This window comes from Sciurus vulgaris (assembly GCF_902686455.1).
Source record: "Sciurus vulgaris genome assembly, chromosome: 9".
NCBI lineage: Eukaryota > Metazoa > Chordata > Mammalia > Rodentia > Sciuridae > Sciurus > Sciurus vulgaris.
In genome coordinates this window covers 63649898-63721986 of record NC_136469.1, presented here as the reverse complement: position 1 = coordinate 63721986, position 72089 = coordinate 63649898, and positions in this window count along the sequence as shown.

The following is a 72089-nucleotide window of genomic DNA, read 5'->3' as shown; positions in this document are numbered from 1 at the left end:
GTGAAGGGTCTCAGGTTTAATTCCTAGATCCTTGATCCATTTTGAGTTGAGTTTTGTACAAGCTGAGAGATAGGGGTTTAATTTTGTTTTACTGCATATGAATTTCCAGTTTTCCCAGCACCATTTGTTGAACAGGCTATCTTTTCTCCATTGTATGTTTTTGGCACCTTTGTCTACTGTGACTTAACTGTACTTATGTAGGTTTGTCTCTGTCTTCTAAATACAGAATCATGTCATCAACAAATAGTGACAGCTTGAGTTCTTTTCCTATTCATAGCCCTTTAATTTCTTTGGTCTGTCTAATTGCTCTGGCTAGTGTTTCAAGGATGATATTGAATAGAAGTGGTGAAAGAGGGCATTCCTGTCTTGTTCCAGTTTTTAGAGGGACTGCTTTCAGTTTTCCTCCATTTAGAATGATGTTGGCCATGGACTTGGCATAAATAGCCTTTACAATATTGAGGTATGTTCCTATTATCCCTGTTTTTTCTAGTATTTGAGCATGAAGTGGTGTTGTATTTTGTCAAACACTTTCTCTGCATCTATTGAAATAATCATATGATTCTTAACCTTAAGTCTGTTGATGTGATGAATTACATTTATTGATTTCTGGATGTTGAACCAACCTTGCATCCCTGGGATGAACCCCACTTGATTGTGGTGCACTATCTTCCTAATATGTTTTTTATGTGATTTTCCAGAATTTTTTAAAGGATTTTTGTATCTATATTCATCAGAGATATTGGTCTAAAGTTTTCCTACTTTGATGTGTCTTTGTCTGGTTTTGGTATCAGAGTGATACTAGCTTCATAGAATGAATTTGGAAGGGTTCCTTCCTTTTCTATTTCATGAAATACTTTGAGGAGTATTGGTATAATTTCTTCTTTGAGGGTCTTGTAGAACTTAGCTGAGAATTCATCTGGTCCTGGACTTTTCTTTGTTGGCAGGCTTTTGATGGCTTCTTCTATTTCATTGCTTGATATTGATTGTTTAAATTGTGTATGTTCTTCTGGTACAGTTTGGGAGGATCATATTACTCTAGAAACTTGTCAATGTGTTTGAGATTTTCTTTTTTGTTGGAGTATAGATTTTCAAAGTAGCTTCTAATTATGTTATATATTTCAGTGGTGTCTGTTGTGATATTTCCTTTGTCATCACGAATTTCAGTAATTTGAATTTTCTCTCTCCTTTTTGTTAGTGTGCCTAAGGTTTATCTATTTTTTTTTTTTTTTTACTTTTTCAAAGAACCAACTTTTTGTTTTGTCAATTTTTTGAACTGTTTATTTTGTTTCAATTTTATTGATTTCAGCTCTGATTTTAATTATTTCCTATCTTCTACTTTTGGTATTGTTCTGTTCTTCTTTTCCTAGGGCTTTGAGATGTAATGTTAGTTCATTTAGTTGTTGAGTTTTTGTTCTTTTCCTGAGTGTGCTCCATGCAATGAGTTTTCCTCTTAGTACTGCTTTCATAGTGTTCCAGAGATTTTGATATGTTGTATCATCATTCTCATTTACCTCAAAGAATTTTTTTATCTCCTCCCTGATGTTTTCTGTTATCCATGATTTATTCAATAGCATATTGTTTAGTCTCCTGGTGTTGGAGTCATTCTATTTTTTATTTTGTCATTGATTTCTATTTTGGCATCTACTAAGGACTGCTTTGTGGCATAACATGGTCTATTGTTGAGAAGGATCCATGTGCGGCTGAGAACTAAGTGTATTCACTTGTTGATGTATGGAATATTCTATATATGTCTGTTAAGTCTAAGTTATTGATTTTGTTATTGAGTTCTATAGTTTCTTTGTTTAGTTTTTGTTTGGAAGACCTATCCAGTGGTGATGGCAGTGTGTTAAAGTCACCCAGAATTATTGTGTTGTGGTCTATTTTATTCCTAAAATTAAGAAGGATTTGTTGGTATACATGGATGAGCCATTTTGGGGGGCATAAATATTTATGGTCATTATGTCTTCTTGATTTATGGCTCCATTAAGTAATATGAAATGGCCTTCTTTATCCCTTCTGACTAACTTTGGCTTAAGACCACTTTATCTGATATAAGGATGGAAACCCCTGCTTTTTTACTGAGTCGGTGTGCATGGTAGGTTTTTTCCTATGCTTTCACCCTTAGTCTGTAGATGTCTTTTTCTATAGGATGAGTCTCGTGAAGGCACCATATTTTTGGGTCTTTCTTTTTAATCCAAGTTGCCAGTCTATGTCTTCTGATGGATGAGTTAGGCCATTAACATTCATCCATTTCATTCTTCAGGTTTGGGAAATTTTCTGATATTATTTCATTGAATAGGTTGTTCATTCCTTTGGTTTGGGTTTCTTTGCCTTCCGCAATCCCAGAAATTCTTAAATTTGGTCTTTTCATGATATCCTATAGTTCTTGGAGGTTCCATTCATGATTTGTACCATCTTCTCTGTTTGGTCAACTTTATTTTCAAGATTAATTATTTTGTCTTCATTGTCTGAGATTCTGTCTTCCAAGTGGTCTAGTCTTTTGGTGATGCTTTCCACTGAGTTTTTTATTTGGTTTATTGTTTCCCTCATTTCAAGGATTTCTGTTTGTTTTTTTCTCAGAATCTCTACCTCTTTGTTGAAATGATGTTTTGCTTCCTGCAGGTGCTCTTTCAACTGTTTATTGGAGTGATCATTCATTGCCTGCATTTGCTCTCTTATTTCATCCTTTGCTCCGTGAATCATTTTAATTATGTATATTTTGAACTCCTTTTCTGACATTTATTCTACCATTCTGTCATTGGATTCTATTAGTATAGAATCTTGGTTTGTTTGGAACACTTCTTCCCTTGTTTTTTTTCATGTTGTTCACATATCTTCCCCTCTAGTAGTGCAGATCTGGGGTATTGCAGTTTCCCCCTATAGGCTTATAGTGACCCTGCATATTTCCAAAACCAGTTCTTTAAGGGGGAGATCAATATTAGCAACACCCAGTAGAGATAATATGCAGTCCTAAATCAAATAGCCCCTATGAAGATGTTAATAATGTGTCATAATAAACAGAGAGGATGAGTTCAATTATTATCTACAGTATAACAAATAGATTTGTAACGAGGTCTGCAGTTTCTAATTGTGGACAAAGAGGATGGGTACAGGTGTAGGATGTAACCGTTAATGCAATAAGAAAAGAGTATATAGAAGTTCTAGATCATAGGAAGAGTGAAAGTATAATCAAAAGAAGTTGGTTGTTAGCATGAGAAAATGAGAAAGAGGCTCTGAAGAAACAGGTAAACAAAAGGAAAATAGAGCAAGAAAAATAAAGATATAAAAACTTCCCAAAACTACAAAGCAATAGTAACAAAAATGGCATGGTTTTGGCACCAAAATAGACAGGTAGATCAATGGTACAGAATAGAAGACATGGACACAAACCCAAATAAATACAATTTTCTCATACTAGACAAAGGTGCCAAAAATATGCAATGGAGAAAAGATAGCCTCTTCAACAAATGGTGCTGGGAAAACTGGAAATCCATATGCAACACAATGAAACTGAACCCCTATCTCTCACCCTGCACAAAAATCAATTCACAATGGATCAAGGACCTTGAAATCAGACCAGAGACCCTGCATCTTATAGAAGAAAAAGTAGGTCCAAATCTTCACCTTGTAGGCTTAGGATCAGACTTCCTTAACAGGACTCCCATAGCACAAGAAATAAAAGCAAGAATCAACAACTGGATAGATCCAAACTAAATAGCTTTCTCTCAGCAAAGGAAACTATCAGCAATGTGAAGAGAGAGCCTACAAAGTGGGAGAATATCTTTGCCACTCATACTTCAGATAGAGCACTAATTTCCAGAATATATAAAGAACTTAAAAAACCCTATACGAAGAATACAAATAACCCAATCAACAAATGGGCCAAGGAAATGAACAGGTACTTCACTGAAGAAGATCTACAAGCAATCAACAAACATATGAAAACATGTTAACCATCTTTAGTAATAAGAGAAATGCAAAGTAAGATCCCATCTCACCCCAATAAGAATGGCGATTATCAAGAATACCAGCAACAATAGGTGTTGGAGAGGATGTGGGGAAAAAGGTACACTCATACATTGCTGGTGGGGCTGCAAATTAGTGCAGCCACTCTGGAAAGCACTGTGGCGATTCCTCAGAAAACTTGGAATGGAACCACCATTTGACCCAGCTATCCCACTCCTCAGCCTATACCCAAAGGACTTAAAATCAGCATAACTACAGAGATACAGCCACAACAATGTTCATAGCTGCTCAATTCACAATACCCAGACTGTGGAAATGACCTAGATGTCCTTCAATTGATGAATGGATAAAGAAACTGTGGTATATATATACAATGGACTATTACTCAGCTATAAAGAATAATATAATTATGGCATTTGCAGGCAAATGGATGAAATTGGAGAATATCATGCTAAGTGAGATAAGCCAATCTCAAAAAACCAAAGGATGAATGATCTCACTGATAAGTGGATGATGACACATAATGGGGAGTGGGAGGGGGGCAAGAATGGAGGAAGGAGGGACTGTATAGAGGGAAAAGAGGGGTGGGAGGGGTGTGGGGGGAAGAAGAAAATAACAGAATGAATCAAACACCATTACCCTATGTAAACGTATGATTACGCAAATGGTATGCTGTTACTCCATGTACAAACAGAAACAACATGTATCCTATTTGTTTACATTAAACATAAATTAAAAAAACAAAACAAAACAAAACTTAAAAATTTTCAAAAAGGAGAAAAAAAAAATCTACACAACAGTCATATACTATTCAAACTTCCCAGTCTTCAGTAGCCTTATGCATGAGAGTTACCTGACAATGAGCTTCCAGTCTCCAGCAGGTGTCTCAGGATGGGATTTTCTCCACCTAAAGATGGCAGCTTCCACTTCCAGGACAATTCAAGATGTCCGCACTGGCTTCCAAATGTGTTGGCAAGTGGAGAGCTGCAGCGCACCAAGTTTGTGTGGAGTGTGGTTGGTCAGGTTAGGGTCCAACAGCAGGTCCTGGCTATTGTCTCAAATGGTAGCAGCCATGTGTAACCAAACCTGTGGCTACTGTGACAGTGGGCTTCCAGGCAACAGCTGGCAGCTGGCGATCTGCTGGCAACCTGTAGGTAGTCTGCCGGCTACCAGTGGATGATTGGCAGGTGGATCTCTGGTCGTGGGTGATGGGTAGTTGAAAGGCAGGTAATGGGCAGGCAAGAGACAGGCAAATGGGCAAATGACGGATGATAGGTGGCAGTCAGTGAGCAATCTGCACTCAAAATGTAGTCGATATGCTGGCAGATGGCAGGTGATTGAGGTTGACAAATGGGGTAAACAGCAGGGAATAGATGAGCAGCAAAGACCGCCTCACAGAGAAACCCACAGAGAAACTCTGCTTGAAACCCAAGTTACAGAGTGACAAGGAACACAACCTCTCTCTAGTCCACCATTTTGAATCTCCCCAATTCTATTTTATTATCCAGGGCTGGGTTGTGTCTCAGTGGTAGAGTGCTTGCCTAGCCTGTGTTAGACATTGGGTTCAATTCTCAGCACTGAATATAAATAAATAAAATAAAGGTCCATTGACATTAAGAAGAAAAGAATAAGTTTCCAGAACTAGAATTATAACATGAAGGAAAAATTAAAAGCTATTACTATACATTGCTAAAAAAATTCTATATGTTTCATAGAAAAATGTTGCCACATTTTACCAATATATTGTCTGAGAATGCTGGTGTAACTAAATAATCATTTAGCATAGTACTTAAAAGTTACTGCAAATTTTGTAGTAAAATTTTTCTCTATCCCCCTTTTTTTTTGGTATGCTTATGCTATTACTAATAAGATACCAAGTATTAGTAGTAATTTTCAGTTCTGTGAACTGTTCATGAGTAATGATCATTTTTCTATTCAAGAGTTAGTATGTATGCATCTCTATGATTTCTCTATTTTAAAGTGCTCATTTTTATGAAGTCAAATTTGTTGTAAATGTTATCCCAAGTTTGTAATTTGCTGCTTAAAGTGGATTTTTTATAATTTTAGATACAAAAAATGTATGTTTTATATATTTAAATATTGTTCTTGGTAAATATGTGAACTGTCAGCATGCAACTTCTGTTAGGGCATGGATTTACCTGTCTTGTACTAGGCTGTATTTCTAGCACCTAGCCTAATTACTAGAAGATACTTAGTGAATATTTTTAAGTGAATGAGTATTTGCAAGTGTAGCACCTTTGGTTATTAGTAATTCTTGATAAAATAAATTCTATGGACAATCATCTACTGACTGCTTTATCTTCCATCCCTTTAATTTCACTTTTAGAAGTCATTTATTACTGTGTTTTACTTGTCTCTATACTTGGGAGAACTTATTATAGTATCTTTTCATATGTATTTATGGAACTGAATTCAGCACAAATTAAAATACCTATCCAAATAGAAACATAATATTTTCTTGTCCAAATCTTCATCTTTATCAAAAATCGTATTTTCAAAATTTATTTATTGACTATCTATACGGAAGTTTCTCTGATTATCAGTCAGGATTTTTAGAGACAGATAGCACTAACAAACTTTGGCTCCCTCAAACAGCCAGGAAATTTGCTAGATGGGCCAAAGGACACAGAATTACCAGACATGAAGTTCCAGTACTGGGGCTGAACAATAATCCGTAACTGGGGCTGCTCAAGAGGTAATGTGGAACCAAAAAGACTTTGTTTTGGATGATGTAATAGTATCTGAGGAGCATCACTGCCAATGCTGCAAAGTAGAGCCTAACTCTTCCTTTGTTTCTGTGTTACTAAAACAAGATTCGAAGATGAGAATACACACCTCTCATTGGCTAAATCTAGATCACATGTTTCCGCCTGGGTTTAGAAAAGAGAAAGAAGGGAAATTTGCTTCAGTTCCTTCTACCTTGCACTGGACATAGCATAGTCTTGCTCAGTGGTCACTCAAGAAACTAGGCAGGGACTGTTGGAAGCTGGAGAGAAAATAATGACAAGTAGTCTATGGGAATAGAAATGTTAAACAAAAGAAATACATTTTTTCCTTCTTGTATCTTACCATGTGGAAGAAAAAAAACTACAATAGGTATAAATATAATATTTAAACTCTGATGAATGAATTAAATATAGAGGCATGATACTATGAGAAAAATACATATATATGTGTGTGTATATGTATAATGTACATTATATAATGTATGTATAAATATAATATGTATTATATGTAGAATATATAGTCTATATAAATGTACATTAGAATACATATTCTATATATAATGTTTATTTTTTTTAATTGTGATAGAAATCCAGCTCATCGAGCTTATACCAGCTAATACTATAAAGGAATTTATCAGCTAACTTACCTACAAAAAATTCAGGATCAGTCTGGCTTTATATGTAAATCCAGCCTCAGGCAGTGTTGTGTGTTAGGTGTTGGTCCCTCTGTATACATGTATGTACTAATTCCTCTAGTGTAGGGTATATATTCAGGTAGCCATGTTTTTGCATGTTGAGAAAACTCATTCTCCATAGTCCAATGAAATAACATCTTTACACTTAGAAATCCCAAAGGAGCCAGTGGGGGAGATCTGAGGTGGAAGATAAAAAAGAATAAACAACCCAATGGGATCTTTACGTGTTCACTGAAATGGTAATTATAAAGGTCAAAGGATGAAACAAGGTAGGACATTCTCTTCACTGGACAAAGATTGGAAAAACATAGTTTCTATTCAAAGCTCAATATTTAGGGTTGGGACTTCCAGAATATCTGAGTGAGGAACTCTGCAAACCTTCCTTTAAAAATAAACAAAAACAATGCCAACAACAACAACAAAGCCCCCCCAAAAAACTTTTCAGCAAATGCATTAAAAAAAAATGGAGAAGCTTTTATTTAAGATAAATAACTGAGTCATTTTAAGCATTTTAATAATCTGTAGCATTGTAGCCTGGAGCTGCTCACAACTCCCTCCAGATCCATGGTATTTCAGTTATTCCAGGACAGGGCAGACTCTGAAGTTAACTGTTCTTAAGAAAGGAGAGAGATGATTTGGTTTAGACCATTGCATGGAAAACTGACTCTTGGAAGTGCTATAAAACAAAAACAAAACACTTTGGTCCTTTGTGACAAGATTAGGAACAGCTAACATTGCAGCTATTCCTGATTATAGTGCTGGTGGGGCATGCAATAGATAGGCATATCTCCTAGAAATTTAATGGAGATACAGGGCATAAGTTAGATATGGAGAGGCTAAATAAATTCCAATATATCTCTTGTCATCAAAAAGGCTGAAAACATGCCCAAGAGAGATCAGAGAGGACAACTACCTAGTCATCTCCAAATGACTAGGATTCTTATACTCACATAAAGTCAAAACATAGGTACAATTTTAAGCTCTCTAAACTTTGTATGCACTCTCTAAACTATATACACATTCAGCCAAGGACATTAAAAAGTGTGATGCATACTCAGGAATGGGTAGGGAACTGTCAATAAAATGTCGTGAAAATGGTTTCAAATCCTAGCCATTAGCGTAAGCTTAAAAAAATTCAAAGCAACTATTATAAATATGTTCAGTATACTAAAGGAAACCATGTTTAAAGGATTAAATAAAATTGTTATTATAGTTACTCTTAAAATTAAGAAAGAAAATTTTGGAGTTAAATATCTAATAATTTAAATGAAAAATTTAGTAGTAGGATACATCAATGGATAGGATTCAGCAAAAGAAAGAATTAACAACTTGAAGATAGATGAGTGAAGACTACTAAACTTGAATAATAGAAAGTAAAAAGAAATGAAAACTAAGAGCTTCAGAAACCTTGGACACCATTATGTATATAACATGCATATAATTCTAGAAGGAGTGGAGAAAAAGTGCAAAAATATGAACAAATATTGATTGGGATATTGCAAATTTGGTGAAAATTATACATCCAAAAGATTAATGATTTCTATATAAGACAAATAAAAATAGATCCAAACTTAGACACATTATACTCATGCTGTAAAAAGACAAAGAAAACCTTGAAACTGTCAAGAGGAAAATGACTTATTACGTACAAGGGAGATACCATAAGAGAATTGATGACTTCCCATCAGAAAGAGTGAAATGATAGACTCAAACGACAAAAAATTAAAATAGCTATCAGTGAAGAATTCTATGTCCTACAAAACAATCCTTCAAAAACTGCAATAACAATAGACATTTCCAGATAAACAAAACACGGAGAATTGTCTAGAGCAGGAAGGCTTTGCAAGAAATTCCAAAAGAAGTCCTTCATGTGAGTAGGAAATGATTCCATGTGGTAAGTAAGATCCATGCAAAAGAAATAGAATACTGCCACAACCCCAGCTCCTGCTTATATTTATGTAAGTAAATATTAAAAAAAGTATGATTATTATTTTTCTTCTCTTAAGTGATTGAAAAGAAAATTGCATAAAATGATAGTTACAAAACAATAGTTGGATGTATAACACTTGAGGTAAAATATATATGATAATGGTCACCAAAGAAAAGGGGGAAGCAATAGAGTTATTTTGGGGCCAAATTTCTATATATTTCTAGTATATATTTTATTGGAATATGTTTTATATAATTTTAGAAGTAGTAAAAAAGCAACAGAGGAACAAATGACATAAGATATATAGAAATCAAATAGCATGATGAAAGACATATCCAACCATTTTATTAATTTATAATAAATGTAAATAGATAAGCCCTCCAAATAAAATGCAGAGATTGTATGCATGTGTTTTAGTCAGCTTTTTGTTGCTGTGACCAAAATACCTAACAAGAACAGTTTTAAGGAGGAAGAGTTTACTTTGGCTCTTGTGGTTTCCAGGGTCTTCGATGTGTTGTGGGGTCCGGTTATTGACTCAGTGAGACCACCGGAAACTAAAGTAGGAAAAACATTTATTTGGGGGAAAGAGAGAAAAAGAAAACAGACTGATGCGTCAGGACCACTACTCCAAGCAGGGCAATCGTAGTGAGTAACTTTAGCAAGCTAGTTTTTAAAGTGAAAACCATAAAAATATCGTGGCAGGCTTACAATAGGGGCCTTTTTTCCTCCCTCTCCCCTTTTTTTCAAGGAATGCAAGCAGCCAGCTCCAGCTTGTCTATTTCAGGCTGCACCTGGTAGGTTAGCAGGGCGAGCTAGGCAGTGGGAACCAGACTACCCATATCTGAAACTGGCAGCTTCTGGGGCCTCTGGAGGGATGGGTTGCTTCACAGAAATGGTCACAATGTCCTTAACTCATGGGCACATTATTTTATCTCGGGTATTGTCCTTGTATTTACCACAGTCAGCACAATGATTTTATTCGCACCCATTTTGGTTTGGTCAATCTTAACTAGATATATTTGTTTTTATGTCAGAGGGTCTCTACCTTTTTCTTTTTATAAGGGGGTCTCTACTTTTTCACAGATGGCCTACTTGTGGGGTGAGGGAGAACATCAGAATGGAAATGTGTGGCAGAGGAAAGCAGCTGGGAACACTGCACTAGGAAGCAGAGAGAAAATACCCCTCACCACAAACAAAATATATACCCCAAAGGCATGCCTTAAATAACCTACCTCCTCCAGCCACACCCCTCCTGCCTGCAGGTCCCACCTGGTTAATCCTGATCAGGGGATTAATGCACTGATTTGTTAAAATTCTCATAACCCAATTTCACCTCTAGACTTTCTTGCATTGTCGCATACATGAGCTTTTGGGGGACACCTTATATCTAAACCATAACAGTATGGATAGAAAAGGAGGATCAAAATACATGTAGTCTATAGGAGACATAATATATATTCTAGAAACAAATAGGCTGATAAAAGAGTACAGAATTATAATCCTTTGCAATAGTAATCATGAGACATAGAATGGTTATACCAATACAGCTTTTAGGAAAAAGTACTAGTGGAGATTTAAAAGGTCATAAGAAACATATAACAACTATGAATATGTGGATACCTAAAACCAGAGCCTCCATATATATTAAACAATAAAGTTAAACATAAGTTTACCAAATGTCCCAACTACTCCACTTTGTGTCTGTTCAAGATAAAGAAATTTTATATCCACTTAAAGACACATTCAAATTTTCATAACAGCATTTAGAATTAGCCAAAAGGTAGAAATAATCCAATGTTTATCATATGTTGAATGGGCTAAAAGGATTTGCTATATCCACATAGTAGAATATTATTCAACAACAAAAAGGAAATGACTACTGATACACATGCACATGAGTGAATTTCAAATAAACATGCTAATTAAAAGAAATAAGAAACAAAGCTCACATGTTATATGATTTCATTTCTATGAACTAAGCCAAAAGGCAAATCTACAAATATAGAAATAAAGCTTAATGGTTGCCTGTAATTGGAATTTTAAATTATATTAATTCTAAATGGGAAATAAGTGATCTTGTTGAATGACTGGAAATGTACTCAATCTTGATTGTGGTGATGTTTGTGTGGAACAAAAAATCATTGCTTTCTATACTTAAATGAGTAATTTTTCTTCTGCATAAATTACTTCTCAATGAACATATTAAGAAAGCTCAAATATTATAGTCAATACAGCATCTTATAATTTTATGTAACTCAAATATTCAGTGATTTTTTTTTAATGCTATGTGTGAGAGTAATTGTATAGATTCTTCTGTTTCCTCTTCCTGAACACAAAGATCAACTTCACTTTTCAGGTTCCTAGTTTTTATGTGATAAGATCTGGTCATTGAAATCTAGACATAATTTATACTCAACATCTCCTGGCTTGACTTTCTGTATTATATCCTCTCAACTTCAGTGAAAAGATTGAAAGCAAATAACATTAAGATATATAATGAGAAGAGTAGAGATATACAATGGGAAGAGCACAAATGTGTGAGTGTTTACCTATATCAAGAAACTTATATAAACAAGAAATTAAATTTTATAGTGTTACATAATTGATACTTAGAAATTATTGTTACTATGACTTAGACTATCCTGATGGAATTTGTTCCATTTTTAATTCTATAGAATATCTCTTTTATTCAAACCCCTATTATGATCACTATTCATTATCTTCCTTTCCCAAGATAATTTTCCATAGTTCACTTTTATTTGTTTATTGTTAATTCATAGTATATGCCTAGCCAAAAAGAGGATATTCTTTTAATTTCATTGTTTTACCCTTGACAGCAAACATATATCGCCAGGGTTGGGGATGATGAGATGTTATTCTTTGTTTTCTAATGTATGGCTATGGCTGCCAATGTAATTTCTATAAGTCTTTCTTTTTCCTATGTGTCATTTGCAACTGAAAGTGAAATTACCTTCAAAAATTAAGAAGAAGATATGCTGAAGATCACAGCCTGAAGCAGAAAATCACTGGTACAAAGACAAGTTATTATGTAATTATAGTGGAAGTCACACAGAAGGAAGCCAACCAGTCTGAGAAATTAGAGAGTAAGGTATAGAGAGTTTTCAAATATGGTGAGGTACCACAATGAGTGAGTATGTGGGAGTAAGAGATAGAAATGGGAAATAAAACATAGAAGGGAAGAGACCACAATTGGCAAGTCTGACATATGAGAGCAGAGTGTATTAGAAGAGAGACTTCTGGAATCCAGTGCTCACATGGAAAAATTAATTCTTAGATTTTAGAAGAATTTTTTTCATTCTTTTTAAGAATCTGTTCTAGTTAATTATACATGACAGTAGAATGCATTTTGACACATCATATATGAATGGAGTATAACTTTTCATTCTTCTGGTTATACATGATATAGCGTTACACAGGTAGTAATCATATATGCACATAGGGTAATAATGTCTGATTCATTCAACCATCATTCTTACCCCCATGCCCCCTCCCCTCTCTTCACTCCCCTCTGTCTAAACCTAATGTACCTCTGTTGTTCCCTAACCACTTTCCTCTTATTGTGAATTAGCATCCACATATCAGAGAAAGCATTTGGCCTTTGGTTCTTTGGCTTTTGGTAAAATATCTTTTTTTATCAGAATCTAAAAAGGGAAAAATTCCAGTTAAGATTGTATAATTATTCCATATGTCTAGAATTTAAGAATTAAAGACCTAGGAAAGAGTGAAACAGGAAATAAAATTATGCAATATTTCACAAATTATGAGGGGTAATTTACATCACTAGCAAAGGAAGGAAACCATTGCCATATTTGGCATCAAAAAAGTAGGAAAGGTTTAGAAGTCAGGAGCACAGTTGCTTCACATAAAGGCCTAGAGGCTAGAAACTGTCATATTTATGATGTAATGTATATTATATATTTTCACAATTTGGTGAAACAAAAGAGAATCCTTTGATTGATGAGTTGCAGGAAGTACAGCTTAGATGTCTAAGCCAGGCAATATAATGGTGACATAAAACTTGAGCTTGCTTTAATTTATCTCTCCTTGGACAGGTCTGTCCCTGGTCTTCTGTAAACTGATCATCTCAGAAAAAAAATAAGAAAACAACTAACATCCCTGAGATATTATAAATTACTTGTGGCAACAATACTGTTTTATCCTATTTCCTGTATGATCTAACAAATACAGAAGTTGGCGCTAACTGATGTTTCCACATCATTTAAGGAGCACAAAGCAGGGCAAAGGCAGGGATTAGAATAAGCACATGTCTCAGTCTCTCTTCATCACAGAAAATCTTTTGGTAGGCAATCGAAAATTTAGAAGCATTTGTTGAGAAACAAAGAAGACTTTGATCAGCTTACAACTTTCCAAATGACTCTGTGAACATAATGATTTTATATATGCATTTCACTGTAGCGTGTGGCTGGTTTCCTCTTAAAAGCCATGATAAAATATTTATGACTTTTAATATTTATCTATTACTCCACAAGTTGAAAAATGAGAACAGAGGTCACCTGAACAAACCAATAACTTTCCATTATCCGAATTCTTAGTTTTAATCAATATAGATTCCTTTATCTTATTTGAGTATCCATATGCCTATTTTCACATTTTTAAATATTTTCAACATTTCAGTCTAGTTTACTCTTAATTTTTCTGCCATTTCTTATCTCAAATGAAGAGAAAACTCCTAATATATTTAATTCTTTTTTTAAAATATATGAAATGTAGCCAGGCTTGGTGTCACATACCTATAGTTCCAATGCTTTGGGAGGCTGAGGCAGCAGGATCACAAATTCAAAGCCAGCCTCAGCAGCTTAACCAGGCCCTAAAGAACTTAGCAAGATGCTGTCTTGAAATAAAAAGTAAAGAAAGAAGGGGCTAGGAACATGGATCAAAGTTTGTGTCCCTAGGGTCAATTATCAGTACCAAAAAAATAAGTTTTCTGTTGCAAGATTTAGCACCCATTTAATAAAGTATATGGTGCTAAAAGAGCTCATTTTATTAGTGAAATGGAACAAATACTTTAACTTAATTTTTTACATAAGATCCTGTGAGTGTGTATGCTTGTGTACTATCCATGTAACTTTAATAACATTGAGGAAAACAGAATTTACATCTTATTTTAAATCTTGAAATGCTATTTGCCTGTGTTATTGAGATTCAAAAGTTACAAAACACTAGAAAGTTGCTCAAAACACTAGAAAAAATAGGGATAGTAGGAACATATCTGAACATTGTAAAGGCTATTTATTCTAAGGCCATGGTCAACATCATTCTTAATGGAGAAAAACTGAAACCATTCCCTTTAAAAACGGGAACAAGATAGGGATGTCCTCTTTCACCACTTCTATTCAACATTGTCCTCGAAACTCTAGCAAGAGCAATTAGGCAGATTAAAGAAATTAAAGGGATACGAATAGGAAAAGAGGAATTTAAGCTGTCACTATTTGCTGATGACATGATTCTATATTTAGAGGATCCCAAAAACTCCTCCAGAAACTTCTAGACCTCAAAATGAATTCAGCAAAATAGCAGGCTATAAAATCAACACGCATAAATCTAAAGCATTTTTATATGCAAGCGGCGAAACAGCTGAAAGAGAAATGAGGAAAACAACTCCATTTGCAATAGCCTCAAAAAGAAAAAAAAATACTTGGGAATCAATGTAACCAAAGAGGTAAAAGATTTCTACAATGAAAACTTCAAAACATTGAAGAAAGAAATTGAGGAAGACCTTAGAAGATGGAAAGATCTCCCATGTTCTTGGATAGGCAGAATTAATATTGTCAAAATGGCCATACTACCAAAAGTGCTATACAGATTCAATGCAATTCCAATTAAAATCCCAATGATGTACCTTACAGAAATAGAGCAAGCAATCATGAAATTCATCTGGAAGAATAAGAAACCCAGAATAGCTAAAGCAATCCTTAGCAGGAAGAATGAAACAGGGGGTATCACAATACCAGAACTTCAACTATACTACAAAGCAATAGTAACAAAAACGGCATGGTATTGGCACCAAAATAGACAGGTAGATCAATGGTACAGAATAGAGGACATGGACACAAACCCAAATAAATACAATTTTCTCATACTAGACAAAGGTGCCAAAAATATGCAATGGAGAAAAGATAGCCTCTTCAACAAATGGTGATGGGAAAACTGGAAATCCATATGCAACAGAATGAAACTGAACCCCTATCTCTCACCCTGCACAAAAATCAATTCACAATGGATCAAGGACCTTGAAATCAGACCAGAGACCCTGAATGTTATAGGAGAAAAAGTAGGTCCAAATCTTCACCTTGTTGGCTTAGGATCAGACTTCCTTAACAGGACTCCCATAGCACAAGAAATAAAAGCAAGAATCAATAACTGGGATAGATCCAAACTAAATAGCTTTCTCTCAGCAAAGGAAACTATCAGCAATGTGAAGAGAGAGCCTACAGAGTGGGAGAAAATCTTTGCCACTCATACTTCAGATAGAGCACTAATTTCCAGAATATATAAAGAACTCAAAAAACTCTATAACAAGAATACAAATAATCTAATCAACAAATGGGCTAAGGATATGAACAGACGCTTCACAGAAGATCTACAAGCAATCAACAAACATATGAAAACATGTTCACCATCTTTAGTAATAAGAGAAATGCAAATCAAAACTACACTAAGATCCCATCTCACCCCAATAAGAATGGCTACTATCAAGAATACCAGCAACAATAGGTGTTGGAGAGGATGTGGGGAAAAAGGTACACTCATACATTGCTGATGGGGCTGCAAATTAGTGCAGCCACTCTGGAAAGCAGTGTGGTGATTCCTTAGAAAACTTGGAATGGACCCACCATTTGACCCAGCTATCCCACTCCTTGGCCTATACCCAAAGGACTTAAAATCAGCATTCTACAGTGATTCAGCCACATCAATGTTCATAGTGGCTCAATTCACAATAGCCAGACTGTGGAACCAACCTAGATGTCCTTCAATTGATGAATGGATAAAGAAACTGTGTATATATACATATATATATGTATATATACACATACACACACAATGGAATATTACTTAGCTATAAAGAATACTATAATTATGGCATTTGCAGGCAAATGGATGAAATTGGAGAATATCATGCTAAGTGAGATAAGCCAATCTCAAAAAAGCAAAGGATGAATGATCTCGCTGATAAGTGGATGATGACACATAATGGGGAGTGGGAGGGGGGCAAGAATGGAGGAAGGAGGGACTGTATAGAAGGAAAAGAGGGGTGGGAGGGGTGTGGGGGAAGGTAAAAATAACGGAATGAATCACACATCATTACCCTATGTAAACGTATGATTACGCAAATGGTATGCTGTTACTCCATGTACAAACAGAAACAACATGTATCCCATTTGTTTACAATAAAAATATATTAAAAGAAAAGAAAAAAAGTAATATCTTCCAAATGTTGATTTTTTTCAAAGAAAGTTAACAATACTAATAAAGGACAGTTTACGTAATATACAGCAATATATGGAACAGTATTCCCTGGATTTGAATTTACCTTTTTCAGAAGAGCATAAATTGGCTAGGGCTTGTTTGGTGACTTGGTAAAAATAAAACTTATTGCTTTTAAACAGTGAAAACACAGGCAATTGTCACTAAAGTGCTTAATTAACACAAGCACTGTAAATACAATAACAAATTTAATAGTGTAGCCAGGGAAATTTTAGAGAAAAAATAATTGTTTTTGTAAGTTATCAGTTTTTCTGCACTGTTTGTTAACATCATAGTAGTGTTCCTCTTCTTGGTACCTTTAAAATACCTACTGTGCAGCTGTGCTTGGAGACTTGTCGTTCTCTTTAAATCAATTTCTTTTCTGTCTATCATTTAATGCTCAATCAGAGAAGCAGAACCCCTAGGGAATTGTTCCAAGGACTTGGTCTTACACAACTGTGCAAGCCAATGAGGTAATCTTTATAAGGCTGTCGTCTGTGTGTCTGATACTGGCAGTTCACACGGCTGCCATAACAAAGTATCACAACCGAGTTGCTTAGAATAACAGAAATGCATTGTCTTATAGTTCTGGAGACTGGAAGTCCAAAACCAAGTTCACCTAGCAGAGCTGACTAATGAGAAAGAACCTGCTCCATGCAGCCCACCCAGCTTCTGGTGTTTTGCCAGAAATCTTTGAAACTATATGGATCAGTTCTCTACTTTCACATGGCATTTTCCCTATGTCACTTACTATCGTCTTCTCTCCGTGCATGTCTTTGGCTTTAGCCAGAAACATACAGGGAAGGTGAATTCTGAGAATAATAGTTCAGTATACCCAAGTTACCACATTCCCCAAGCCACCCCACCATGCACATTTTTCAATATGTGATAATATGAGTGAAGAAAATAAAAGTTACAGATAGCTCTCAAATGAATGCATACATATAAATTAACTGAAGAAAACATTGTTTTAGGCAAAATTTCAACCATCAAAACGAATAAGGATTTTACCAAAATTCTACCTTTCTTTTCTCACTCCTCTGTGCTCTATCTCCAGGATCTCTAGTTAGCTCACAAAGTATTGCTTGTGGAAAATATAGTAGTAAGTTGATCTACTGTGTTGGTAATAAACTTTAAAACAACTTACAAGCATTTCTTTCTCCGTTCAAAAGTACCCAGTAGGAATGAGAGGGAAACGACCTAATTTCTCAGCAACCACATTCAACTATAAAGGACTCATTTAGACAATGTCAACTTCTGTTTTACTTTTCAAAGTTTTACATAGCTACTATATAGAAAACAAAACTTTGGTAATATTTATTTGATAACTGACTAGTAATACAATGGATAAAAATATAAAGAATTAGCCATTTGCAACTAATTCAAATCAATGGACATGGGATAGTTAGTGGATATTGTGGAGCAATAAGTAAGTGACTTTCCTGGGTGAAGACAAGTTCAGAAGGTTTTCAAGCTACTCCCTGGGTCATTTTGTTTTGTTTTGTTTTTAAGCTAAAAATCTCTGCTTTCTTGCTCCTGTAAGCATTCACTCAGTTAATGTGTATTACAAAGACTTTTTGATCATTTGGACAGACTGCAGAAGTGAATTTAACATGGTATAAACAACAAGGGGTTTTAACAGGGATTGTAGGCAAAGAGAATTCTTCCACCAACAAACAGTCCTGTACCACTTAATAAATGAAATCTTCAAACGATTTCTTTTCTTTCTCAATGCAGAGATTGCCATTTAGTTTTTCCTTTAAAGACCATATATCTTCTTATAGTATCTTTGAACATTGATTTAACATTAAATATTTGAGGAGTTGCTACAAAACTTGCTGATAATAGGAAATACTTCAAAGGGAATCTGTTTTCATCTATGAAGAAAAAGAAATCTTAGTTCATGCATTTTATTTCACCTAATGTATTCCACAATAGGATATCAAGAAAAAAAAATTCGGTATGGGTATTTGTTGCAAACACACTGATTTTCACATTTTATTTTGCATACCAAGTTACTGATTCATCCATTCATGCATAATACATGTCTGCTAAATGCAGATTGAGGTGAGACTTTAGTATTATTTAAGATACGTGAAGAGATGTGTGTAAACCAAACTTGGGACTAAGAACAAAAGTAAAACCATGGTCACAACAGAATATTTTGTGTTCAAAGGTAATATGTATCTACATGTGAGAGGCAAATTTTGACCTGTGAAGATATAAACAAAAAGATGAGATTTTTCATCTATGAAATCACTCTGAATCTTGGGAAAAGCAAGGTTGTTGTTATGAGATGCAAATGTTTGCATACAAAATCAGTGCAATCTCTTCCAGCATTTTGCACAAGACATTCTAAGCTATAATAAAGTTATTTTAAAAATAACATTAATTTTAATTAAACCAGGAGGAGGAAATTAAAATGATAGGAATAAGCTGCTGCCATTTGAGAAAAATTTGGGGGTAACTCTAGGATCTAATAGATTAAAGCTTATTGTGACTCTGGGCTCGCTCCTCAACAATGCTGGAGGGTGGGGAGCTCATAACGAATACCAAATTATTTGTTAGTAGTAAAGATTATGTATGTAGTGGCTATAAAATTCTTTTGAACTTACAAAAGTTGAAACTTATACTTTAATTATACATATCAATTTATAATTGTGTTAATAATAACATTTGTAATTATTGTGTTAATGTCCCATGAGTTTCAGTAATCATAAAATGGTTTATGAATGGGTGGATGTTGTTCTTGGATAAAATAAGTTGTTGAGTAATTCAACATAAAGGATTTGTGCAAATTAGGCTAGACTAAGGCAAGAAAAAGTGAAATAATGACATATGATACACATTGTAAAAAATAATAGAAAGCTTTTCTGGGTAAAATGTAATACTATTAACTGGAGATAATTAGTATTACAAATTAACTATCTGATTGCCTTCAGTGCAGACAGTTGTTATAACTACCCTGATAAGGTTTTTGAAATTAAACCACATTTGGAAATTTACTGGTCTTTACTGTAATGCCATGGTTTTCCTGCCATGTAATTTCTTTGGCCCCTCTTCCTACTCTTAAAGAACATGACTATAATTCCTTTTATATTGGTCAAATTTTTGTGCACTTTAATTTTTGCTAACATATCATGGCATAGTTATGGTTAGCATCACTTCACAGATGAGGAAACTTAAATTCTGAAATTTAAGCTCTTTGCTCATAATTGCAAAGCTATTATTTGATAGAGATAAGACTTGACATCAAAACCACAGAAATTCCATTTACAAATACTGAGAGGAAAGAGCATACAAATTGGAACAAATTGTAATGTTTTTCTTCATCCTAGCAATGGTGCGTGTGTGTGTGTGTGTGCGTGTGTGTGTGTGTTTATGTCCTTGCCTTGTTAATTTTGTTGTGTCAATAAAAGTTTCTGCTTAGAACTGAACTTGATGAATACCATTTTGCTGTAAAAGGAAAATCAGCATCTCATTACACAGAATTTCTGATACTCCATGCTGATATCAAAAGTTCCTCTTATAGAAAAAAACAATGGGGAAAGCAGAGAGGGTCAAAAATCTCATGAGTAGAGAGCTCACTGGCAGCTTCAGAAATATTAAACAGTGACTTTAATTTAAAGATAATTTTCCCTATTCTTCAGCTGGTTTTATTGATTCCATTTACACATGTTTAGTTGCATAAGCACCGATTTCTCACAAATAATAATGTGTGGACGTTAAGAAACGTATCTAGGGTAGAAATATTATCATATATTCCTTCTAGCATCAAGAATACACTTGCACTTTTGCAAAGGAAAACTTTTTTTTTTTTTGCTATACTCTCTGGTTCAGCTCAATAAGAGTAGATTCCAGTTCGTATTTGATAACAGTGTCTCAACTTTCCTTCACAATTGGTAACTTACAAAGCATTTTTATAAATATTATCTCCCTTGGGTTTTTATAGATGACATTCTTTCCCTTTTATATAAGAAGATAGTGAAGCTCAGAATTGTCCGACGTTTTACCAAAAATTTTTCTGTTTGTAGAAGAAAATAAAGAGAAAATAAACCATGAGTTTTAGAAGTAGGATATTCAAGTGAGATTTCTTTTTTTTTAAATTCAAGCCCAGAGTTCTTTCTACTTTCTAATGCTACATCTTTATAGTGATGATATGAACCTTAATAAAATTCCTCTGATGGTGATTTGTTCAGTCAGCAAGAATTAATGTTTGTTCATCTCAGATTTTATTGTTCAGCAAGATGTATGGAGATTCATATGTGCCAGGCATTGTGTTAGCAGAGTGGGTATAATGAAGGAATAAGTGAACAATTTGGGGAGAAATGAGTAATCAATGGAGGATGAGATTTTTTTCTGTAGAGAAAATTACCCTTTGTAGCTAATTCAGAGAGTTTACAAATAAACATATATGAAATAATTAGTATGAATCTTGTGACAGAAGATAAAGCTTTATCTTGAAAACCAGACGAGGACCCCAATATGATAAAGCAGAATTGTTCTGTTTGAAAAGCATAGGAAGAGTCTTGGCAACTTGGCCTTCACTAGAATTTTTCTGGGTCATCTGTTAACAACTTCAGGGAACATCCTTATCTGCTACCAACCTTGAACATACGATATGTCTCTATAATCTGCTTTGCTGTCTTTATTAGGAAGAGTTTAGGTCAGTCAGTTCTTAGTAGAAATTAATAGCCATGAATGAAGAGCTCGTCCACCTTTTGACTCTTCCCTGAACTTGCTATACTTTGTTGGCAATTGTCCCCATTGAATCAGTACAAGAAAATCATGATTAACACAGAGTGTTGTGTTTAATATACATAGGTGGAAAAAAATGTTGACCTCTGATAATGGGTTACAAATGACTAGAAGAAAACAAAAATCAATAAGGAAGATAGGGATATATTTTAACCTTGAGTTAGCTTCTAGCATTTCACTTATCTGCTTTATCCTCAAACCTTATGATCTTGGAATGCTTACCTATATCCTAAATCATCTCCTCCTTTTTTCGTTATTCTTTCTTCTTTCTTATTTTCTTCTAGTTGCCACATACGTTAGAAAACGTGATACTTGTCGTTCTGTGTGTGGCTTATTTTGCTTAATATGTTGCCCTCCAGTTCCATCTGTTTTCCTGCCAATATCAGAATTTCATTCTTCTTTTTGGCTGAACAATACTTAATTATATGCGTATATCATATTTTCTATATTCACTCATCTGTTGATGGCAGATTTCATATCATAGCTATTGTGAATGTTGCTGCAATAAACATAGGCAAGCAGGTATCTCTTATGTGCTGATTTGATTTCTTTCAGGTAAATACCAAGTGGAGGAATAATTTAATCATATGGTAGTTCTATTTTTTTTTTTTCTTTTTAGGAATCTCCCATAATGTGTTACATAGTGGATATACTAGTTCACATTCCCACCAACAGTGTATAAGAGTTCCTTTTTCTTTAGATCCTTGATAGCATTTGTAAATTCTTGTTCGTTTGGGTAATAGCCATTTCGACTACTCCATATTGCTTTGACTTGTATTTTCCTGATGGTTAAGAATATTGAGCTTTTTGTCATATGTTTATTGACCATTTGTATTTTGAGAAGTGTCTATGCAGAGCATTTACCCATTTTTAAATTGGATTACTTGGTTTTTGTTCAGTTTTTTAAATTCTTTTATTTTTTGTATATTAATTCTTTGTCAGATAAAGAACTGGCAAAGATTTCTCCTGTGCTATAGATTGTCTCCTCACTCATTGTGTCCTTTGCTGTGTAGAAGCTTTTGAATTTGATGTCAATTCTTGCTTTCGTTTCCTGTATTTTTGAGGCCCTATCCAAGAAATGGTTGCTTGTGCCAATATCTTCAAATCGTTCCCCTATATTTTCCTCTAGTAGTTTCGGAGTTTTACGTCTTACACTGAGAATTTTGATCCATTTTGATTAGTGAGATCTTGTTGTTGTTGTTGTTTGTATAGAGTGAGAGAGTGGTCAAGTTTCAATCTTCTTCAAGTACGCAGTTTTCCCAGCACCATTTGTTAAGGAAGCTGTACTTTCTCCAATATATTTTTTGGGAATCCTTGTCAAGAATCAGTTGCCTGGAGATATGTGGACTTTTTTTTTTTTTTTCTGTTTTTTCTATTCTGTTCCGTTGGTGTATTTGTCTGTTTTTATGCCAATACCATTTTGTTTTTGTTACTATGGCTCTGAAGTATATCTTGAAATTAGATATTGTGATCCCTCCAGTTTTTTCTTTTTGATTAACGTTGATTTAGCTATTCAGTGTCTTTTGTGCTTCCACATGAAATGTAAGGTATTTTTTTCTAGTTCTTTGATGAATACCATTGGTATTTTCATGGGGATTACATTGAATCTGTAGATCAGTTTGGGTAGTATGGACATATAACCAACTCAAATTCTTTTGATCCATTAACACAGGAGGTTTTTCCACTTTTTACTGTCTTCAGTTTTTTTTTTTTTTCCCAGTATTTTGTAGTGTTCATTATAGAGGAATTTCTCATCTTTAGTTTGATTCCAGTGTTATTTATTTATTTATTTAATGACTGTTAGATGGGATTGCTTTCCTGATTTCTTCCTGAGTACATTCTTAACTGATGTGTAAAAAAGCTACTGATTTTTTTGTATGTTGATATTGTATCCTGCAAGTTTACTGAATTCACTTATTAATTACAGTAGATTTTTGGTAGAGTCTTTAGGTTCTCTATATCTAGAATCATACCATCTGTAGATGGGAAAAATTTGATTCCCTCATTTCCTGTTTGTATGCCTTTAATTTCTTCCTTTTGCCTATTCTCTAAAATATCTAGTACTATATTCAATAAGAGTATGTGAGCAATGAGAGTGGACATCCTTGTCTTCTTCCTGAGGAAATGCTATCAGTTTTTCCCCAATCAATATGATGTTGTCTGTGGATTTGTCATACTTAGCCTTTATTATGTGAGGCATGATTTTTCTATCATTAATTTGTTCAGAATTAATCTTATTTTGAAGTCATGTGAAGTTTATTAAATTATTTTTCTGCATCTTCTGATTTATCCTTGAATTGTTTTACGTGGTATATTATTTATTTTAGTCAGCTTTTTCATCATTGTCACCAAAACATTCGTCAAGAACAATTTAGAGCACAAAAAATTTATTTGGTGTTCATGGTTTCAGAGGTTGGCCAACTCTATTACTGTGGGCCCAGTGTGAGGCATCATAATGAGATAGGGCTGAAGGACAGGAGATCAGAATAGATAGTAAATAAGGGGTAGGAATGAACAGGGGCAATTAGCTAATTATCCAAGAAAAGAAAATGGGTTGTTAACACCTCCAGGGAATCATTCTTCCCAACAGGAGAAACTGTTAATGATTATCCCCTGGGCTGCCCTTTTCCTGCCCTTAGGCATGTAGGCAGGTGAGGAGAGCAAACCTGGATCTATAAAAAGGCAAGAAGCATCCACTCCTGGTGATACCCAGTTCTGTGTCCACTTCTTTCTGAAGAGGTCTCTGTTTCTCTCTAATAAAAATTGCTTTCTATGCTTTCCTTGGCATATCTTGGGTATTTAATTTTCAACACTGGGGGAACAAGGACCCAATTCTGACTTTTAAGACCACATCAATACCTTGGTGGAATGGCCCAGTGGAAGAAAGCTGCTCAGCTCATGACAGGATTAGGAAGCAGAAAAAGAGAGAAGGGAAATGGGCCCACTGGAAGAATGTACCCTTCCAGGGCACATACTCAATTACCCACCTACTCAGTCATGCCCCACCTGCCTATAGTTATCACTCAGTTCATTTAAACTGGGATGGACTAATTAGGTTACAACTCTCCAATTATATTACCTCTGAACATTGCTGCATTAACACGAGTGATTTGGGGGACACATGATGTCCAAACCTTAGCAATCATTATATAGTTACCTTCCTTGTCTTTTATAGTTTTTGTTTAAAGTCTCTAAGCATATCTACTCCTGCTTGCTTTCAGATTCCATTTTCTTTGAATATAATTGTCCATCCTTCGCTTTCAATTTAATTGGATAATTAAGACTATTTACATGAGTTATTATCTGAAAGTTATGAACTTGTTCCTGTCATTTTATTGATATGCTTCTAGTTGTTCTGAATATTGTTTGTTCATTTCTTTCTTCCTTATTCTCTTTTATTCATCTTTGTGATTTGATTGCCTATTGTAATGTTAATTCATGATTATTTCCTGTTTCTCCTTTGCACTTCTACTTGAAGTATTTTTTCTTTCATATGTTTTCATGACAGTGATTATGTCTCCTTTTCAATGTGTAGGGTTCCCTTAAGAATCTCTATAATGTTAGCCTAATGCTCATGAATTGCTCTAGTTTATGCCTAATTTGAAAGTTATTTATTTCTTTTGCAATTTTGAAAGATAGCCTTGTTGGATATAGTAATCTTGGTTGGCAGGTATTTTCTGGTAGGATGTGAAAAACATCATTCCATGACCTCTTGATCTCTATAGTGCCTTCTGAGAAAACTGCTGATATTCTAATGGGTTGCCTTTAAATGGACTTGGTGTTTCTCTTTTGCAGATTTTAATAGTCTTTCTTTGTGTTGGATTTTGACAGTTTGAGTTTAAAATGTGGAGAGGTTCTATTCTGGTCATATCCATTTTGGGTTCTAAAGGTCTTATGTACCTTATATACATTTCTTTCTCCCAAGGCTTGGGAAAATTTTTGCTGTTATTTTATTAGTGAGAGTTTGCATGCCCTCAGACTTTTGTTCTTTTCTTTAAGTTATGCTGATTATATGGATGTTTGATCTTTCATGCTTTCCCAGAGATATCAGATGATCTCTGTTCTTTCTCATTATTTTATTTCTATCTGAATATAACATTTTGAAAGACTTGTTTGTATGCTTTGATATTTTCTTTTGCTTTATCTAGTCTGTTTTTGATGTTATCAACTGCATTTTTATTTAAATTATTGAGCTCTTAATTTTCATGATTTTGTTTTGTTCTTTTTCATTATCTCTTTTTGGTCAATTTCTAATTTGTATCCTGCATTGTCTTCCTTATTTCATTCTACTGTTTATCTGTATTCTCTTGGATTTCATTGAGTTTTTATAACCATTCTTTTTAATTCTTTGTCAGGCATTTTATCAAATTTGATATCTTTGGAATATGTAACTAGAGATTTATAGAAAAAGTTTAGGAGTTTTCCTTCCTTTTTTTGGCATTTCTGTGTTGAGATCTGTCCATCTATTGGGATGGATATCTTTTTTGCATTTATGTGATGGACTTCTTAGTAAGCAGTCTTCTAATGAAATGTCTCAGGGTTTCAGTTTGCTGTGTAGTGTTGAATTTATTTCCAACTCCCACCATAGCATAATCTCCCTCTGACTTCTCTGACCATGATTAATGGGTTTGGGCACATGTGTACTGTATTGGAGTCAAAGAGATTCACTGTAGGTCTTGCAAGAATGGGGAAACTGATAATTCAGGTAGGTGTGGTATAGACAGTAGAGTATTTTGGGGTACATTCTTTGTGACTTCTCCTATATTGAGAGTTGAGGCCTGTCTTTCAGGTGGTATTGGCTCTGTTACTTGAAAGTGATTCTGATACTGGGCACTCTAGTCCTGGTGAAGGGTCTGAAGTTCTTGCCCTCCAATTAAACACTGGTGCAGATTAGGGTGTTTCATGAGAAAAAATAGGGGCTGGAATCACTGCTACCCTCTGAAGCATTCACATGGAGTTTTGTTGACAATATATGATCTTATAAAGCATTGGTGCAACTGATGCAGAGGACCTCTGTAGATTATGGTGCCTGAAAAGGTTGTGTAATTCCTCTGCTGTTACTGTGGGGGTATCTTCCCAGAAGTGGGTCCTCAGAACCCTGTCCTTTGACTGTGCCTACCTGGAGACAGATCCATGGCTCTGAGTAGTCATCTCATTATTCTTTAAGTTGAAGTATTTGTCAGGGTTCCAACAGGACTAGGTTGAGGCTGGAGCTGGATTTAAATTTTCTCAGCTTGGCTGGGAGTGCAGCTTAGTGGTAGAACAGATGCTAACATGTATGCAGCCCAGGGCTCTGTCTCTTCAACATGTGGTTTCATACCTCTTGCTCTGGTTCTATCAGAAACTTACTCTAGCATTTATTATTTTATTGTCTTCAAAAAATAACTCTTCCATTTAAATTGATTATATATTGTGAAGATGTATTATTATTTTGAAATATTAAATAAGAAAAATTTAAAATTAAACAATCTTATTTAATACTACCTATAACCCATAAGGATCAAAAAAATGAATTATAAGTTACTGTGTCTTTAGAACCTATTGTGGATGTGACCTAACACCATTACATTTGCTTAAAAATCCCAAACAAAATAGGAGTCTAAGCCATAGAATTCCCTAAAACTAGCCAGGCCTGATGGCATATGCCTGTAACCTCAGAAGCTTGGGAGGCTGAGGCAGGAAGATCATGAGTTCAAAGCCAGCCTCAGCAAAAGCTAGGTGCTAAGGAACTCAGTGAGACCCTGTCCCTGAATAAAATACAAAATAGGGTTGAGGAAGTGGTCAAGTGGTCAAGTATCCCTGACTTCGATCCCTTATACCCTGCTCCACCTCACACACAAAAAAAGAATTCCTTAAAACTTAATTGTGTGGTAGGAAGTTCTGTTGAGGTGGAGAGATTGACTTATCATAATAGGTTCTAGATCATACTGGAGGAATGTGACTAGATCCTTAGATGAAGAATCTTTCTAGTCATTGGGAATTCAGACAATGAAATCTTATATCTCAGAGTTTTCTACTATGCTTGATTATGTTGCTTAAACAAATGATATATGAAATGCAGTAACTCAATTATTTGGACTGTAAAATAATTGAAAATTTGGTACAATGTCTAAGTTAATTAAAACTACCACTTTATTCTTGTTTGCTTCCTTTTATTCTTTTACCCTTAAATGTTTGAAATAAATCAGTTTCAATGAAAAATCTTAAAAAAACTTTCCAACTCATTTAAAACAATAACAAGTCTGTATAAAATACAAGTGCTAGGCACTATCTGGATATAGGGGAAAGATCTTTCTTTCACAGGGTCAATGAACCATATATTGTGGGGTAAATAATTGCATTTTCCTAAAATGCAAGCATCTTTATACATATAGCATTGCACATCATCTTCTTTCATTGTGATCTAGATGTTCTTTTATTGACAAGAGGATTTTATTTCCTTTTAACCTGGGAAAATTTTTAAATTTCTTGAACTAAAAGAATGCAGCAAGAATGATATTACATGATTTTCAGGGCCAGATTTTTTTTTCTTTTTTTTTTAAGTATGAACATTTTATTATTAAACATTCTATTCATCACTTAAACATCTAATTTCACCAGGCTTATTTCCTTCAATTCCACATTTAACAGTTGGTATTATTTAAAAATTGTTCTAGTTCAATTAGCTAGACCTTATATAATTCTTAATTAACTTGTTTTAGTTCATCATAAAGTGTAATTTTATGTATTTAGTGTATTTTTTTATTATTTAAACAAGTGGGATACATGTTGTTTCTCTATTTATACATGGAGTCAAGGCATACCATTTGTGTAATCATAAATTTACATAGGGCAATGTTGTTTGACTCATTCTGTTATTTTTTCCCTCTCCCCCACCCCTCCCACCCCTCTTTTCCCTCTATACAGTCCTTCCTTCCTCCATTCTTACCACCCTCCTTATCCCTAACCCTAAACCTAACACTAACCCTAACTCTAATCCCTCCATCCCCCCATTATATGTCATCATCCGCTTATCAGCGAGATCATTCGTCCTTTAGTTTTTTGAGATTGACTTATCTCACTTAGCATGATATTCTCCAATTTCATCCATTTGCCTGCAAATGCCATAATTTTATCATTCTTCATGGCAGAGTAATATTCCATTGTATATATATGCCACAGTTTCTTTATCCCATTCATCAACTGAAGGGCACCTAGGTTGGTTCCACAATCTGGCTATGGTGAATTGAGCAGCTATGAACATTGATGTGGCTGTATCTATGTAGTATGCTGATGTTAAGTCCTTTGGGTATAGGCCGAAGAGTGGGATAGCTGGGTCAAATGGTGGTTCCATTACAAGCTTTCTGAGGAATCTCCATACTGCTTTCCAGAGTAGCTGCACTAATTTGCAACCCCACCAGCAATGTATGAGTGTACCTTTTTCCCCACATCCTCCCCAACACCTGTTGTTGCTTGTGTTCCTGATAATCGCCATTCTAATTGGGGTGAGATGAAATCTTAGGGTAGTTTTGATTTGCATTTCTCGTATTACTAGAGATGTTGAACATTTTTTCATATATCTGTTGATTGCTTGTACATCATCTTCTGTGAAGTGTCTGTTCATTTCCTTAGCCCATTTGTTGATTGGATTATTTGTATTCTTGGTGTGGAGTTTTTTGAGTTCTTTATAGATTCTGGAAATTAGTGCTCTATCTGAAGTATGAGTGGCAAAGATGTTCTCCCACGCTGTAGGCTCTCTCTTCACATTACTAATAGTTTCCTTTGCTGAGAGAAAGCTTTTTAGTTTGAATCTATCCCAGTGGTTGATTCTTGCTTTTATTTCTTGTGCTATGGGAGTCCTGTTAAGGAAGTCTGATCCTAGACCAACAAGGTGAAGATTTGGACCTGCTTTTTCTTCTATAAGATGCAGGGTCTCTGGTCTGATTCCGAGGTCCTTGATCCATTGTGAGTTGAGTTTTGTGCAGGGTGAGAGATATGGGTTTAGTTTCATTCTGTTGCATATGGATTTCCAGTTTTCCCAGCACCATTTGTTGAAGAGGCTATCTTTTCTCCATTGCATATTTTTGGCCCCTTTGTCTAGTATGAGAAAATGGCATTTATTTGGGTTTGTGTCCATGTCCTCTATTCTGTACCATTGATCTGGTTAAGTCCATGGCCAATATCATTCTAAATGGTGAAAAACTGAAAGCATTCCCCCTAAAAACTGGAACAAGGCAGGGATGCCCTCTTTCACCACTTCTATTCAACATCATCCTTGAGACTCTAGCCAGAGTAATTAGACAAACCAAAGAAATCAAAGGGATACGAATTGGAAAAGAAGAACTGAAACTATCCCTGTTTGCTGATGACATGATTATATATTTAGAGGAACCTGGAAATTCCACCAGAAAACTCTTAGAACTCATAAGCAATGCATTTTTATACATAAGTGATGAATCTTCAGAAAGAGAAATTCAGAAAACTACCCCATTCACAATAGCATCAAAAAAAATAAAATACTTGGGAATCAATCTCACAAAAGAGGTGAAAGACCTCTACAATGAGAACTATACAACACTAAAGAAAGAAATTAAAGAACACCTTAGAAGATGGAAAGATCTTCCATGTTCTTGGATAGGAAGAATTAATATTGTCAAAATGGCCATACTACCTAAAGTGCTATACAAATTCAATGCAATTCCAATTAAAATCCCAATGACGTACCTTACAGAAATAGAGCAAACAATTATGAAATTCATCTGGAAGAATAAGAAACCCAGAATAGCTAAAGCAATCCTTAGCAGGAAGAGTGAAACAGGGGGTATTGCTATACCAGATCTTCAACTGTACTACAAAGCAATAGTAACAAAAACGGCATGGTATTGGTACCAAAATAGAAAGGTAGATCAATGGTACAGAATAGAGGACACGGACACAAACCCAAATAAATACAATTTTCTCATACTAGACAAAGGTGCCAAAAATATGCAATGGAGAAAAGATAGCCTCTTCAACAAATGGTGCTGGGAGAATTGGAAATCCATATGCAACAGAATGAAACTAAACCCATATCTCTCACCATGCACGAAACTAAACTCAAAATGGATTAAGGACCTCGGAATCAGACCAGAGACCCTGCAGATTATAGAAGAAAAAGTAGGTCCAAATCTTCACCTTGTTGGTCTAGGATCAGACTTCCTTAACAGGACTCCCATAGCACAAGAAATAAAAGCTAGAATCAACCACTGGGATAGATTCAAACTAAAAAGCTTTCTCTCAGCAAAGGAAACTATCAGCAATGCGAAGAAAGAGCCTACAGAGTGGGAGAATATCTTTGCCAATCATACTTCAGATAGAGCACTAATCTCCAGAATCTATAAAGAACTCAAAAAACTCTACACGAAGAATACAAATAACCCAATCAACAAATGGGCTAAGGAAATGAATAGACACTTCACAGAAGAAGATCTACAAGCAATCAACAAACATATGGAAAAATGTTCAACATCTCTAGTAATAAGAGAAATACAAATCAAAACCACCCTAAGATTCCATCTCACCCCAATTAGAATGGCGATTATCAAGAATACGAGCAACAACAGGTGTTGGCGAGGATGTGGGGAGAAAGGTACACTCATACATTGCTGGTGGGGCTGCAAATTAGTGCAGCCACTCTGGAAAGCAGTGTGGAGATTCCTTAGAAAACTCGGAATGGACCCTCCATTTGACCCAGCTATCCCACTCCTTGGCCTATACCCAAAAGACTTAAAATCAGCATACTACAGTGATGCATCCACATCAATATTCATAGCTGCTCAATTCACAATAGCCAGACTGTGGAACCAACCTAGATGCCCTTCAATTGATGAATGGATAAAGAAACTGTGGTATATATATACAATGGAATATTACTCAGCCATAAAGAATGATAAAATTATGGCATTTGCAGGCAAATGGATGAAATTGGAGAATATCATGCTAAGTGAGATAAGCCAATCTCAAAAAGCCAAAGGACGAATGATATCGCTAATAAGTGGAGGATGACACATAATGGGGGGGAGGGAAGGGTTAGTGTTAGGGTTAGAGTTAGGGTTAGGGAGGCGGGCAAGTATGGAGGAAGGAAGGACTGTATAGAGGGTAAAGAGGGGTGGGAGGGGTGGGGGGAAGGGAAAAAATAACAGAATGAATCAAACAACATTACTCTATGTAAATTTATGATTACACAAATGGTATGCCTTTACGCCATGTACAAACAGAGAAACAACATGTATCCCATTTGTTTACAATTAAAAAAAAAAAAAAACAGCCTAACTTGAAAGATTACTGTCATTGCATAATTGTACTTTGCTTCACCGAAGTTGACCTTCTTTGTTTTCCTTTGGAATAAATCCTAATTTCTGCCATATCTCTCCAAGAGAGAAATGGGGAATAGGAGGAGGTTCAAGGACAGCAACGTCAGCATCACAGGAAACTTGTTAGAAATACAAATTCTCAGCACCCCACCTCCACCAGACCTACTGAATCAGAGGCTTTGTAAGTGGGACCCAGGATTCCATTCTAACAATTCCTCCTGGAGACTTTGGTGCCCAGTGAAGTTTGAGAAACACTGGACTTGGGTGGGAGTTATGCTATACATGAAAATGCATCTCAAAGTTTTCATGATTTCCAATGGAAGATTCTGGATTACTTGAGAGGTTGTTACAGTGGTTTGTAAGTTATCCACTTAATAAATGTACTAGTACTCGATAATTGGTCCCAAACAGCAAAAGCAATAAACCAAGGATGTTCCTCTCAAAAAAAAAAAAAAAAAAAAATCCCAATGATGTACCTTAAAGAAATAGGGCAAGCAATTATGAAATTCATCTGGAAGAATAAAAAACCCAGAATAGCTAAAGCAATCCTCAGTAGAAAGAGCGAAGCAGCGGGTATAGCAATACCAGATCTTCAACTCTATTACAAAGCAATAGTAACAAAAACAGCATGGTATTGATACCAAAATAGACAGGGCCAGATCTTGACAGGCAACACAGCTCTCACCTAGCACTCTCTTTGTCTCTCTGGAAACATGCCATCATATTGCAGAGAAGTCCTGTTCACATAAGAGGCCACATGTGGGTGTTCTAGCTAACACTGCTAGGTAAGTCTGGCACTGAGTCAAAATCAGATATCTCAAATTTAAGTGAATGAAAAAAATAAAATAAGGAAGATAATTCCAGTGCCTACACTTTCAACTGATGAGGAGACTTCTTGTCCTCCCCGATCACTTACCTGAATCAAACAAATCCTAAGTAGTAATTATTATCATTTTTATCCATCTAAATTTTTCCATAATTTAATAAATTCTAATATCTAACTAATATACTTGGTAACTGTGCACCCATGGCTATTAATCATGGCCATCGATAGATTATGAAGCTACTTTGATTTACCTGCTAGATTCAGAATAACATTGGCAACTCTATTTTGGGATTGTTCACATAATGAATTTTTTCTTTAGCTTCTTAACTAAAACAAAGAGTCTAATAAGAAGCTAAACTAATAACTTTCCTAAAATTATTTCTAATATACTCAAAAGTTCCTAAGCATAAAATTAATTTGAGGTTGTTATTATCATCATCAAGAAGAATAGTGAAGCCAGGTGTGGTGGCAAGTGCCTGTAATCCCGGAGGCCTGGGAGGCTGAGGCATGAGGATCGTAAGTTCAAAGCCAGCCTCAGCAACTTAGTGAGGTCCTACACAACTTAGTAAGACCCTGTCTCTAAATAAAATATGAAAAAGGATTGGAGATGTGGCTCAGTGGTTGTTTCCCTGGATTCAATCCCTGGTAAAACACATACACACACACACAAAGAAATATAATAATAATAATAATAATAATAATAATAATATTAAATGTTTTGGGTCAAAGTGTCAAATATCATCATATTTTCAACATAAGATTATTCATTAAATTCAATCATTTTAATAACCACATTGTATGGTCTTTTAGTTTGACATGTTTATACATATTAGCCAAAAAATCTCCCTCATAGAAGCGTAATTATAGTAAAGAAATTTGATTGTTGCCAATTATTTAAAAAAAATTGTTTCCATTATATGAATGTGTATGTTTAATTTTGAATTGAATTAGTCCTCTTGCTGGTGCCAGATGGACAGAAGAGTTAGGTGCAGTTCTGTTTTTAGACTGAGAGCAGATGCGGCATTGGAGGTGTGAAGCACTCTCCCCCACACCGTCCTGTCTCTGAACATCCTGTACTACTGTTCTGCCTTGGGGGATTTCCCCGCTGTTGGCTTATCATTGGGGTTTCCAAGAATAGACATTTATTTTAGCATTTAAAGGCTTCTGATCCCCGATGAATTGAGTCAAACCCCCAATTCATTTTTACATATATCTGTATACTTAATGACTACATTCTCTATTTGCATTTTCTTTACCCAGTTGTAATGGGAAAATTTGAATTGAAGAATTTTTTGTCTTTCTAATCTATTGAAGACCTCATTTCCTTTACTGTAGGGAATGAAACATAATGTGTCATGTTTAATAATGAGGCATATATTTTCATTTCACTGAATATTAAAGACATTAACAAAACAAAGAGTATGTTTTCAGTGACTTAGACTCATAACATATCCCTAACAAGCATGTGGCTAATTAACCTTTAGTTTTATAGATTCAAATTCCAACAAATTTAATATATTTTTGTCTCTGACATAAAAACAGGTATATAGACCATTGGAACAGAATAACGAATCCAGAAGTAAATTTATGTATTTATAGATGATTGATTTTCAACAAAGGCAGAAAGAACATACATAGAGGAAAGAAAGTCTCTTCAATAAATCTTATTGGGAAAACTGGATATCCCTACACAAAAGAATGGCACTAGACTCATTTCTTACCACATATAAAAATCAACTCAAAATGACTTAAACTCTTAAATAATATGATCTAACTATGAAATAACTAGAAGAAAACATAAAAAAAATCCTTCAATACGTTGAGCTAGGCAAAAATATTTTGGATATGATCATAAAAGCACAACCAACAAAAGCAAACAATTAACAAACAGGATTACATTAAAATGAAAGACTTCTGTTAATAAAGGAAATAGTCAACAAAGTACAGAGACAACTTACAAAATGAGAGAAAGCATTTGCAAACTATTCATTTGACAAAGAACTAATTTCCAAAATACAGAAGAAACTCAAAACAACTCAGTGGCCAAAAATAAAATAATAAAATAAAATAAAATAAAAAATTCAATTAAAAATGGACAAATGAATTGAATAGACATTTCTCTAAAGAGGTTATACAAATGGCCATCAAGCATATGAAGAAAATGTTCAACTTCACTGTCATCAGGGAAATGCAAATCAAAACCATGATGAGGTATTATCTCCATCCAGTTAGGACAGCTAGTATGGAAAAGACAAAAGTTAAAAAATGTTGGAGAAGATGTGGAGTAAAAGGAACTTTCACATACTGTCAATGAAATTTTAAATTACTGGAGTTAATAGTATGGAGAGTCCTCAAAAAATTAGAAATAGAACTAACATAGGATCTAGTAATCCCACTACTGGTCATACAGTCAACAGAATTGAAATCAGTATGTCATAGAGATATCTGAGTTCCTATTTCACTGAAGTACTATTCACAGCAGACTAGATATGGAATCAACCTAGGTGTCCATCCATAGGTGAACAGACAGAGAAAACAATGGAATGTTATCTGACCATAAAATGTATGAAATTATGTCTATTCTGTGTGGCCATATAAAACCTTTGTAAACAATGCATTTAATGTCCCACCAGTATCCTTGCCATTGCAAGCACCCCTGCCATTGCATCAGGCAACGTTTCTTTGTCTTTGTACTTTCTCTTGCATGTGTAGTTCGTATTGTCTCCTGTTTGGCATGCTGAAAGTGTGGAAGAATCTATGCCCGTGGGAGCAGTCCTCAACCAATGACTGATAAGAGTTGTTATCCAAATACCCTTCTCTGCTTAACTCTGAGGTTATGTGTTTTTTAGGAGTCCCTTTGAGTAGTAAATTTCAGTTGCTTGCAGTGGTGGCTGGATGGATAATGTAGCTCCTTATTGGTTGTTTTCTGTTCCTTTTTTCATACATCCATTCTGTCACAAGTGTTCCCTTCACTCCTCAAATAAACTACTTCCCCGAATCGTTATCTCAAGGTCCAAAGACATCAATCATTCTTCTATTATTCAATGTCTATTTAGTTTCACTGATTTTTTTTAAAAAGTATGCCTTATCTTAATAGTGTCTTGATTTTTCTGATCAACAAGCCCATTAACATTTATTCTGTTCTCTTTTAGCTTGAGACATTACATCAAGTATTTTTCTCTGTTGTAATTTTAAAATGTAGGTTTCTTTAGTGTTCTTCTCTGTTTTAGTCAGTTTTTCATCACTGTGACCAAAAGAACTGACAAGAACAATTTAGAGGAGGAAAAAACTTTTTGGCTCATGATTTCAGAGGTTTAGTCCATGGCCAGTGGACTCCATGGCTTTGGGCCAGAGGTGATGCAGAACATCATGACAGAAAGTGTAGAGAAGGAAAATAGTTGAAGACATGGCCACCAGGAAGTAGAGAGAGCTCCACTCACCAGGGACAAAATATGAACCTCAAACGTTTGCCCCCAGTGACATATCTTCTCAAGCCATACCCTATGCACTTATAGTTATCACTCGGTAAATCCATATCAGTAGATTAACCCACTGAACAGGTCACCCACACATCATCTCATCATTTCATCTCTGAAAATTCTTACACTGACTCATACATGAGCTTTGGGGGAAACACCTTATACCTAAACCTTTACACTCACTTTGTGGATTTTGTTTGGCTGTCTTTTGATTGTCCTTGGACAATGTCTTCTTACTCATCATCATTTCAATCTCTTTTATTTTAGGAACCCTTCTATGAGTATATTTTGCATTGTTAGAATATCAGAATTGGAAACTTTTTTACTTATTTTTTATTCAGGCTCACACAACTTTGAAAGAGGCTGCCACTCTGAAGGTGATACAAAAGATCAAGTTGATAAATGAATATTTTTTCCAGCCCGTCACCTTCTGCTGTACAACCTGATGCTCTGTGGGAGAGAACCTCTTCTATCTTTTCTTTTCTACGTGCCCAGTAGACCCATGATATTACTGAATATTTGTCCTGAGGAGTATGGTGGTATCCGCATATAAATTCAGTTCTGTGTCATCTCTTCTCATCTCAAAACCTGCTCTTTTTTGGAGATTAAAAATTTTTTTTGGTTGAGGCCCATAGAAATTATTAGAAGCTAGTCAAATAGTTGTATCCAAGTAAAATATGTATATGAGTACTAGGCAGAACAAGAAATGTTACCCATAAAGCACTTGAAGCATTGGGGAGTCTATGTGCAAAATATATTAAAGAGTAAAGGCACTAGTTAAGATTTTGCTCTATATTATTTTTATTATTTTTTGAATATCATGGCTATCATCATTATTATTATTATTTGAAGACCTTGCACTATTACTTTTTGAAGATTCATAAAAGACTTATTTAAGTAAGAGACAAATATAGAAATTTATTTAATATTAGTTTTATTCAATGTAAGAGCCTTCAACAATGAAAACCACCCAAAATAGAAAAAAACTGAATTTTTCCCTTAATTTTGATAAAGAACAGAAAATTATAGAGAAGTATGATAGGACAAAAGTATGGTCTCAGTAGTAATCCCAGTCTCTCACAGGAGGCTGAGGCAAAAGGATTGCAAGTTCAAAGTCAGCCTTAGCAATCTAGTGAGGTCCTAAGCAACTTCATGAGACCCTGTCTCAAAATTTAAAAATTTGAAAAAAGCTGAGGATGTTGCTCAGTGCTTAGCGCCCCTGGTTTCAATCTCTGGTACCAAAACAAAAGGTAGGTATGATCTAAAGGTAAAATCTGTTGGAACTTAAGAAGATCTGCTTCTTTTGTATCCCTGTGTCTTCATCTCTTCCCTTTTGGTATATGGAAGAGCCTTCTAGAATGAAGGGCTTATGACCTATTTTGGAGGACCTCAGAGAATTCAGTCATGACCTCCTTCAGTGGAGAAACACTGGGTTAGAACTTTTTGCTTCTGCCATTTTCTCAAATACTCAGGTGCCATATTTTGGGGTAGCAGGTCCTGAACCCTATCAGTGACTGGTTCTGTAGTTTGGAATTCAGAGCTGTAATGAAAAAGTAGGTGAAGACTGATTGCCAAGGGAGACACTCTAAATGTTGCCAAAACATCCTTTGGCTGCAAAGATGTAATAGTAATAATTCTAATTACAGTTAGCCTGATGAGTAGTGCAGGTGTTTGTAGGGAATAAAGAGTTTTAGGTTTGAGGGATTTAAGATCCCCAAGGAGCATTCTCAAGTTAACAGTAGATTGTCTACTGTGCTTAAGACATGTGGATCCAGTTAAACACTTCTCTATTTCTTTGCTAAACAGGTGACTTGTGAATTTGGACCTGAATTGAGCACAATAGAGAAAAATAGAAAGGTAAGAACCACAACCTGTAACTTTTCCCCACAAAGTACCCAGGCTTACTTTTTAATAAATGTTTAATAAATATTTAAAGAAACTAGTGTCAGGGCATGCCAAATTTTTAGACAATCCCAAGTTCCCACATGTCAGTCTGATTCTGTTGTCTCCTAGTTTTTGTAAGTACTACCAATGATGCTACTTGTTGAAGTCATTTTAAATTATTAATAGAAGTAGGTGGAACATACATTATACATTTATATTTTACCAGTGTTACATCTTATCTTTTTTTCACTTACAGGAGAAAGAATATCATTAAAGTAAATCCATCAACCTTTCTTTCATCAAAACCCCTATAAGCCATTCATGCTGTGACTAAAATTAATACTCTAATTACTAACAGAGAACTATTAACAAGTTATAAATCTCCAAAGTTTTTATTATCTCTGCCTTTACTGATGCACTTGCAAGTTTCCTTAAATACAAAATATTCAGAACCTTGAACAGATTTAAAAAATATTGGTGCTCGTTATGAGCTGAGGCTCTAAATGTTCTTGGAATCTGGATCTGAACATGTTGGAAAAAGTATTTACTTCCTTTGAAAGCTAAAGAGCATACTGGTTTGGAATAGTTGCAATTTTGGATATTAACTACCAATGACATTGTTAACTAACCCCCTTTCTTGTATGTGTGCTGATAATTACTAATCAGTGAGCTTGTGCTCACCTGGTTTAGGGTGTTCGGATTAGGGCCAAAAAGAATGGTTGTGATCATTAAGTAAGAGTCTAAAATAAGAATCTATAAATGGAAGCTGTCAAAAACACTGTGCTAACCATGTAATATTACATGTACTCTGCCAGTGTTTCTGATGAAGTGTCTAAATGCATGGGAGTTGTCACAGGCTTCTTTCATCATCTAACTAGTACTAGAATAATCCACTTGCTATTTTCATATGAAGTGTTTGGTGAAGCATTTTTGATATTTTGTCTTTTTTCCCCGTTTCCTTTTTAGCCTTTGATCCTCATTCTTTTCCATGTAATTTTATTTCTTTTTCATTTAAATTGGCTTTCAAAGGGAAGACCATTAAGACACACTGTGTAGCTGTCAATCAGTAGGCCCAGAAAGTTCTTAAATGATAATAGTTGATTCAGCACACTCGCTCGTTGAAGTTATCTGCATGGCAGAGATGTCAGTGTATTGTTTCCCAAACCGACTTCTACATGCAAGGAGTAACAGAGCATGTCCCTGCTTCTTTTATCTTTCTCAGGAGAGCAACCAAGTGGCATAATCAATTCTTCCAGTCTTTGTATTTCACCTGATGTTTACTGTATGCATTGCACTGGGATTTGCCTTTATTTTACCTCTTTTAAATCTATTTTACTTTTCTTTTTTGTCTTAGAAGAGGATAATATTATCTTGGTGCAAGGTCATGTAGCATTTCATTAAACGCTCATAATATTTTTCTTTACTCAGCATTCACAACCAGTGAAAAGTTGCCCTAATTATGGAAAGATTGTAAAGCTCTGGGTATACAAAGAATAACCTCTTTACCAGGTGCTGAGGGAATTGGAACTGTGCAGATAGCTGTGATGCAGTAACTTTACTGGTCACTGACATATATTATTGGACCTAAGAGAGATCAAGCAGAAGCTTGACATCTTTTGTTCTATGAATATCAAAATCAAGGAAGTGTGGATTTGGACTTTCATGGATGAAAATAACTCTTTACTGCTTTATAAAATACAAAGACAAAAAGGAAATCCCAGATTTTCCAAAAGACCAACTTTTTTTTTTTTTCCTTTGAGTTTGCTGTGTATATTTCCTAAGTTGCTAAATTAATGAACTCAGAATATCATTTCTGGGTGTTAAAGATCACATGAGGAAACCCTAGGTATTTTCTTTGTGTCGTTATTTTTTTTAGCAGTCAATATCAGCCACATGGAGGAATGGTCACTACTAGACCATGGCTTCTTTTGCAGTGACATTTGCTCAATAAATTTTTTCATGATCATAGTTGAAAAAAGTCAAATGGTGTGAAGAAGTAAATGTCATATTCCCACAATGCAATATAAATGGAATTCATAAGGGCTTGGTGACTCACAAGACAGGTTAATTAAAGCCTCCACGTGGCATAAAGAAGTCAGCACAAAATCTGCTTGACCATGTTATTTTCACAACTGCATAGAATGAATCCTGTATTAGGATATCTAGCAGAGGCTGTGATCTAGTGTTAATCTGCTATTGCTTTCTTTGGGATTATTTAATCTACTTTCTATTCTTAGGAAGGAATGTTTTATAGGCTAGTTTTTAAAACATGTACAGTTAAGTGTTGCAAAAAAGTCAATGTGATCTCTGTCTCACAGAAGCTTCTCTGTCTATATCAGGAATGCCATGTGAGGTCCACAGCCTAAAGGAGGAAAAAAAGCAGCATTCCAGGTATGGAGACTGTCACTTGCTGTCATCACCACATGGAATCATGGTTAGGAATTGTTAGTCCTTGTTGCAGAATCAGGTTAAATGACTCTCTGCCCACTAGATAATGTCCTTTTATTCTTCCCTTTTTTCCTAACCTCTTCCTGATTTTCCTGATTTCAATTCCATTATGTTTTGACTTATTTTATCCTATGCGAGATGACTTCTGCCTTGATCATTCCATTACATTTTTTTTTTTCTTAGAGATCTTTGATCATTCCCTAGAGACCAATTTCAACCCTTCTTTTCATTTTTATTTTCCTCTTTGGCTATCTTGCTAGATGCAGGATTGATAAAATCTATTCTTTTTTTCACGTATTTTCTGGGACCAGGTATCCATTCATTCATTCATTTAGGATATTCATTTACTTCCTCTGCATGTAATCTCCAGGGTTTACTAGGGTTTAAACACAATGCTTAGAGGGAGCAATGTCATTGGTGAAAAGACTCATTTTTAAGTTTACTATGGATATAAATCTGCTTCTATGGCAATCATATTCCCAATGTACTTATTTGGTAAAGTAAGATGGAGCATCCAGTATATACGTAGCGATGAACAATCAAAATTTGGCACTCCTTAGGACTTAATCATTCATTCATTTATTCATTCAAATGTATAATTTTTAGAAATTATTCTAAAATAATTTATTACCTATTAGGTTCTAGTTAACATACTAAGAATACTGTAGTAAAGAAAAAAAAAAGTTCCTGTTCTCAGGGGATTTATATTCTGCTGGGGAAAATAGACAATAAAACAAATGAGCAATATAATATGACAAAAAGAGTGCAAATGCCAATAAGAATATTAAATTAGGTTAAGGTTGGAAGGGTAAGAATCAGATGCTATTTTCTGTTTGAGAGTTTAGGGATACCTGCTTAAAAGAGGTGGTTTTTGAGAAGGTTTCAATGGGAGAGGGGAGTGAAGCTGGTAGATACATGGATAAAGGTGATTTGCAGCAGAAAGAATATAAAGTGTTAAGTCTTGAGGTGGGATTTTGTTTTGTGTGCTTCATATCTAGGAAGGCCATTGAGTCCAGAGGCAAATAAGGGAGTAAATGGGATTGGAATTCTGCAATTCAGTTTATTCAGGGCCTGATAGGCCATGGCTTGAATTTTATTTGAACAGTAGCTGGAATCTGCTGAAGGGTTTTAAGGATTCCTATAACTGACAAAGAAAACAAACTATGAAGGGTGTAAGAAAGGGTACAAAGGACCAATTGGAACCAAAACACTGACTAATCCAAGGAAGATGTTATTATGAAGGGGCTTGGCTAGGGCAGTGACTGTGAATGTTTTAAGAAATCTTATTCAGGATATATTTAAAAGGTTGGTATTACATAAATGACCTATGATTTGGGGTGGGATTGTGTAAGAACTATAGAACACAATTATGACTTCAGATTTTTTCACCTAAGCAAGTGGGAAAGACTGGAGAGCATCAGATTTACTTTTTCTACTTGCTAAAGTGAAAAAAAGCTGGGAGCAATCAGGCTTAGGGCTCAAGAGTTTGGATTTGTTCATATTAAATTTTTGAGACCTAATAGACAGCTATCAAGTGGATTGTTGGATACATTCTCATGAAGAAAGTGAATATTAATAGAGAAGAAAAATCCAGAACTGAGCTAGGTAGCAGTTGGAGGAAGAGTAAGCAACTTAAATTGAGGTGATGAAGTAAAAACAAATTCATGAATGTTCTGTGTCCAGAACCCCTCAGTCAACTATCAACTATATCTAACGTTGTGAAAAAATCAAATAAAGTATATTATGAGGATGTCCATTAGATTTGTCAATGTGGAGATCACTGGCAATCTCATTATAAATTTTTTCAGAGAAACAGAATGAGTGGGGCTGGATTTTAAAAGAGAATTAGAACTGAGGAAACCAAGAGAGCCAACATAGATAACATTGCAAAGAGTTTTTCTGTAATAGAAATGAATTGCTAGTTGTATAAGAATGCCAGTAAAAGGAAAAATAATGTTTCTTTTTTCAGTAGAAAAAGTGTTATGATTATTCTCTGCTACAAGAAATATTTTGAAAAGAATGAAAATATTAGGATTAAATTGAACAGATGTAAGTAGTGAAAGTGGCAACACTGGCATGGAATAGAGGACAGTACCCTAATATCAAATGCCATTATGTTGGAGTTCAAAAGATGGCCAGCACTCCTGATCATCTTCCTCAATGGCCTCTCTATCCTAGAGTAAGTGCGCATTAGTAACTTATTGCTGCATATCAAAGCATTGCCAAAATTAATGACTTATTAAAAAAGAATAATCTTTTACTATCTTATATTGCCAGGATATGCAGGCTGGCAATTTGGAGTAGCTGAATTAAGTAGCTCTGGATCAGAGTTATTAGCGTCATTTGGGCCTGCAGTCATTTGGACTTGACTGTGACTATAAGATCCAATACCAAGAGTGTTTATTCATTTGGCCAGTAACAAGGTGAGTACTCTTCTCAGGTTGTTTTCTCCATGGGGTTTAGGCTTGACCTTACACTATGGTGTCTGGATTTACCAGGAATGAGTGATAAGTAAAAGCTCCAATGCCTTTGTGACCAAGTCCTGAATATTATATACTCACACATCTGCTATATTCTATTTTCCATATAAATGAACACTGATTCAGTAAGGTGGCAAGACCACCCAGACTATAAATATCAGAAGAGGATTATTGGTGGTCGTCTTGGAGACAGATTACCATAACCATCAAACTTCTTTGAACTTTTAGCCTTTCAGTATCCTCAGTTTTCAAATATGGAGGTTTTTCCATATAAAAGGAAGTGGTTTTTTTTTTTTTTTCTAACTCTAAAATTTCATGGTTTTATTTTTTGGCTGGACATATGGCTTTTAAAGGGAGCATATGAAGAAGAGGGGTTAGAGTCAGCTGGAATTTTCTGTTCTCCAGCCTCTTACTAATTTCTGTTTTGTTCAATGATTCTTTTTTGGAAAGTAGGGTATATGATGGCTCTGCATATTCCAAAGTGCAATAAGTAGCATTTTGAATAGCAAAATTATCACCAGCTGGTTCATAATGTAGACTAGTGTTTAAAACAAAATAACCACTCCCACCAAAACAAAAATTCTCCTGCTGCATTTGTTGACTTACTGAATTCTGATTAGGAAGCATAGTCTAAAATGTCTTTTAGGAACAACATTAGAATACTTAAGAAAAGGGGGGTAGGTGTTAGGAAAATTATTGGTGATCTAATGGACCCAAGAAAGACTTTGGATGAAAGAACTGAGTTGGAGTTCTAGCTGTGTATTATCTGACTAATCTTCAGCAATAACCTAATCTCTACAAATTGGTTTCCTCACATGAAAATAGAGATAGTGGTTACCATCCCACAAGATTCTTTTGAAAGAATTAATTATATTCACCACGTGAAGTAACTATTATCCTGCTTACCACATAATAGGTGCTTAATGATTGCTCTTTTTCTCTAGCTTACGGTATTCCCTCTTCTTCTTAAGAGCCCACAAACAGTGAAACAGTAATATTTATAATATATGAAATCATGCATCTGATAAAAGGTTATATCCAAAATAGTTAAGGAATTAAAAAAAACCCAATGATGAAGAAATAAGGAACCTGATATAAAAATGAACCTGAATAGACATTTTTCAAAAGAAGACATGCCAATGGCTAACAGGCATATGAATTTATGCTTAATATCAATAATCATTGTAGATGTGCATCTTGAAACCACAATATTAGTTTTCACCTGTTAAAATTGCTATCATCAAAAAGATAAAAGAGCAAGTGTTGGTAAGGATACAGAGAAAAGGGAATGTTGAATATTTTTGGGTGTGAATGTAAGTTGGTATAGTCATTACTATGATTTGGATATGGTTTGTCATTCGAAAGTTCATGTGCTGGAAGCTTGGTCTCTATTAACAACACTGAGGTGGTGGAACCTTTAATAGATGGAACCTAGTTGGAGAAAATTAGATCATGGAGGTACCATTCTTGTAAGGCATTAATTGTAGTTCTCACAGGTTCAAGATGGTTCTCAGGAAAGCAGATCGTTACAAAATTAGGCTAACTCATGACCACGTGACCATTTCCTTTTCTATTTCTCTACCATGATGTAACACAATCTAGGAGACCTTTTCCAGATGTCAGCATCATGGCTCTTAGGAATTTCCAGATACTAGAATAATGAGCCAAATAAACTTCTTTTTTTAAAAAAAATTAAGTACCCAGTGTCAGGTATTTTGTTATAGCAACACAAAATGGGCAAGACAGCTATTATAGAAAACACTATAAAAGGTCTTCAAAAATTAAAAAGAGAACTACCATAAGATCCAGGAATTCCACTACTGGGTATACATCCAAAAGAATTAAAATAAGTTTATCAAAGTCTGTCTCATATTTGTTGCTGCAATATTTGCAATAGCCCCAATATGGAACCAACCTGAGTGCCTACCAACAGGTGAACAGATAAAGAAAATGTGGTATATACACATAATGGAATACTATTTATGCTTAAAAAAGAAGGAAATCCTATCATTGGTGACAATGCTGGGTGAACATGGAGGGTATTATATTATGTGAAACATACCAGGTGAGACAAGACAAAAACTATATGGTTTATTTGTATGTGACTTCTAAAACAACTGAACTCAAAGAAGTAGAAGAGAGAATGGCAGTTATCAAGGACTGGGTGGGAGGGGATTGAGGAGATTTTGGTCATAAGACACAAAATTTCGGTTAAACAGAGAAGTAAGCTCAAGAGAACTATTTTATAACAGGTGACTATAACTTTTAACAATGCATTACAAAATTGCTGAGAGTAGATTTTAAGTGTTCTGACTTTAAGAAAATGATAAACATGTTAGCTTGATTTATCCATTCCACAATGTGTACATATTTCAAAATATCATGGTGTATTTTATACACACACACACACACACACACACACACACACACTCACACACACACAAATATGTATGGTGTTTTAGTCAGCTTTTTCACTTCTGTGGCCAAAAGACCTTACAGAAACAATTTTAGAGGAGGAAAAGCATATTTGGCACTCACAGTTTCAGAAGTCCCAATCCATAGACTACTGACTCCATACCTGTGGGCCCAAGCAGAACATCATGGAGGAGGAAAGCAGCTCACGACATAGTAAGAGGAAGGAAGCAGAGAGAGCTCCATTTACTGGGAGCAAATAAAACCCTCAAATGCATGTCTACTTTCTCCAGTGACACTCTACCTGTCTATAGTTACCGCTCAGTTAATCCATATCAGTGGATTAATGCACTGATTAGGTAACAACAAATCATTTCACATCTGAATGTACTTGATTTGTCTTACACATGAACTTTTGAAGAAACACGTTCATATAAGCCCTGTGTGTGTGTGTGTGTGGATATGTGTGTGTGTGTGTGTGTATGATTTTTAATTTGTTAATTTAAAAATTAATCAATTAGAAAAAACTGAGACCAACAGTCACAAGTATTGCAAATAACACTGTCACATTCTATGACCCCAAATTTTATTCTCTCATGGGATATACAAAGAATAGGTAACTCATGACCCAGTGGTATTTATGCAGATGTCTGAGCCAGGCTGCAAGCATGACATGTCACTTCCAGATGTTCAAACAATACCACTGGCAGCACCATTTGAGAGAATGTTAGAGAAGATCAGGACTAGTGTTTTCTTGATTCTGCTGTTTCTGCATTTTCTTCTGTGGAGAAGAACACCAACCCCATCAAGCACTGCAATGTAAATGTGTAAACTTTGAACTTCAAAATTCCAGTCATATTCTCAATTTTGTCTTTGTTATGGTTCTATATGTCTCAGAGCTAGTTAGGCACCGAGAACAAAAAGGCAGAAACTCTACTTCAAAACATATAAACAAACAGCAAACAACTCCAAAAAATAACAAAAATAAGCACAAAAGCAAGTTCCTTTATACCAAAGGAACTTAAAACTGTCACTTTGTCAGATATGTAAGCCCCAATTCCGAGTGGATTAGTGAAGTCATTTTTCTGGCTCATGGATGATCATTTGTCCTTCTGTCATATAACCAGTGACCAGACCACTGGAAGTTTTCTCTGCAGTTTCCCTCTAAGGCTGGAATGGCTAACATGGTGTGATAGAGTATATGAGTAACTCTTTACCAGCATTAGTTTCCTTCCATCAAGAGAACTACTCATTGTTGAACTTAAGTGAGTCCCTGTAGCTTTCTTTGGCCAGATAAGTAAGCTCTAGCTTGTGCTCTGCCATGTTCCTTGCTACCTTTGGTGCTAGAGAAATCCATCAATGGTCCAGACAATGATTAGACTGTCAGCTTGTGTCACTGGAGTGTAGAAGATGACAGTGCAGAGAAAGATCACCAAATAATGATCACAAAACAATAGCAAAATACAAACCTTTGTTTCCTTAAGCCAGTGAGAGTTTGGGGTTATTTTAATCTACCTTTGGTAGGGAACTGTGGGGACTTGAAATTAAGGAAATAATTCTAAAAACTGGGTCTACTGTGCTGACCCCCACATGCTTTCTTTTTTTTTTTTTTTAAATGCAATTTACCTGTAGCCCTGCCTAGCTTAAGTTGACAGGATATGTTATATTCCTCAGCAAACAACTTATCTGCAGGAGAAATGCAGGCCTGAAATGCAGATAGATAAGAACATAAGCTACCCTGATGGGGAGAGATTTCATGACCCGTACATAGATCAGATTCCAGAACTCAGGGAGATGAGAATAATTCCCTATAACCATAAAATCTCTAGGTTCCAATTGGTCAGTATGGGCTGGAGTGACCTAGAATTGTCATGCACAGTGGGACATGAAAGTCTGATGTCATCCTACTGTCAGTCAGAAGTTAAAAGTTAAGAGGGGACCTGGACAGGACTCTCTGGAAACTTCCTTGGAATCCCCAATAAAATTGGAGGACAGGAGAGATGTGCGGTCCTTTCCTCTCTGAAAGGATTCAGTCTCTCCCTTGAGAGTGTCTCCTTTTCTATCCTTTCTAATAAACTCATGCCTGTTACTCTCAGTGACATGTCTGATATCTTTCTGGCATGATTACAAGAATTGGGGTTTAAACAGGGGACCTCTGCCCTGCCTTAGCTTCTCAGCAGGCATCTGCCCTGTAACATCCTGACTGATTCATAAAAGCAAGTGTTTTAAACAGTCTTTAAGAAAAGAATTTTTCTGCTTCATTTTATCACTGTACAATCCATATTCTAGACCAATTGAAAGAGACAAAGTGACTAGTACAGCATTTCAAAGGAATTAGCCAGAGCCTACTTTTAAATCCCACATCCACTTGGAAAATCTAAGAGATAATTTTTTGTGACAGAATAAATTTGTGAGGTGATCAACGAAGACATGGATCCCATTCACTGTTGGGGGAAAGGGTGGAGGTCTGGCTACTTTCTCATGTTAAACCTACCTATGGAGCTATAAGGAGGATTCCTTGGAGAACTTCAGATTGTATTCCTGAATTTGGGGGACACACAGAATTGGGACATGAATTCTGTCTGTGAATATTGGAATGGATTATGAATTAAGATCTAATTTATGTCTGGGAAATTTAGAGATAATAAAAATTATTAATTTTTAGGTGAATGAGTGTTGTATTACTTCACTGAAATCTGCTGATCCCAAGTCCGATAGTTTGGGTAAGAGATGCATTTGTATTTCAGTGGGCACTAGAAAGGGCCACTAGGAAGAAAGCAGTGTCAAGGGACATTGTGTATTCCACTTACTAGGACCTCATGGAGCAGCAAGAAGACATTAGCAGAAGATATCGTAGGCCTGGGCGACCCTGGTATTTAACTGAACACACAGAATAGATGTGCATCTACCAAGACCAAAGGAACTGCAGAGAAAAGGCTCAGCAGAGAATCCATTAAGATCCACTGAAAGCACTGTACATGATAAAAAGTCAGCTCCTAACCATCAGTGTGGTCACAGTACAGAGCTACCCAGGTAGGTAAGCACTATTTTACCCTTATCTTTTTCTTTACTTCACTCTTTTGACCTTAACAGTTTTAAACAATGACAAACTTTATTGGAGAGGAAGGTGATCTGTAGGAGAATGGACAGCAAAAAGACTGCTTTCCTTACCTTCCTCTGAGGGGAAGGTGTAGAGATGAGATATACATCATGTGAATGTGAGGGTGTGTCCTCAACGTTGATTAACCTGGCTCTGAATCCACTAAGCTGGTGAGATAGAGCTGGAATTCAGCTGTGTTCCTTTGGTCAAACTCTCTCCATGGGCAGGTGATCATAGTCTGCTTAGAGAAAGTGGTACTTTATTCTCATTTTCTCAGAGATACCATATCAGCTAACAGTGACCCTGGAGAAAAGAAGATTAATGTAGACTAATGTCAAATTTTTATTATTCCTATCAATTGGTCATTATAATTTCCCAATTGAAACTGTTTCTGACTTACTGTGACTGTAGCTTGGTGTGTAAGTGGGTGAATGTGTGATTTGACTTGCTAGGGTCGTCCTCAGGCGGAAGAGGAAGATTACCACCATGGATATGTTTTTGAAATGCAGTGGAAGGCAAAAATAAAATGAATGAAGTGGTGTTATAATCTGTACTGCATGCCTGCTCTATGTGATGTTTACATGTAAACACACAGAGAAAGAATTAAGATGGGGGAGAGAGAGGAAGAGAGAGCATAACTGAGCAAGACAGAGCCTTTATCCCATCCATTCTCTCTCACATCCTCTTCACTCCCTCCACCCAGGGGGCTTTTAGAATTATAAGTTATCAAGTTAATTAAATACTATAGGAGGGAGGTGATCAACACCAACAAGAAGCTTTTGTGTGTTGATTTAGAAGTGCTTTGTTTTCTTATAGTTTTGTTTTATATGCTAGTTTTATTGTATTTTCTAATATGAAGAAGAAGGAAATCTGGTATTAGTATATCATGATGTGAATACAAAGTTATTATACCATCCCCAATTTCAAGGCAACCCAGAGAGATGGAATTATATCAAAGAGGTCAGAGCAGAGACATAGCCAAAGACAAGGAATAAAGACCAAGGGAGAAATTGCTTCTAGGCTCCCATTCAAGTTGGATTCTGCCCAAGCTTGAAGATAATCCTTTGGGATCACTAACTAATTACTTGACACCATCATCTGGATTTTGAGTTTGGCTGTGATCATTAACTGTCAAGAATCCTATTTCTGATTATAAGCAATAATAGCATACTGTTCCAGAAATTTTTGATATAATTATATATACATACATATATATATATAGTTCAGCTAGTTAAATATGGATATGTCTATAAGTAAATATGAATGTATAGACAGATATTTATAAGACACTTGTTAACATTTGTACTATATAAAGCAGTGTTATCTTCACTTCTATTCACCATTGAGTTTGTAAACATGCTACTGTATGAGAAGCAAGTGTTCATGAATAAAACCTAGTAGCATGGGTTGCAGTCAGCTAAGTTAACCAATTATTTTTTTCTGAACCTGTTTTTACTTTCCAAAGTAAACTACTTTATTCTAAATAGGACACCTCAAAGGAAGGGATAGTTTTGAAATGGGCACCAAGAAAGATTCTAGGCTTTACCACATTCAATATTTTTTAAGTAGAATTTTTTTTTTTTTTACTAAGTATGTGAAGATGTAGAATTGCTTTCAATTTGGATTAAAGCAAATGTTGTAAAATTTTCTGGGTGCTGAAAACACAAGAAAATGAAGATAAATTTGAAAGGCAAGATATTAATGAGTGAATTTAGGGCTGTTCTGAAGATGTTTGAGAATATTAAATCATGGATAAATTAGTAGGTTCAACTTCTGTCTATCAACAGAGTCATATCCACATGTTCTATTAGTTTGCTTGTTGAGCTGGTAGTTTGTCTCTAATTTAAAACTTGGGTGGTTGACAGCATCACAGTCAGTGAAATTCAGCTGATAGAATGGTATTCTGTTAACCGAAGGAAGGAAGGAAACAGCAATGTGTGTGGGTCAGTGATGGAGGGCTTACCTTGCCTGTAGGACTAGCATAGGTGGGAAGGTGCTGCCAATCCAAATAAGGGCTGATGAGGGAGAATGGAACTAGAATCATCCAAGGTGATGCTATTAACCGTGGTACCCAGCTAAGGGGTAGGTTGCTGTGACGTGAATCTCATAGCAATAGTAGCTCATATTTAAGAGTCAGGTAGAATTTCTTCCAGGAATTCTATTTCTGTTAGAGGCAGACTCAGAGTCATTAACTTTGGGAACAATAAATAATTCCTACAGAAACCCAGGATATGAATTTGATTTTGAAAGTGATAGCAAAAAGCCTTGGGAGACTTCTTTTCTTGACAGGGACTTGAAATACAAATCAGTGATTAGTAAGAAACCCACTCCTCATGACTGGAAGCATGGTAGAATGCAGTGTGAGTAAGAAAAGGGCTTGCTAGATTTGGAGAAACCTGTGCTTGTGAGATTAATTCCCAAGTCCTATACTCTCTGAAGTCCCAAGCATAAAAATAATTGTCTCTAAAAATTGAGGATAGAAAGCAAAGTTTGAAGTTTGAGTGAATGAAAATTTTCAGTTAAATTACCCAATTGAGCAGATCTAAATAAAAGGAAGATATAAGGCACATCAAAGTTGAGCTAATAAAGAGTGAGAAGCATTCAAGGACATGTTTCTTATGCTTCATTCTGTAAGATACTGAGAAGAACCCAAGTCCTTGTAAACACAAAAGCTAAATATTCCATATCTAAATATTGAAATTTGAAAAGCTTCAGGGAAAGAAATCCCTAAAGTTCCTCTTTTCTGATGAAGCTCAGTTTTTCAATCTTGAACCCCAGTTTTGAAAAGGGATTTGGTAGGAGAGTAAGACTTCTAGACTCTTTTAGAATTTCCAGGACAATTATTTATCCCATCTTGTGAACTATAAAGCAGATCTTCCCCTCATCACTACCAATTAGACTCAGCAACAGAATAAATGAATCAGAAAAAAAACACTTTCCATTTCTTTATCCTTCACCCAAGGGCTGAGAGACACTCTTTACAGATGAGAACCAGCTGAGCTCCTGATGAGTATCAGGCATTTCAAAGTCAGGCATGAGCACCTTAGAAGCTACCTGTATTTCACATTTGTGTTTTTATATATTAAAAATATTTTAAGCTTATTTTTTCAAATATTTTCTTTCAGCAATTCTGCTTATTTGGTCCTTTCAAAATTTTGAGCTGTAACATAATAACAAATCAAATAGCATAAAACCCACTTCAGTCCAACACTCTAATCTCCAACCTAGCAGAACTGAATGTGCTTTCAAAATTGCAAAGTGTGTTTTCCACTGTTTAACCTAAATGCCACTATAATTATAACCATTTCAAACTTACTCCCATAATTCTTTCTTCAGGATATACAATTAAAATAAAGTGGTAATCTAAACAATGAGAATTAAATGGAATCCTGCAATTACATAGTCAAACTTTTCTCATGTTTGAACAGAATGAAGAGAGGCATTATTTAATTAAAATACCAAATGCCATGAGGAAAAACCAAGCATGGCATAAGTACAGAAGATATGAGGTGATATTAAAGACAAAACCACATGTCTAATACTTGACATGATGTATAAACATGAATTATACCCCAATGAAATATTCCTATTCTCCACGGTAACCATTAGTGACTGTATTGCATGTGCCTTATTTTCAAGACATTTCATGGGAAAAAGAAATGCGGCCTGTAGTTGAGTGGTGGCCACATCATCAGCTGGACACATGCTTCCTGGAATACTGGATTAGATACATACCATATCTTGTTACATTAAACCCAGCTTCCTTGACTGTCAAAGCTAGTTTCTTTGGGCATTTGAGATTATGAATCCTGATTGCAATTCAACCATAGAATTTCTTTTGTATCTCCTTTTCTCAAATCATGAGGTGACAATATTGGGATCAAAATAAGTCAAAAATTTAAATTGTCACTTTTAATATGATTAGTAGTAATTATCTGATGAATAAACCATGCAGGTTTAAATATTAGGTATTTAATAATCAAGTACTTAATTTCAAACATCAGTGAAGTTTTTGTTACATTTATCAATTGATGTTCTACTTGATATTATTAAATCATTATTATAAATAAATTTGATGTACCATAACTTCTCGATTACCTATAAGGACATCTGGCAATTTGTAGTTAATATGTACTTAATAAGAAAGAATATATTCAGTGACCAAAACTGTCATATTTGTACTATAAACAATCTATGCATATATGACGTATGATTAAATGTGATAAACCATACTCTGTATATCAATAAGAAGAATCATGACTAATAAAAATAGCTTCTTCCTCTTACCGAGATAAATGCATTTAGTTAGCCTTCTCTACTGTGTGTGTGTATTTAAATATCATAAAAATTTTAATACTGTATATACCCATATATACAAAACAGACTGCTTAATAATATTTGCCTCAAAAATATGGAGTAGCTATTACACTTACAATCATGTTAAGTACTTTAATACAAACATAGTTCACTAAATATTCTGAAGAGCAAAACAAAACTGGAACAAGACCCCTGGCCTACAGAATTATAGATTTTAGTTTTAAAATATAATATTCCAATTTAAAAGAATAGCTCTGTCCTATCTATGGCATGTAGCTGTGTTGTTCCTCTTCCTTTCTATTGATACCTTCTTTGGTTAGGAAAGCAACACATTCTTTATTTTTCCCTTCACATTTGTTTCTTTTTATTTGTGTATTTTTTTTGTTTTGTTTTGTTTTGCTTTTCTTTTTCTTGTCTTCTGGGTTTTCTTTCCTGTGCATGCCCTTTTAGTATTGGTCCTCGGAATTTTCCAGCTGCCGTTGTTTACGGTATACATTTTCAATAAGCAATCTCATCATCTTTCCTGTAGCATCAGTACCCATGTTGCTAAACTCACATCTATATATTCAGCTCAAATCCTCCTACTGGGACATGGTGCCTACCTGACAATGTAACTGTTTCATACCAAACTTCATGTGTCTAACATCAAATTCTTAATTTTAGTGACTTTAAATCCTAAATAATTTCTTCCCTTTTTATTTCCTATCTCTAGTAAAATAAGCTAAAAGTGTCCATCTTTCAGATCAACTTCTTTCGTGACCACCTCCATTCAGGTACCATGTCTCATCAGTTTACCTCTTGGACAGGTCTCCTCAGAGTCTATTACTTTCCATTCACTTTACAGAGATTCCTAACTAAGGTCTTTACAATGTCTTACTTGTTTGGTTAAATATCTTTCAAGTATTCTCTCATCATCTAGGTTATCCCCTTCAGAACACAATAAAGCCAAAAATGATCTCCCCCAAATGCAAATAATGTCATACCTTTGTTTTTTATATTGTCTCATCACATTTTAAAGAATCAGTTCCAAATCCATGCAACTGTAATAGAAATATCCTTGTATCACGTGTAACTACTTTAATTTCCTCACTCATTTTTCATACTCAACTACAATAAATAAAATGATGTAATTCTACACACATGGATTCAGCTTCACAAACATTGCCCACTCTCTCCCCCATTCCTTATCAGCTCCATCAACTTTCTCTTTCCCTTCTCTTTCTCTCTGTCCATCTCTACCTCTCTCCACCTCTTTCTCTCTCCTCTTTCTCTTTACAGGTATAAATACAATTTGTTCAAAATCAGCTTAAAGTCTCAGAAAAATTATTTAATGACAAAACCACTCAAGTCTGCCTAGTCTATTAAGCTCTCTCACGAGCATGTACACATTTCTTTTAAAGCCATTTTCACACTGTTTATTAATAAACTGCTTTTTTCTACTCTACTTATAAACTGCAAAATTCTTAAAACAGTTCTTTAATATATAGAGTTCAAATTGTAGCTCAAATTATTGAGTGATGTGGGAAAAACTCATAAAATATCCTGCCCTATTTAAAAGAGGCATCAGAGGTATTTGTTGCCTTTTATTGAAGAAAATAATAATTTAGGAGTTGTTTTGTTTCCTCTAAATGTGGAGTGACTAAGTATAACTCTTCAGTATATTTTCAGCACATATATGTAAATACTATAATTAATTGTTTTCCAATTGACATTAATTTACCTTTTATATTTAAGACTCATCATAAGCAATAATTTAAATATACTTCTTTAATTTTTGTCACTTTTCTTCTCAAACTTTCTAATGACTCCACTCATTAAAAATAAAACTCAGTTTTGGCAATTCATAATGCCTACATAATTGAGCTCCCTGTTGCCTCTCTGATAACATCTTCTTCCACATAGTATCTTTTCAATAAGTATTACTGAGTGAATTATCTATTGAATATATTATATTTTCAGCATTCTCAGAAAGGTGATGTGTGGAGTTGTGTTAAAGCATTCCTCAGAGAAAGCAATAATTGTTTGTGTTCTCCATGGATCTCATTTGCTGCTTGTTTCAGGCATCTATTTAGCATGATGCTGTCTTAGGTATTTTCTTTGCAATACGAAACCATCTCAAAATAAAAACTCCAAAATACATGTTTTGTGAAATTTCTATGCACTGTATAATTTCTATAGAGAAAGCATATGTTGGAAATTAAAATATTTTAACTTAAGTTTAGACCCCAAATTTACTGCATAATTATGTGTTTGGTTTCTTAGAAACTGATATAATGAATACTGAAGGCTATGTCAGGTATTATTTGAAAATAGCTTTGTACATTTTGGGAAATTCTTTATTCTAACTAATCAGTAAAAGGATGGATTCTGAAACTCCAAAAGGAATAATACAGATGATTAGAATGAATTTAGTTAAATAGAAGAAAAGAAATTAACCTTCAGCTTGCTATAGATATACCAGATGTATTTGAAATTATTGTCCGTCCATTGAGCATAATGACTTCATTCCACAAGCAGCATTAAGTAGGAATTTACTGTCCACATTGCATGAAGACATATGCTGTTACCTGGTTAATCACTGTCTCTCATCTTAACTATAAAATAGATATTTTCTCTCCATTCAAATTAGAAAGGACTGTGCAATGTCTAGTCTGTCTCTTTACATTTCTTTTGGAGTAATTGTGTCATTTATGATTTCTTTTCCCCCTTTTTGTCAGCACCAGTGTTCTTTCATTGAAAGGGCCTGTCCTCAGGGTGGGAGTGTGGAAGTGAATTAAAATAAGTCCTTCTTATTTTACTATTTGTTAATTAACTGAACACCTTCATCAGCAGATCTTAAAGCTTTCTTTCCTCAAGTTTTAAAGACTAAGCAAAGTGAGAATGAGGTTCATGTGCAGTATATGAGGTATGGAACAATTGGATTTATTTTCATCTTATATGCAGTTACATGGTGTGGAAATCAATGAGGAGTGGAGGCATGGGTAATTAAAAGATGCTTTGTTTTCATTTTATATAAAATGCTTTTATTCTATTTGAAAAAAACAAAAATAACAAATATGCACAAACCTATAAATACATACATGTACACCCACTTTTAAAAAGTCATGTGAATTAGAAATGTGCTCAAAATCATGCAAACAATTAATATTAACTCAAAATGAGCTTATTGCAAATGAGAAACATGTAATGAAATGACTCACTTTAAAACAAATGTTCATTATGCCATTCCTCTATTAAACTACATCTGTAGTTTACACTAATATTACCTGGGTCATTAGCCTCCTCTGCTAGCATGTCTCCACTGTCTGGGCTCTTCATACAGAGGTGTTCTTGATTACTTTAATATGATATGCACCCCCTCAACACAGGACTTTCTAAACTGTTGTTTCATTTGTTTGGAACACAATTTCTTCCCCTCTCCACTTGCCTAATTTTTGCTCATATTTCAAAATTCAGAGCTGAATCTGAGAATTCTTATGGATCACCTGGAAGAGTCGTTAATGGATGGGAAAGATGCCACCACATAGAAAATATTTAAGAACATGTAGAACACTGTTTTCTATATAGTAGTCCCCCCTTATGTGTGGAAAACACATTCCAAGAACACTACCTATACTACCTTCTTCCCTATATACAATACTTATGACAAATTTAATTTATAAACTAGACATAGTAAGAAATTAACAACAATAGTCATAAAAGAGCAATAACAACAATACACTCTACTAAAAGTTATTTAAAACTTATTGTTCATTTCTGGAGTTTTACACAGAATATCTTCAGACCATAGTTGACTACAGGAAGTAAAACCATTGATAAGGGGGAGAGTACTGTAATAGTGACTAGGGGAGGGAGTGCTATTGCCACTTAGTGCTCAATGACCAGTGATGCTAAATGATCCAGAATGTGAGGGTAATTTTGCACATCGAAATACTGTCTCTCTCAAAATGCAAGTAGTACATTGAGAAGTACTGCCCATGGAGAAATACTAATCAAGAGAATAGATTGTTCTCTTGTTAAAAGTTCTGTTAGCTTCCTGATCTCTACTACAATTTTAAATATATAATTTTATTGATTATTTTATATCAGGGCAAATAAAATTATTGAACCAGAGGCAGAGATCTTTATTCTAGTTTATTTTTTTTTATATAAAGAGAATTCAAAAAGTGTAGCACTCCTGAGCTCTATTGCTGCTTCTTTCTTTCTTTATTTTGATTCATGGGTGGGAAAGGACTTATTGGATTTACAGATTTGGAAAATATAACCCACAGATACTGTCTAGCTTTCTTTCTCCCTCAATAATGGGCTGCCTACCATACTGCTGTTCTTTGTGGGAAACTTGACAGCATTACTTGAGTGTCGGTGGGTTAGTCTGCCTAACGGTGGGTATAATCTGCAAGTCCATTTGATTTCCTCACTAAACCTCATCTTCTGCCAATAATAGAAGTGAGAGTTGACTTCCAGTCAATATCCCTTTTTAAACTTTCAATTAATCCTCCATAATAAAACTCAACATTTTATTTTTTTAGGCTAGATTAGGTGTCACAAAAAAAAATCACAGGGAATAAAACTTCAAGAAGCAAAATAATCAGCAAAACTTAGCAAAATAACAAGATTCATGGTGTGACTGGGCTTTTGGGAATAGATGAACAATGTTTAGATGTGCATTTTTCCAGTCGTACAGTTAAATCTCAACTGCTGCAGACTGAAGAAGGTTTTTTTTAATTTTTAAATTTTTTATTCTTTTAAGCTGTTCACATGATGCTGCAAAGGGATGCTTGGGAATGCACCAACGGGCAGACACAGGTAGTCTGGTCAGCAGAATTGAAGCCACAGAGTCCTTAGCAAAAACAGTTTTCATCAAGGGTGAGAGAATCAGACAATGTGGGCCTCAACAGCACTGCTGGCCTTTAATGATGTAGTTGCTTTCAGGACTGAAAACATTGTAGACAGATGGGTCCTAAACAGGCACAGGTGAGGCAAAGCTTCATCTGTGAGAGTACCCTAGCTAAGCAACATTGGCTTGACTGCCCAAAATTCCATTCTGAATTCAGGGCCAAGCAGGAAAGTCTAGAGGGATAATTCTTAATTTAATGTAGCTTATCCACTACTCAAGAATGGAAGGCATTTAAATAATTGCTGGGTGTGTTTCAGGTAATTTGGTTATTATAACTGGGCCAAAAGGTATTGTCTGTACTGTCATGGATAATTTCCAAGAATTTTATGAAAGTCAAAACTGGAGAGTCTGCAGAATCATGGGCCCCTGCAACTGAAGCATCAACAGCAGCTTCAGGTCAGAAAACTTCCACTCGGCTCCAAAAGGTGTTTATGAGGTACGACAGGTATAAGGATAAAATAGAAAAGCCTTCTTGGAGGAAGTTTTCTTAGTGTTCAGAAATCTGGTGAAGAGAGTTGGTGACAGCAATAATTATGCACAGGAACAAATGCTGACTCACAAGAATGATGGTGGCCTTATTACTGGGCAAACCTCACATTGCTGCACCAAATTGTAGGCACTTCATACTGAGAAAAATTGGAAAAGATTTGGGAATATAAAAGAAAAGCACACAAGTGAGACCTTGTGACTGGGACTACCATAAATAATTTTTAAGCTTTCTTCAGAATCACGGAGTAAGCATATGACAGATGGGGACTTCCCAATGCCTACCCCTGATGTGGTAAAATTCATTTCTAGAGATTTCTCTGATTTGTTAAGTTTTCAGGTCATTCTCCAAAACTTAACAGCATTCTAATAAGACTACATCTAAATATCTTTCTTCACTAACTCTCTTTTTCTGAGGTAATCTTGAGGTACTTTCTTGTTCTTTGTCCAAAATTGATGGAAAGGTTTTTCATCTTGTGTTATGGTTTGGATGTGAGGTGTCCCAAAAAGCTCATCTGTGAGACAATGCAAGAAGGTTTGGAGCAGAAATGGTTGGGCTATAGTCTTAACCTCATCAGTGAATTAATCCCTGATGGGATTAACTGAGTGGTAACTGAAGGCAGGTGGGATGTGGTAAATGGAGTGGTTCCTTGGGGGTGTGACTATGGGGTATATATTTGTATTTCGTGAGTGGAGTCTCTGTCTCTCTTCTTTCTGATCGTCATGTGAGCTATGTCCCTCTGCCACATGCTTCTGCTGTGATATCCTGCCTTACCTCAAGTCCCAAGGAATGGAGTCTGCTGTCTATGGATTGAGACCTCTGAAACTGTGAGCCCCTAAATAAACCTTTCCTCCCCTACTGTTGTTCTGGTTGGGTCTTTTTCTTCCAGCAATGAGAAAGCTGACTAAAATCACCTTGTTTCAGCTCTTATTATCAGATTTCTTATTGTTTTGTGGCGGAACCTCTGAAAGATGACCAGACATAATTTGGGATGAAGAAAATTTTAACCCTGCCAAGTGTACACTTAGTATTAATTTAGTTTATTCTGTGACAAATGAATAGTCATCTATTCCAAACTCCATTGTCTTCTTCCTCCATTTTAGTAACTGAATCCTTTCTTTTATCTATGTGTCTAATTGGACTACTACATTTTCCAGTTTACCTACCTTTCCTTAAATGTGGCTTTGTCACTAATTGTCAATCAAACAGAAGCAGAAATAGCATTGTGTAATTTCAAGGAAAACTGTGTATATATATCTGGCTTATGCCTTTCACCTGCTTTTTGTCCTTTCTTGTTCTATTTTCATATGCTCCCTGAAATGCAGATGTGAAAGTTGGAGACCTATCAACCACCTTGAAGCTGGAGAACAGTACAGAGTTAACTGATACAGTTAGGGAACCAGAGAACTAGAAGGACCCTGAATTTATTCTTGAGACAATGAAAGTTCTGTACATCTTCTACTTGAGATAATGAAATTTTAATATACAAGCAACTACTAACACGGATTCTTTGAAACACGCAGAAATCTACCCTTAACTGGTACATATTCTGAGTTATTTCATAGCCTTGTGAGGACAAAATCTGAGAAAGACCCTAGTTAGGAAGAGTGGTGAAATGAAGATTGTCCTTCCTTAACTGAAAAAGTCACTGGTGATCATTGGTTTAATTATAATGTCCAATGAGTTAAGTATTAGAGGTAGGAAGAAAGAAAGAAAGAAAGAAAGAAAGAAAGAAAGAAAGAAAGAAAGAAAGAAAGAAAGAAAGAAAGAAAGAAAGAAAGAAAGAAAGAAAGAAAGAAAGAAAGAGAAAGAAAGAAAGAAAGAAAGCAGAGGGAGGAAGAGAGGAAACAAAGGAAGGAAAAAACCAACGTGAAATGAAATAACACAATAAACCCTAGGAAAGAATAGTTCTAGTATTTGGTGTATCAAAGACCTGGCAGGACATAGATCCAAGAGAAACTGAGCAAGAGGAGATGAGATTAATAAAGGCAGTGACCTTGAAAGTGGGTGCCACCCTTAGTCTTTAGGGGCAAGGGAGGGATGGGTTATAGGAAACTGCTTTTGCAAAGCTGCCAGGAAAGGGCTGCAGGACCAGAACCAGGAAGCAGGCTGTTTGGCCACCCTGTAGGGTGGGAGCAGGGCAAGTTAACTCTTCATGCCCTTGTGCCAAAGCGTGTTGACCAAACCTAAGCCCAAGTCTGAAGGCCTTGGAGCCCATCAATATAATCTATATTGATACATTGAGACAGGTGTGGAAGCACATTGATTACTGAAAGCTCAGATTCAGCATTATTGATCCTATCTGAAGTGCACCTAGTGTTGATGATGTTCTTTGTTTCTATTTGCACACTGCTCTTGTTTTGGTATCATTCTCATTTTGGTTTATTGTCTGTTATTTTTCTACTTCATTGCCAATGACATGGAGGCATGTATATTTGTGTATTTTTGCCTCAAATCTTCTATTATTTAAAATTCCGGATATGAACGTGTTGCAGTTCAAGTACAAATGAACTATATGCATCTTTTTCATTCATAATGACCCATATGTTAACTTGGGCTCTTTTAATATGAGCAAATAAACTTAGCAAACTTTCAATATCAGGTAAGATTTCAACTTGAAAGGTATGGGATACAATGCAAAGTACTATTTATGTGTTCATTGTCTCATTTTGAAAAATCATTATTATTTCACATATGCTTTTCTTAATGTTTTATTCTTTCTGCTTTATTTTTATTATTTTACCAGAACGTGCAATTTCAATGGACTAATTAAAGTCTTTTCACCAATATATTATTTCTTGACCTGTTAAAAATGTAGATTTCATTATTTTGATCCAATTGAGAACAATCTCAAGATGTTTATTTTTGTAACAGATCAATCATTGCTCTCAATGGATCATATGCTTGTTTTTTAATGTTTGTCAATTTTTGGTCTATTTCTTTTTTTATAGATGATAACAAGGGTTCTAACAACAGGATATTATCTTTTTCTTCCATAAGAGTTTCCAAGGGCCTACTACTCACCAGGTGCCATGGTAGCTGGTGTAAAACAACTATGTGCAAAACAGACTGAGTTCTGTGCATGTGGACTGGACTCTGCATTCTAGTAGAGAGAAAGCTGATAAAAGTAAAACAACAAATATACACATAATTGGTCCAGTGATGAGTGCCAAAATCAGTGAGTACTTTATTTTTCCATCAACACTTACGTGAAACCAGTTTCCCATACTTTGGGTACTGTTCATTATTTAATTTGATTTTTGAAGAGCTGGGGACTTAAAACACTGTCTCGTTGTCTGTGTTACATCTTTACTAATGAGTGAGACTGAACTTTTAAAAATTTTCTTGGTTCTTCCCCTTTTATATGAACTGCCTTTGTCTAGCTCCTTTGCTTCTTTCTCCTCTATTCCTTTTCTTCATTTGTTCTTTGGGTAGAGGGTAATTTGCTCTTTGAATCCCATGTATTGCAAATACTTTCCTTACTTGGTAATTTTTACTTAATTAACCATACTTTTTTCCTATAGTTAAAATAAATTGATCAAATTTGTTTGTATCCTTGTTTCTAGGCTCCATATCGGTACTTTCCCTACAGTCCAAATTTTGTCTAGAATTTTATATATATTTTTTATAACTAATAGTTGGATGACACTGAAGTTAGTTTTCAGGTTATAGCAAGTTGAGTAGTCAAATTAATGTGTGGTTATTCATTTGTCCAGTACCATATGCCAGAATCCTTGTTTCCTTATGAACATGCTATTACATATTTTAACATACTAAATTCCTATGTATGTAAATGTTTTTTACTTGACTTTGTCTTTAGTCTATTACTCTACAAAATACCATATACTAACCAATTTGCCATTTTTAACATTTAAATATAGAGTAGGTAGAATCCCCCTTTAATTATCTTTTTTGGAAGCTATCGCTAGCTTTGCTTGTTTTTTGGATAAAGTTTATTCCTATTTTCTTAACTCCTTTTTCTCTTCCTCCACCAAATCATGTTATTTTGTCTTAGGCAGTATTGATTAATTTCAGAAAAACACATATCTAAAATATCTTCCTATCAGTAAACTAGATATGTTTTTCTGTTTCTTATAATTTTGTGTTTTGTTGGAGTTTTAGATTTCTATTAAGAACATTTCTCAGTAAAATTTTTTCTACTTATAATTTTTTATTGGTATTATAAAAATGAATCCTCTTCCTTTGCATTTAAACTATTATTCTTGGTATGCTTATTTCATAACTAACATTTTAATTCATATTATTATTTATTCCAAAATTATTTGACTCTTTTGTAATTTCCAGGTATATATTTTTAGAAGGATAATATTTCCAAGTATTAATATATTTCTTCTAGCTCCCAAATGAACAATTTATAGAATTCACTATCCACTTTGAGAGAAATGAGTCACCCATGATAAAACAAAACAAAAGCTAGAAACAATGAGACCAAAGTAGTACAAGACACGGAGTTCCCTAGTGGTGAACAGGTCAATAGATTGGCAGTAAGGACAGGTTGGTGGGAGGAGAGGGGAGGTTGGTGGTGTATGAGAAGGGAGAGGAATTCATTTCAGCCCAGAAAAGCTGGAGTGACTCATACAGATGGCAAATTTGGGAAATTTAAATGGAGTGACAGGTTCAAGTCCTCTCTATTCTTCTTGAGAATGAGCATCACACATGTAGTGTGACTTCCTCTCTTCTGTTCCCATTCAATGGTCCTAATCATTGGGTCCCAGCATTACCTGTGACTGAATAGGTGAGTCTTCCTAATTGGGCTTTAGTACTCACACACTAAGCTATTCTCTGGTGGAAACGGTACAGATAAGGGTGATACTTTTTGTTCTCCATTTCTGAATCCTTCATCTTATATACCAATTTATTTACAACTAGGGCAGAAAAGAAGTAGAATTTGTTTGGGCCTCTGCCAAGAGTTTAGGGCTTCTGAAGACAGACAGCCTGCCTTTTTCACTAATCTTTCTCAAGTGTACAATGGTTAAGTGTGAAAAGTCTGGACTCAGATAAATTCATTCATAATCTGGCCAGAGAATTTACAAGCTTTGCTATGGGGGTATAAGATATTCATTTCAAAAGAACTCATTTTAACCATGAGAAAGTGTGTGCGCATAATACAACTATGCCATAAAAGTGTTCTTGTGAGAATTAAACTAGATAATCTGCAATAAAGTTTAACACATTGAGTGTCATATGCTAAACATACAATAAAAGCTATTAATATTATAACACATGAGAGATTTTTAAAAATGACTTTAAATAAATACAATTTATTGAAAATGACTATCTGTTAGAAAAACTGATTTCTGGAATTCAGATTTGTACTGTATAAACATAATTGACAAAAACATTTTCATAGAAAGAATTTTTGTAGAAATCAGGCTAGGCAATTTGTTTATGAATAAGATCAACCAACATTAATCATTTCCATTTATCACAGAAAATGATGCATTTATTATTAGAAAGATCTATATAATATACTTGCATATAAATTTCTTTTTTGATTGCACACATACATACACACAAACGTTTGTGTGTGGGAAAGTGTATTTATGTGTTTTAGTCAATTTTTTCACTGCTGTGATGAAAAGACCTGACAAGAACAATTTTAGAGAAGGAAAAGTTTATTTTGGGGTTCACAGTTTCAGAAGTCTCAGTCCATAGACAGCCAGCTCCATTCCTCAGGACTCAGAGTAAGGCACAACATCATTATGGAAGAGTGTGGTGGAAGAAAGCAGCTCAGGATATGATGATCAGGAAGGAGAGAGAGAGAGAGAGGGAGAGAGAGAGAGAGAGAGGGAGAGAGAGAGAGAGAGAGAGAGAGAGAGAGAGAGAGAGAGAGAGAGAGAGAGAGAGAGAGAGAGAGAGTTCTACCGAACAAGGACAAAATATATATCCATACCCCAAAGGCAGGTCCCCAAGGAGCCACCTCCTCCAGCCACACCCTTCCTTCCTACAGTTACCCCTCAGTTAATCCCTGTCAAAGGATTAATTCACTGATTGAGTTAAGGCTACCATAACTCAATCATTTCACCTCTAAGCCTTCTTGCATTGTCTCCCACACAAGTTTTTTGGGGAAACTACATACCAAATCATAACAACGTGTATATGCATTTCCTCTCCTTGGGGTACTTTCTAATCCTCTGGGGTTGTCCAAATTCCCATAGAAGCTCTGAGACACCTCTCTGTTGGTCATCCCATGGCCCCATGTCTGGCACCAGATTGATGTAAGTGTCCTGAGAAATACATCACTTATATCAGCCACTCTGTTGAGATTATGCAAGATTGAGATACTGGAATTGTGCTGACACTTTGATTTTGTGTGGCTCTCACTTACATACATGACAGAATCAAGACTTTTGGCCTGATGAGTTTTGGATTAATTCAGCATAGATTCTTGGGTTTGAGCATTGAATAGGGAATGGCTCTCACACAAGTATTATGATCTTGGTGCCGCCTCTAGTCTATAACACCCAAAGATGTCTCAGGTGGCAGCAACATGAACCTATCCTAAACAATTTGGTAGGACAGTCAGCCCACACTCCATCTGTCAGGTAGGCTTCTTTTATATAACCTTCTATCTCCTCCTAGCACTTCAAGATTATTGCTGCATGAAGCCATCAAGCCCTTCCTATAGATTTCCTCTTTGCCTCTATTGAAGTTGCAACATTGTGGTTTTCATTGTTGCCCTTAAACTGTGAAACAGAAGGGAAATTCATTCTGTTTAAGAACAGGAGGGCTCTTCCCACTTCTATGACTCTCCTCACGAGTGGTAATGTGCTGCCTCATTCCACTTTCTGTTATAGTAACAGAATACCTAAAACTGGTTAATTTATAAAGAAAAGAGCTTTATTTAACTCATAGTTCTGGAGACAGGGAAAATCAAGATTGAATGGCCATGTTTGGCAAGGTCCTCATACTTCATCATAACATTGTGAAAGAAAAGTGGATGAGAAGGAGGACCTGGCCTGCTTTATAATGACCTACTTTTGCAAGAACTAATTCATTTCACTGAGAAATAATTTAGTCTGATAAAATAGACATTAAAAGTTCTACCTCCCCAAACTGCTACATTGACAACCAAATTTCAACATCCATGAATGCGTGCTACATCCAAACTGTAACATGTGCAGAAAGCAGAAGTGCAACTGACATGGAAAGAAATCACATTCTGGAATGCTGTGTACAGCCTTAAATGCTCAAGAGAAAACATGACAGGAATATGCATTTTTCTACAATTTATTTTGTTTTCTTTTGTTGTGTTTTTGTTTTTCTACCTTTATGCAACAGGTAAATTATTAGTATAAAATATTAAAATATGGGTAAATTATAAAAATATATGTAGTTAAACTAATATTGAATTATCATTTACTTTTCCTGCATACTATGTATAAGACTTGTGTTTTCATGGACAAGACTTATATTTGTGGTCATCATCGATTCAGCAGAGTCACAAGGTTTGAGAAGTTAGTGTTCGTGGGAAGCAGGATGCATGTTGCCACATAATGAGTAATTTTGTAATCAGCATTAAATAATTGGTATTACTCAACCATAGATTCAAAAGACCCTGTATTGTTTCAATGCAAACAAATACTGGAGAAGCACTGCTTTGCGATAAATAACATGTATTATCTCTTTCTTGAGAAAGCCGATATGAAATAAGATAGGAATGATGCATTTGGCAATAAAGACAGGAAAAAATGGTTCTTGGGCCTGAACAAAAATAGACTGTATTGAACACTATTAAGAATCTTCCCAAACTCTAATTAGACAATAAATAAATACGTTACCTCTTATCTATTCATTATTTGAAAGCATCATCCATAAATCACTAGACCCTATATAGACCCATGAATTTCATTATGCACTTTGGAGTTTAACAAAAATATATATTTGGTGTGAGTACCTGGGATCTAGGGATGGGCTAGAATATCAATATATCAATAAGTCAAATGAAAAGATGTGATATGACTATCTCAATAAATACTGAAATGATGTTTGATAAATTTTAAAATATTTTCTTAAAATGTATTAAAATTAAATTTGGAAACTTTTCTTTAGAAAATACATGTTTCCATCTCAGAGATAACTTTATAACTATTAATGAAACTTTAGAAGCTTTGGAGATAGAACTGAATTTGTGTGTAGTTTCTATAACTTGCTGGCTTTGGTTCCTGGAAATACTTACTATTAAAGCCTTGGTTTTCTTATCAGTAACAATAAGTAAGGCAATCTTATCTGTGTGATAGGATTGTGGTGACAGTTATATAAAATATTACTTTCAAGCTGCTTAGCAAAGTGCCTGGAATGTAGTGAGAAGTCAATAAATAATTGTCTATTAAAAGTACCGTACCATCACCCAAGTGGAGAAACGACTTTGCAATGTATAAGACATTCGTAAGGAAAACCACATGGTGTCAGTGCACAAAACCATTGAATAAGTTGAGTTGCATATCCTTGGATGGTAAAACTAAGTATTGTAAGGACAGAATTCTTTCTAATTTTTTAATGTGTTTCATGCAATTATAATCCATATTCCAAATTATTTGTCACTTTAATAAAAATTATTCTGATCTTCATATTAAATAGTATGGATTTTTTAGAAAAAGAAATATAGTGAGAAAGGGTTTGGCCTATTAAAAATGTAATTCTTTCTTTCTTTCTTTCTCTTCCTTTCTTTTTCTTTCTTTCTTTGTCTTCTTTGTGGTTCTGAGAATGGAACCAAGGGTGCTGTACCACTGAGCTACATCCCTAGCTCTTTTATTTTTTAGTTTGAGACAGAGTCAACCTAAGTTGTGCAGGCTGACCTTGAACTTGTGATTTTCCTGCCTCAGTCTCCCGAGTGGCAGGCATTACAGGCCACCATGCCCGGCTTCCAATATGTAATTATATAATGCTGTAATAGTCAAAACTGAGAAGTGATTGCATAAGAATCAACCAACAGATAATAAAGCTAAAGACACTAGAAAAAAAATAATGTATGAAGATGTAAATGTAGACATATATATGTAAAGTGAGCATCCACAAAAAATAGGGATACATATTACTTAATACATGAAAGTGGAAAGAACCGAGTGGATAACATGAAATTTTAATGTTGCCAATCTTTATTATTCAATAACTCCTGATGTTTCAAAGTTTAAAATCATAAAACAAAACAGTAAGTGGTTAAGAACAGTATCTAAGTATATGATTATGTGTAAGTAAAAAATGGAAGCATAAAGAAGACTCATGCATTGCAAATATTAAACATTTTTGTGTAAGAACACTACAAACTGAATTTAAAATATCAATACTTTCACTAATACATAGTGCTTGGCAAATAGCATAAACTCAGTAATAACCCAAGTGTTCAGTCATAGGGAAATATTTATGTTATATTAAATAAAATCAATTATGGCATATTCATGAAATGGAGATTATTTTTTAGCAATTGAAGCAAACTTTAAATGAATTTTGGTGAGTTTGATAATAGGTATAATATGATGCTAATAGAAAAAACCTCAACACAAAATATGACCTTAATTACATCTGAACTTTTTTATAAAACAAACATAAAATTTAATAGCAGTTAAGTTTCAGTGAGTTTTTTTTCTTTGTTTTAATTTTGCTTTTACAGTATAGAATGTTTTAAAGGACACTATATTAAGGTATATGTTAACTTTATAAACCAGCAATATGTCTCTTATACTGACCAAAAAAAAAAAAAAAAAAAAAAAAAGGAAGGGAAGTTATTTTTTTTAAGTGGGGAGGAAGTTGGAAACTTTTAGAACTTTTCAAGTTTAAATAGATAAAAGGCTTTCAAATACATCTTTCTGGTAGAGTAGAGAGAGTGAAGGAAAATTAATGTTGAAAACAGAATTGGTATCTCCCTGTTGGTGAGAATTAAACCAATAAATCCCATGAGTTCCTGTGGGTAATCATTTAAAGTGGCAAGAATACAACACATATCATTCAGCTTTAGACCCACTTTTATTTTGGGGGTCCAGATTTACATACTAGGAAGTGAAGTCTGGGCATAAAAGGCATAAAAACATGATTTCTTTTTTTAAGTTAAGAGTAAGAGAATATCCATGGACAAAGACTTATGTGATGGAGCGTTCCAAAGACTGATAGTACTAAGGTTGTCATTAAATTTAACCAAGTCCTTGATGTGAGAAATTTCAGTTCATTGTTGATGACACAGATTGCAGAAGCATATGGAAGCAATTAAAGGAAAGTAAATGGAGACTGTGGGTGCAGGCTGCATATTTGTGTAGCTTGACTAGATAAAAGGAATAATATAGGATGAGATCTCAAAAAGGCAATGAGGACTCTGGTGTCTTCTTTCAGACTTGAGGAAATTTGAGCATGAAAGAAAATCAAAGTAGAACGCAAAATTGATGATTTTCTGGTGGGGGTGTGGGAGTCGGGAGAGTATGAGTGAGAACAGTATCTCATTATGAGGGAATAGAAGGTTCTGTTGCAAAGGCTGAGGGGTTAGATTTCCAGATAAGAGAATTCCTCCTCTGCAGAGATTAGCCGGAAGGAAGTTCTGATAGATGTTAAAACTTCATCAAGAAAGACAGCTGTGGCCTGGGAAGAGCTTAGTATGTACAGGCCAGAAGCTATGCATCAGAAGATAAGACCCTGACTCCCTGTGAATTAGGTATAGGATGTGAGGACAAGGCTGGTGGTTACTGGGCCTACTAGCCCCAGTGGGTTTATTTCTTCTCTGATCAGCGGATGTAGTCTGTAATATGGTGGGGGCAGGTGTCTGTAAAATAAGGAGAATCCCTTGGAAAACTTGTAATGCATTTTTGTAAACAGATGATAATTTTTTTTTTTTTTTTTAAATCATGGAATGAGGTGAGAAGAGGGCTCAATGGGTGGAGAGGCTGGTTAAAATCTTCTGGAGAAACACATAAATTTCAGTGTAGTATTTGAGTCACAAGAGAATGGCCTGGTGGTGGCTCTGACAGGAGCTTGTTAGTTCTTTTGAGAATCCCAAACAATCTTGCTGTCTGAATATGATCGTTTTGATGAATGACTAATATGTTTGAGCTTAAAAGCCCTTCTTGCAAACTATATTATTTACCAATGTGGATTTTTTTGGGGGCCCTCTAATTTAAAATTGGTTTTGAGGCTCCCCTGTGGTGGCCTTTTAGATTTACAGTGTTGGTACTATGGAAATATCTTAGAATCTGGATGCACAGTGGGTCCGTGGGAACAGAAAGATTCTCACGCACGAAAAGCTCCATAAACCATCTACTGCATTGTCTTAGGTTGCTTGGAGAAACTGCATTCATATTCATAATGTATTGTATAATTATGAGATTCTTGTTTTCATATTTCCCAGTGTGCCTTTTCAGCTCTGCTCTATTACCAAATTAAAGAAGACAACGTAACTTTACAAAATTAGAGTGTTCTGTTTTGTATGTTTCAGATTGACAGTACCCTATTTTTAATTTGTTCATCATTGATCTTAATAAAGACAAACTGTCATTGTAACCATTGCATGGAATTCAATGCATTAGTTTTATTGCCTCTATAACAGCTGCTCATATGTCGCTTTCCCCTGTCATTCAATGCTGATATATCCTTTTCTGTAGTCAGTGCCAGAAAAATGCAGGAGAGCTCGCAGCATAACACCTCTATATGACCTGGATTAAGGAAAAAATTCCCAGGAAAGGGGAGATTTTATTGTGTGTCTTCATTGTACATTTACTATTTAGATCAAAAAGAGGACATATACAGGAAAGCACTTCATGTGTGCTTCATGAATAAGCAGATATTAAATATTATACTGGTTTTCTTTTACTAGGTTTATAAATTTTGCCTACCACCTAAACTCCCTAGGCCTTAGTTTCCTCATGTGAAAATTGAGAATGAGAATAATTGCCTTACGGGACTCTGTAAGGGTCAAATGGGAAATGTTGGTAACTTCATATCTAGAGAAAAGAAATGCAATATTTTGCATGAAATGAGGTACTAAAATTTCATGTAGAAAATCTGGTGTCAATTTTTTATAAAATTTCACAACTATTACATAGTTTGGCAATATTTATAATAATCTGAAATCAATGCATGTAAAAACCTAAAAATTATCTTCATTATTTAAAATATTTTATTTTGCCAAGAAAAAATCTGCTGGCATGTCTGTATACATTCAAATACAGGAATCTTCTATGAATCTATTGGGATGGAATCTATTACCAGCTAAGTTTAGAATATGATAGGTAATACTGTGCTGCAGCTTAGCACAGGACAGGGCAAAGAAAATCAAAGATGTGGCCAGCAGTAGGTTGTATTTAAAATGGGGCACACAATTTGTTGTCTTCTATCTCTTTAGATTTGTCTGCTTTGGTTGAGTGCACTGCTTAAACTTCCTTCTAGGGGGCAGCAGTGCCCTGGAATTTTGCCAATCTTCTTTCTTTTTCTATTTAAGGCTACTGCAGTGACTCTCAGGTCTTCACCAAAGAAGCAAAACCACAAGGAAGTAAATGTGCCAATTACGTTATCAAATGGGCACACTGATGTTAGAAACCAGTAATGTTCTACTCAAAGTCATTAGAAGGAAGGGTTGTTGAAGGGCATTTGTAAAAAAAATATAAAATGATACAGTTAAGAGGAAACTAGTATATTATAAAAGACTGGCCACACGTGGGAGAGAAGCTTTTATTTCACCATTTGATACATACTTTATTGCTATTAAAATCAAGGTTACTGGGGATAAATGTATATTTATTTACCGAATAAAATTTTGAGACATGGAATTTTAGGTGTGTGAGAATTAAAATATGATGAATATAACATTTTCCCAACAAGTATAAAATGTTTTGGGAGAAATATGAATAGACTTAAATCTGACTTGGACTTCCTTAAAATTGCTTTGATTTGTCACAAAAATTTATTGAATTATTGATTTATTTTGAATAAGTATTATGGTTTTACAAAATAACTGAAAATGTGGAACAGAAATCATCTGAAAACTCCTCTACAACCATAGTAAATCTTGATATCAGATTACATACATGAAATTTTATTTCTTATCTCACTTGATCACATTCAATTATAGTTTTAATATAGGTTGCATATTTAAATGTTTGGGAATTTTCACTTTTGTAGTTTTATATTTTGATCCTTTTATCATATCTTCTAGACCCTGGTCCCAAACCCTAGGATAGAAGTATTGGGTACTATCAGTATGAGAACTCAGACAGATCAATCTGGTCATTGAGCAGAACAAAGGTTAGTTGCTTCAAAAATTGTCTCCATATTGTTCCTTTGATCATACCATCATTATCTGGATAGAATAAGGAAATCTGTCTATTTTCTTCTCATAGCCAACCCAGTCCTCTCTACCTGGTAATTAATCCTGAATTTTTACTTAAATAATATTTCAGAAATATAGTGGGCATGAGAAGAAGCAGAAATTTTTCCCCCCTAGGGCTCTCAGATGTTCTGGAGTAGCCTCCTTTATTGTAACTTTAGAGTGGAAACTTGTCTGATTGTCATTACTTTGTAAAATATATGATACTGACATTTTCCCTTCTCTCCAAGAGAGATAAAGTAATAGACCAAATGGGAAAAATTCCTGAGTTATATTTAACTCACTTTTTGCACTGAGTTCTTACTCATTACTCTTAATTGCCAAATCTTAGAGCTATGAAAAAAATGTATTACCACTAATCATATAATGAGTGAAATCTGATATTATTTATCTAGAATATACTCACTCTAGAGCTTTCTTTACTTAACATTTGGTGAAAAGTGCAATTATCACTGGAGAAATGTAAATATCTTTCAAATATGCTAACTGTTCTTTTTTCCAA